The 71,850-nt window shown below is 44.1% G+C and overlaps 5 protein-coding genes and 1 long non-coding RNA gene across 6 annotated transcripts in view; 4 read left to right on the forward strand and 2 right to left on the reverse strand.

The window, feature by feature from the left end:
* LOC124542684 overlaps positions 1 to 11,335 on the reverse strand; it is an 11,586-nt gene extending 251 nt beyond the window's left edge. Inside the window, exon 1 of the mRNA XM_047120609.1 lies at positions 9,043 to 11,335. Within this exon, the coding sequence (XP_046976565.1) occupies positions 9,043 to 10,635 (1,593 nt within the window). The 5' untranslated portion in view covers positions 10,636 to 11,335. The remainder of the gene's footprint in view (positions 1 to 9,042) is intronic.
* A 14,369-nt stretch (positions 11,336 to 25,704) lies between these two features.
* On the forward strand, positions 25,705 to 26,511 carry LOC124542702. The gene is made up of 2 exons (XR_006967352.1): positions 25,705 to 26,205; positions 26,282 to 26,511. It is a non-coding gene; the product is annotated as an uncharacterized LOC124542702 (long non-coding RNA).
* A 1,730-nt stretch (positions 26,512 to 28,241) lies between these two features.
* LOC124542679 lies at positions 28,242 to 30,244 on the reverse strand. Its single transcript, XM_047120604.1, has one exon. It carries the CDS (start codon positions 29,969 to 29,971, stop codon positions 29,084 to 29,086), a length of 888 nt encoding a protein of 295 aa, XP_046976560.1. The 5' UTR covers positions 29,972 to 30,244; the 3' UTR covers positions 28,242 to 29,083.
* Positions 30,245 to 39,574: 9,330 nt separating this feature from the next.
* On the forward strand, positions 39,575 to 40,474 carry LOC124542649. The gene is made up of 3 exons (XM_047120578.1): positions 39,575 to 39,673; positions 39,791 to 40,129; positions 40,238 to 40,474. The coding sequence occupies exons 1-3, from the start codon at positions 39,575 to 39,577 to the stop codon at positions 40,472 to 40,474; spliced, it is 675 nt and encodes a 224-aa protein (XP_046976534.1).
* Positions 40,475 to 45,659: 5,185 nt separating this feature from the next.
* LOC124542650 lies at positions 45,660 to 46,004 on the forward strand. The gene has a single exon (XM_047120579.1). The coding sequence runs from the start codon at positions 45,660 to 45,662 to the stop codon at positions 46,002 to 46,004; it is 345 nt and encodes a 114-aa protein (XP_046976535.1).
* A 200-nt stretch (positions 46,005 to 46,204) lies between these two features.
* LOC124542651 lies at positions 46,205 to 46,732 on the forward strand. Its single transcript, XM_047120580.1, has one exon. It carries the CDS (start codon positions 46,205 to 46,207, stop codon positions 46,730 to 46,732), a length of 528 nt encoding a protein of 175 aa, XP_046976536.1.
* The last annotated feature ends 25,118 nt before the right edge of the window (positions 46,733 to 71,850 follow it).

Genomic DNA, 71,850 nt, shown 5'->3' on the forward strand with positions numbered 1-71,850 from the left:
TTATTTCGTCATCGCTACTAGTCTCACTACACTCAGGGGCACTTCGATAGGTACGAAGAGAATCGGCTGCCACAATACCAGAGAACTTTTTATAACCACGCATGCCTTTTACACTTCTAATTTCGTAACGGGCATTATCCAAGACTTTTTGTACAATGTAAGGCCAAGAATAAAGTACTTGCAATTTATTATTCACGTTCTTAACTTCACCCCCTGAAGGTGCTTGTTTCCAGAGTACTAAATCCCCCTTTTTGAAAATTTTCTCAGGTTTATGGCATTTGTCATAATTTCGCTTCATATTTTCAGCTTGACGCTCTAAACGTTTTGATGCATTTTTACGTTTTACTCCTACAGATGTTGACTCTTCATTACCAATTAAATTCGGCATAAGTCTACCTTTATGACTAAACATAATTTCGTACGGATGATAACGTAGACTTTCATTAATTGTATTATTCATCCCCCATACAATGTCTTGCAGACATTCTGTCCACATATTAGGATCGACATTGCGAGTACGTAAGGCATCTAAAAGTGTACGATTGTACCGCTCGACTTGGCCATTGGCCCTGGGACAAGCTATGCGTTCAATGTGTGGTGAAATTGATGTTTCATTGAAAACTCCTTAAAAACTCTACTAGTAAAGGCTAAATTTCTATCGGATATTACTTTCTTAGGAAAACCAAATAAACTAAACATGTCCTTGAGGACTGTAACAGTCTCTACAGAATTAATCGTTCTAGTGGGACGAGCTAATAGAAATTTTGAAAATGAGTCAACGATCATTAAAATGTATTGATAGCCTTTTTTTGTCTTACAAAAGGGGCCAAGATGATCGATATGAACGAGTTCCATCGGAACACTAGGCTTAGGGATAGGGTGTAATTCACCACTTGGCTTTCCGTAATTACCTTTAGCATAAGCGTACTCTAATAATAATAATAATAATAATAATAAGCCTTTTATTTCCTTAACTTCAGTACAACGTTTACAAGTATGCTATATAAATTTACAAAAAAAAGAAAAGAAAAAAAAAGTTAAGGCCCCTAATGGGTATAGGCCTCCTCCAACATCTTCCAGGTTGTCCTTTGCTTTGCCTTTTCTGTCCAGTCCGGTCCTGCAATTTGTTTAATTTCATCGACCCAGCGTTCTCTGGGACGCCCTCTGGGTCTCTTGCCACTTGGTCCTGTCCAATTAGTAACCCGTTGTGTCCATCTCCCATCAGTCAATCTTGCCACGTGTCCAGCCCACTTCCATTTTAATCGTTTCATATGATGGAGTGTATCTAAAAATTTGGTTTTTTTGCGTATACTTTCTGATTTTTGTTTGTCTTTTAGCTTAATGTTGAGTATATTCCTTTCCATGGCACGTTGGGTCTTCTGTATTTTATCCCTTGTATTTTTGTTATATATCCATGTTTGTGATCCATATGATAGGCAGGGGAGCAAACATCCATCCATTACTTTCTTTTTTAGTGTTAAGGATAATTTTGATTTCAATATTTCTCTTAAGTTCCAAAACTTACTCCAGGTTATGTTTACTCTTCGATCTATCTCGTTTTTGTTTCTGGATTTGTCAAATGAGATGCTTTTTCCTAAGTAAATGTAGCTGCCTACATAGTCCAAGCTTTGTACGTTGTCGACTATTATCGGGGTTTGAAGTGAGTTGGTCATTATTTTTGTTTTTGATGTATTTATTTGTAATCCTATACTGTTGCTTATTTCGCATAGCTGTGATATCATTTCTTGCAATTGTTTACCTGATGTAGAGAAGAGGACTATGTCGTCAGCGAATCTAAGGTTGCTTAGGGTTTTTCCATTTATGTAGATACCTTTTCGCTCCCATTGTAGATCTTTCATTATATGTTGAAGAACGGATATAAAAATCGTAGATGATAGCGGGTCTCCCTGTTTCACGCCTCTACATATTTTTATTTTTGGCCCTATTCTATCAAGCTTCACGCGACTTGTACTTTTGCTATAGATATCTTTTAGGATGTTTATATAAGTTTTAGATGTACCTTGGTTTTCTAATGCTGGCCACAAGCTGTCGTGGGATATGGAGTCGAAAGCTTTTGCGTAATCTATAAAAGCTAGGTATAAAGGTTGCTGACGTTCCTGGTGTTTCTCGATAATTTGTTCTAAGGTGTGGATATGATCGATTGTACAAAAACCTTTTCGAAATCCTGCCTGTTCTATAGGTTGGTGTGATTCTATCTCTGACTCTATTCTTTTGTTCAAGCAGGCCGCAAATAATTTGTATATAGTAGGGAGTAGACTGATAGGACGGTAGTTATTCATATCTGATGGATCTCCCTTTTTATATAGCAATATTATTCTCGACTCTGTCCATTTCGCTGGAACTTTTTGTTCTACGAGAATTTTATTGAAAAGGTTTGTAAGAGTCCTAGCCAGTATGTATTTTCCTAGTTTAAGTGCTTCGTTCGGTATATTGTCATGTCCGGGGCTTTTATCTTGTTTAAGTTTGTCTATTTGTTTTATTATTTCGGGTTCTTCAAAAGATTTTACAATTGATGACGTCGTTGTATTGTCTAGTTGATATAGGTATTCATCGTTACTTGAATCACAATTTTTATAGCTGTACAGTTCTTTGTAGTATCCTGTAGCAGTCTCGACGATATCTGTTCGTGTTTGTATGTGTTTGTCAGATTTTTTTGATGATAGGTTTGGAATCCATTTTTTACTAGAATTTAATTGATTAAAGGCTTTTTTTTGGCTTCCGGTTTTTAGTAAGTTTGTTTCTATTATCCGCATTCTGTAGTTTTCGTAGTCTTTTTTTAATTTCTTATCTGTGGTCTTAAATAGGTTACTAAGTTCTTGTTTTTCTTCTCTGCTTTTTGGGTGTTTACGCTGTAGTTTTATTCGTTTATCTATTAAGTCTTTTGTTTCTGGTGATATAATGTTCTTTTTTTCTTTTTTATAGGTTATGTTATTCATACTTTGTGTGATAGCTAACTCTATTTTATTGTAGGAGGAGTCGATATCGTCATTTGTAAATTCAGTTATATTTTGTATTTTGTTTGTTAATGTGTTTAAGAATGTATTTATATTTTCCTCCCCTTGCAATATGTTCCGATGGCTTCCAAACTTTGCTCGGCCTTTCTTTTGTTTTTTAAAGTTTAGTGTTCCCCGTATTAGTTTATGGTCGCTAGCGAAAAGGTTGTTATATAATGTTTCTATGTTTAAGAATTTTTGGGGAGTATTACTGAGAATATAATCTATTTGGTTTTTAATATTGCCGTTTGGGCTAGCCCATGTCCATAACTTTTCTGCTTTTTTCTTAAATAATGTGTTTATTATCGTAAGTTTATTTTCTAGAGCAAACTCTAGTAGACGTTCTCCTCTATCGTTTCTGTTGCCAAAGCAGTATGGTCCCATTATTAAATTTTCGCCTTGCTTTCTTTGTCCTATTTTTGCATTTAGGTCTCCCATGACAATAATTATTCCATTGGCCAGGGTGTGGGCCGATTGTAGTTGTTTGTAGAAAGATATTATATCTTCTTCTGACGCTTCTTGAGTGGGGGCATATACTTGTATTAAAGATATTTTGGTTTCTTCGAATTGAAGATTTAATATACATACTCGTTCTGATATTCCGACGTAGTTCTCGATGTTTAGCTTATATTTCTTTTTTATCAAGAACCCTACTCCGTATAAACCTTTCGTTTCTCCTGTATAGCAAAAAATATGGTCATCAAGTTCTTCTATGCAGTTTCCGAATTTTCTAACTTCCGATAATCCAATAATGTCATATTTTATATTCTTTAATGAATTTGTAAGTAATATCATTCTTTGTGAGGATAAGAGCGATCTTACATTATATGTACATATTAAAAGTTTTTGCTGTGTTGGAGGGTTGTGGTCGTTAGTCCCCGCGGTGACCAGCCGTGTTGGAGACTTTCGTGAGGAGGCCGCATTTTGTCAATTTAATTTTGATCGTGACTGTGAGAGCACGATCGAGGTGTTACTTCTGTTCGGAGGTGCAGAAGGCAAGTCTTTATTCCGGTTTGAGGTTTTCACTATGTATTGTTGGATATTTGCATTTTGTCTTTTTGAAGGGTTTTTAATATTGTTCTTTTTTGAACCTTCAATTTTGTCTTCCGGTGACTCAGATAGGTTCCTTTTGTTAGCGTGCTGGGTTTGTTTTGATTTTTGATGTTCGTGATTTTCTTGGTCTTTAGGAATAATAATAAGTTTATTATATTTTAGAAAAGCTTTATGGCCTTTATTCCTTTCTTCGTGTAGTTGGGCACTTAATTTTTTACGCTCTTCTAATATTTCACGTGGAAAATCTTCTTTAATATAATATGATGTACCATTAAGTTTTCTCTTGTTTTTCATTATGTTTATTTTTATGCCCAGTGTAGAAAGGGTTACAAGAACAGGTCTTATTTTTCCATCATTTTTTAACCCTAGACGTTTCACTTCTTCTATGTTTGTTTCATTATATCTTAATCCCATATTTTGTTCTAAAATATCTAGTATTTTCTTCTGTAAATTAAAATAATTATTTTCGCCTTCTTCAATTCCAAAAAATATTAAATTTTTCTTTCTAATTTTTCGCTCTAATTGCTGTATGCGTTGGCTCTGGATATCCACGGTGTTTTGTAATGTATTGTATTTAATTTCTAAGTTTGCGAATTTTTCATCAATGTTATTATTTATAATTTGTGGGATACTTTGTTTCATATCTCTTAGCTCATTTGTTTGTTCCTCGAATTTTGACTGTAGATTTCTTATTAAAGTTGCAAGTTCTTCCATTTTTTATTTTAGTTTAAGATGATGTTTGTCTTTTTGTGTAAAACACGCCCTCTAATAGTAGTTGTTTGAAGTACGTTAATGTAGCCGATATTTCGATTTATCTGGTGCGCTAATTGGTTGCACTTCTCCTCTTTAGGTGGCGCTAGTACTAGTACAAAACATTAATTATTTCTTTATTTTTGTGTATTGTACAGTGCCACCTTGTGGTGAGTTCTTGGAGCACGTTTTAGCAAGGTGGTATAGATTTATTATCTAGCGGTTTCTTTAGACGTCGCTAGATGTCGCTGATGAGTACGATGATTTGTGTTTTTATATTCTTTGTGTTTTTTAGGTTATATCAGACAAATAAATTTAATAAATGCTAAAACACAGATTTCACGAGTTTAAGGAGAGATTGTTTATTTTATGTTGATGTTAAAATCACTGTTTTTAACTGTCTTTGTTTCATGTAGTGCACAGAATGAGTCCAAAAAGTCTCAACACTATTTTTACGAATTTTAGTAAACTATTGATGCCACTCGTCTCACTTTTACGCTCAGTCTTTGTATTGTCTCATGAAACACCATTTAAACGCAACTTAACACTTAAATTGTGGTTATTTTTATTTATTCTACTGTAAATATCACAGAGCCGAAAACTAACGTAACGCAAGCTAGCGCCCTCTCGTTTATCCTAAGCGTACTCTAAACAATGATTTATATACTTTTTAATAAAACGGGTCATTTTGGGAAACCAATAATCAGATTTAATTAATTCTTCGCACCGTTTAAAACCTACATGACCTATTTGGTCGTGAAACTTTTGCATGAACTTCCACCTAGCGAATGTCGGAACGACTAACCTATCCCCATTTAAAGTTATTCTATATAATCGGTCATTTTTAATTTTGTAATTATTTTTGATATCACTACATGGATTTCCTTCAGATAACTGCTTTATAATATTTTGTAACTTGTCATCTTGTAATTGTATTGTTAAATACCAATCATCGCTGGATATCATATTAACATTGACAATATTCACAAAGCATTTTAATTGATCAATATTATCTTGCATTGCTGCCTCAGTTGATGGATTACGGCTCAAGGCATCGACATGCTTCATACGATCTCCAGGTCTATATTCAATTAAAATATCAAATTCCTGAATCGTGAGCCACCAACGTGCTATACGAGGCACTAAATCTTTTCAACCGACTTCCAAAAGGAGGAGGTTATCAATTCGTCTGTATTTTTTTTTTTTTTTTTTTTTTTTTTTTTTTTTTTTTTTTTTATGTTTGTTACCTCATAACTTTTCACTGGGTGGACCGATTTTGATAATTTTTTTTTTGTTTGAAAGGTAGTGCTTCCCGTGGGGTCCCATTTTTTTTATTTTTTTTTCCGATGATGGTATCCATGTGAAAACGACATAAGTCTTAAATTTGCATTACGTATATACGCGACAAATAGGTGAATAACTGAAAATCACGTTAACCAATTTTGATAATTCTTTTTTTATTATAAAATATATACTTCAAGGTTAATTTGGTGAAAGTTTGGTAAGGTTCTGAGCACATGATCCATGACAAAGTAACGGAACGGAAGGGAACGAAACAATTCTGAGGAGCACGTTAGCGATACTCGGTCGAATCTTTTATTTATGGGTTATTTGAATATTTGAGTCACCTTCCGTAATGTGGTTATGTTTATGTAATTATCATAGTCGAATATTATAATCAACTAGCTACCCACCCCGGCTTCGCACGGGTGCAATACTGATACTAAATATACTACAGAATTTGTTTATATACAACATCACATCGCAAACTTCTAAAATTATCAGTGTTTCTTTACTATATTCTTCATGTATTATATAAACAAACCTTCCCCTTGAATCACACTATCTTTTAAAAAAAACCGCATCAAAATCCGTTGCGTCGATTTAAAGATATAGGGACAGAGAAAGCGACTTTGTTTTATACTATGTAGTGATGGAACTCCTATACGGCTCGCAGTTAGGGTGCGATATGGGGCAGAATTTCTTACTATCTTTAATCAAATTTTGTGTATGTGATGTGATGTCATATGATGTACGAAATATAGTTGGTCTTTTTCAAAGTTTTTTTGCTGAGTTCGATTACAGCTCTTTCGAGGGATCCTTGTAGTTTACGCCGCGTGACGTATTAAATCCGCATTTTCGAAAGTCTATTTTTGCTTTATTCGCAAGTTTCCTTTGAAATTGTCCTCGAAGTAGTTTCTGACTCATATAAACGGAACGCTTAATTTCCATATTAAAAAAAAAATAGTTAGTCAACATCAGCTTCACTTAAAATCAAAAAATAAATAAAATTTTAACAAAAAGAAAAACCGACTTCAAACAAAACACTATTTTAAAACAAATGAATATGCACGAAAAAGTAATAAAAATAATTGCGTATTCAACATATTTTTTAGAGTCTTCCTAAGTTAAATGAAATGAAAAATATTAGACTACTTAAAAGTCGATTAACGATTATATCATGTAGTTATAATTATTGTTATATTTGGAGTCGGTGTCAGCCAATAAAACCCTATAGTATATCTATCAAAAAACAATACGAGAATACTTTAACAAATATGTTTTTTACAAATTACCTTTTACACAATAATATACTGGATCAATCAAGGGGCTCGTATCGCTTCTTTCTTTTGATTGTTGGGGCAAGGGCACCGTGGCTGACACCGGCTCCAAATATAACAATAGTTATAACTACATGATATAATCGTTAATCGACTTTTAAGTAGTCTAATATTTTTCATTTCATTTAACTTAGGAAGACTCTAAAAAATATGTTGAATACGCAATTATTTTTATTACTTTTTCGTGCATATTCATTTGTTTTAAAATAGTGTTTTGTTTGAAGTCGGTTTTTCTTTTTGTTAAAATTTTATTTATTTCAATAAAGTGTATCTCACAGCGGAACAATCTGTAACTACTTTAACTGAATGTCCTAGTACATAAACTCGAAAATGTTTCAATGAATCCACAACCGCTAGAGTCTCTAATTCGTAACTATGATACATTGATTCTTCGCGCGAAGTTACTCTGCTAAAATAGAATACAGGCTTTAATTCTTTTTCGTTTTGGTACTGAAATAAAATACCGGCTATACCGTTTTTACTCGCGTCTGTATGAATTTCACAAGGCAAGGAGGGATCATATAAGGCAAGAACCGGTCGTGAACATAATTTTTGTTTTAATTCATTGAAACATTCGTTTTGTCTTTCATCCCATACCCATTCCGATGACTTCTTTGTCAAATCGGTTAATGGTTTTGCAATTATCGCGAATTTATTTATATATTTTCTAAAATAACTACATAACCCTAAGAACTGACGCAACTGATGTAAATTGGTAGGTTTAGGAAAATTAAATACCGCGTTTATTTTTTGGTTACCCGGCCTTATACCATCCGCACTAATTTCATGACCGAGAAATGATACACTAGATTTAAGAAATGCGCACTTTTTTATATTTAGCTTTAAATCAGCTTTTTTAATTGAATAAGAACTCTTTCCAGTAATTTTAGACCGTCTGGCACATTAGAAGTGGATAACAACATGTCATCCATAAAAGTAATAATTTCAAGACTACCCACAAGTTTAACTAATTTTTGAATAACGCGCATAAATACTGACGGTGCGTTGGCTAATCCAAATGGTACTCTCAGATATTCATATAGTCCGTCTGGTGTAACGAAAGCCGTCTTATGGATAGAGTCCGAATGAACTTTTATATGATGATAGCCAGAAAACAAGTCTAAACTCGTAAAACAATTTTTACCCGATAATTTAGACAATTGGTCATCAATGTGCGGCATAGGAAACCGATCCTTTATTGTAATTGCATTTAGATCCCTATAATCAACACATAGTCTATAATCACCGTTTTTCTTACGCACAAGTATAATTGGAGATGCATACTCTGAATTTGACTCCCTAACTATACCACCACTAACTAAGTCGTCAACTAATTTAGATACTACTTGTCTCTCTGAATGAGCTAATCTATAGGGTTTTCGAACTATTGGTTTACTAGTATTAAGTTCAATCCTCATTTCATCTAAATTTGTACAACCTATCTCTTCATTTGTACTAGCAAAACAATTTCTGTACGATTTTAATAGTTCAATTAACTCAACTTTATAATTTTCGTCAACATCTCCCACATCAATATTTGCCAATTCCTGATTAAATTTAATACTCATCTCACCTCTCCTCAAAATTAAATGACTTGAACTCACCTCTAAATTTGTTGTACACTTCTCGGCTCTGGCAATCGTCATCCCTTTTTTCCAAATAATGGAGTCCGATCCAATATTGCAGACCCTCACATAGCCGTCACCGTCCTTGAGTACTGTGCTCGCTATGGCGTACACAACTTTGCCCATGCTATATCGTCTCGGCTTCGTGCAATAGTTTCCTAAATCGGCTCCATTCACTTTTACCCTCACCAGGTTGTCGCCAATGGGTACAACTGTATCTTCTATTAATTCAACTCTGAAACAGCTCGCTTCATCACACATATCGATATTCATTAAGTCGTTAGGTATATTTGGAACTTTAGATAAGGTGACCCCGTACTTAGAAACGCTTAACATAACATCTTCCCTATTTATAATAGTTTGTCCAATTATTAAAACAAAATTTCCCAAATCAACATCGGTGACTACGGCAGAAGTTTTAATTATCTCGTTGTCTACTAAAAGATCAAACTCAACTTCTCCAATAGCACGAACAGAGCAATTATTAAAACCCTTTAAAACAGTGTTTGTTGGCTTTACCTTCAGTTTAAGTGCGTCTGATGCCTTCTTGTTGATAACATTTAGCTCGCTCCCTGTATCGATGTAAGCTTTCATGTGTACATCATTTACACGAACATTTTTCTTATATACGTCGTTTAAATTTGATAATAGCTGTACCTTTTTATAAGTTACCTGTTCACCATCGGCAGTGCACGTGCTCGCCACATGACCTAGTTTACCACATCTAAAACATCTACGTTTATCAGGCAACTTACAGGTAGTCGCAACGTGTCCTATCTCATTGCAGCGATAGCAGACCGGTGTTTTTCTCGTATTGGTATTTTCCAACTGGCTGGTAGACCCTTCAGCGTTTAAAGCTTTCGAAAGCCCAACAGCTTTGACAGGAAAGTTTTGCGTTCTCTGTGAATTGTTTTGATAAGAATCAAAGGCACATAGAAAACCTTCATACAGCTCGTCTGGAGTATGACACTGAAATGCTTGTGCATTTGCTCGAAGTTCTTGAGGCAGCCCACGCACAATGCAGGATACAGCGGCTTGATCGCTCAATTGGCACCTGTAGCACATGGCTAACTTTTCCTGAAAATACTTAGTCATAGATTCAGTTGGGAGTTTCTTTCTAGACATAAGCTCATCTAACAAAGATGCGTAATCATGATGACGTGGAAAAGCCCTTATAATCATAGATTTCCATTCTTCCCACGAATAATCATACGAATCCAATCTATTAAACCATTGTCTAGCCTGTCCTTGTAGCTTTGATATCAATATAAATGATTTAGTTTCGTCATTCCAATGATAAATTACGCCTAATTGCTCAATTTTCTTAATCCAACTTTTTATATTTAAATCACGATTATCAGGATCGTAATCAGGAACTATTTTTTCTGTATTTTGTAATTTTGTAGATCTAATATTTAACTCACTATTGAAACATTGATTTACTGCTTTATCTACCCTCTTTTTTATCAATTCTTTAACAGGCATAGATTTCTTACTGGATTCACTTACTTGTGAGTCGCGGTGCCTTTTTATTCGTAAAGAATATCCTGGGGTCTCGCGGGTTCTCTTCATTTTGCGGTAATCCCTCTTCTGATATATAACGCCGGTAGATAAAAATAAACACTGCCTTTGATATTAAACTTATTTAATCACTCTTTCACAACTGTATATGATAATGTATGTAACAAGAAGTAATCCGAATCACACACTGCCGCCTCTTTTATACAACTCTCCTCTCCTCTCCACAACGCACCTCCCGTCCTCGCCTCTCCTCGACAACAACTCCCCTCTCTAGTCAACACACCATCTCTTTTTCGTTACATTACTCAAGCCAGTCATGTCACTACTAAGGTCATTAGGCTTCCTGTCAACTATTTACTTAGATGACGTCTGTTGTATAGCACCTACATATCAAGAATTCGTGGATAATATAATCCACACCAGAAGTTTATTTTAATCCCTTGGTTTCATTATCAATGAGGAGAAAAGTTGTTTTACACCCTCTAATAGATGTACCTATCTAGGTTTCATAATTGACACAACAAACTTTTACATATGCCTAACCGACGCAAAAAGAAATAACATATTAACAGAGCTTATTAGACTAAGTCGTTTAGAGCGATGCTCTATACGATATTTTGCTCGCGATGTCGGTCTACTTGCATCCGCTTGTCCTGGCGTACAGTATGGCTGGCTCTATACAAAACAGATCATCATCATCAACAGCCTATTTTTGTCCACTGTTGGACATAGGCCTCTCCCAGTGCACGCCACTGTGGTCTTTCTCCGGCTACTCGCATCCAGCTCCTGCCTGCCGCCTTGCGTATATCGTCACTCCACCGTGCCTGAGGACGTCCTACACTACGTTTGCCGAGACGCGGTCTCCACTCTAGAACACGTTTTCCCCAACGGTTGTCGGTTCTACGACAAATATGAACAGCCCACTGCCACTTCAGCTTACTAATCCGGTGGGCTATGTCGATGACTTTGGTTCTTTGACGGATAACCTCATTTCTGATGCGATCCCTCAAAGAAACGCCGAGCATAGCCCTTTCCATAGCACGCTGAGCGACTTTAAGTTGGTGGACCAGCCTTGTCGTGAGTGTCCACGTTTCGGCTCCGTATGTCATGACGGGTAGGACGCACTGATTGAAGACTTTCGTCTTAAGGCACTGTGGGATCGACGATGTTAGGATTCGACGTAACTTCCCAAACGCTGCCCAACCCAGCTGAATTCTTCTATTCACCTCGTCCTCAAGGTTGTTTCTACCTAATCGCAGAGTCTGCCCGAGGTAGACATATTTTTGAAAAACTTCGAGAACGGTACCGTGTATCGTAGTCGGTTCCGGTAGAACATGTTCATTCCAACAAAACAGATGGAAAGATGTAAATATCTTGCATTATTAAAGTCTAGTGATTATAATATTTACATGAATATACCAACGTACTTACAAAATGATATACATTGGTGGATAAAATCGATTAGAAATGCTATCAATCCCATAAGGGAAGATATTTACAAATTAGAGATTTTTACTGATGCCAGCAAAACTGGGTGGGGGGCAGTATGTGCCGGAAAGACTGCGAACGGTCAATGGAGCCCTCAAGAAGCAACCAAACATATAAATTTTCTTGAGTTATTAGCTGCCTATTTCGGTTTGAAGATATTTGCATCTAATTTGCGACGGCTCAGCACTAGAGGTGACTCTGTGACTGAGATGAAACATTATGTGTGCATTGTTCTCATGTAGATATCTCACTCACTCAGCATTCCGCTAAGACTGTTTATTGTTGAAATAAAACTAGCTATAACGGATTTGAATCGCGTATATTAATTATTTTTAACATCCCGACGTTTCGAGCACTTTACAGCGTTCGTGGTCAAGGGTAGACTAAGGTGACATTTGTCTATAAGAAGAACAAAGGAAATATTATTTACAACTACCGCCAACGATTTCTCAATTGGTATCTTGAGTAACGTTCCGGTTGCACGCAGAAGGCGCTGACTGTATCTTTAGGTCTTGCAGTCTGTTGGATTTGGGATTTTAAATTTTTAATAAGTGGATGGTGTTAGAAAGTCTCCAACCATCTTCTCTATTGATGTTCGGATGTTTTTGAATTTCAATAGCCACGCGTATCATTCTAGGAATGAATCTGTGTTCTTTAGCGAGGATCTGTGGTTTATCAAATCGAATAAAATGGTTAGGTTTATCCAAAGCATGTTCACAGACTGCAGACTTTGAAGAACGCCTATTTTTGACATCTCCTATGTGTTCCTTGACCCTGGTACCGATACTCCTCTTTGTTTGGCCTATGTAAGATAAACCACAATCACATTCGAGTTTATACACTCCCGCAGTTTGTAAAGGAATATTACTCTTGATAGGTCTCAAGAACTGGCTTACTTTCTTATGAGGCTTGTAAACGGTTTTAATCGAAGCTCGCTTCAAGATGTTGCCAATCCTGTCTGTAACTCCCTTCACATATGGAAGAAATGCAGGTTGTCGCTCAACTGTGGGTGGTTTGATACGGCTTCTGCGATGCTGGCGAGGCACGGGCAGCTTGTTCTGGTGGAGTGCAAGCTTGACCTGACGTAGCTCGTCCTCTAGGTGTTCAGCATCGCAGAGATGGTGGGCTCTCTGAAACAAAGATTTGCCAACGGTAGCTAACTGACTAGGGTGGTGGTGCGAGTCACCATTGAGGTATTTGTTGGTGTGTGTGGGTTTCCTATAAACTGTGTGACTTAATATTGTATTGTCAGGATTCTTGATAATAAGGATGTCAAGGAAAGCTAAAGAATTATTTGCCTCTAATTCCATAGTAAATTGAATGTTTTTATTTATAGAATTAAGATGTACTAAAAATGCAGATGTCAGATCACTAGGTAATATTGTGAAAGTGTCATCTACGTACCGTTTATAAAACCTTGGTGTTATTGGTCCGGAGCGAAGAGCCCTCTCCTCCAGGTCTTCCATGAATAAATCGGCGACCACGGGGGATACTGGAGAACCCATGGCTACCCCGTCAACTTGTACATAGAATTCATCATTCCACAATAAATAACCAGATGTGAGGCAGTGATGTAACAGCTCTGCATATTCACTAGGCATGTTGTGTGTCTGTAGCTTCCTCTTGACAATTTCGATGCAGTCTTGTATGGGTAAGCACGTAAACAATGACTGGACATCAAAACATCACACATAGTAGAGGGCGCTGACAGCGGTGACAGTTTTTTGCTACGATATAATATTTAATAATTAGAGAAAAATAATAAAACAAGTAATTGCGATATAAAAACTTTATTAAACTCATATACAGTGTATCTTAAAGTAGTGACAGTGTTATTAGAAACTATTTATATAGGGAAGTGTTATAAATTAACATCTAATAGCACGAAGTGACGGTCAGCTGTTTGCGTACCCACCTTATGCAAAGTGTAGCAGCTCACGTATATTTTCTGCACTATTCCTACGTTCACTAACAATTTTTCCTTAATAATAACTTTATAATTGGCGTCTAAAAACAAAACACGGTAACTGGATTAACACAGTAAAATGGCAAACAAATGTAATAGCTGTGGAAAGTTCCTTGCGTTGGCTGATACGGTAAAATGTGTTCGCTGTTCCTTTTTATTTCATCGGACTTGTGCTGTCAATAAAAGCCCCGATTCTAAGGCACCGAAATGGATATGCAAGAGCTGTAAGCCGAAGCCATGCTCACCTGCCTCGGTCACTGCCTCGATATCCATGAGTGGGACAAATGAGCCAGACACTGATTCCCCGTTATTGCTGACACTCAAGGAGGACGCAGAAGTTGCCAATACACTGTTGGAGCAAATCAAATTGCTACGCAATGAGCTGGTGGCGGTGACACATGAGGTGTCTTCCTTTCGACAGGAACTCATGTATCTAAAAAATACAATGTCGGAAGTAGGCAAGCGAGTCGACAGCATAGAGATACGACTGTCTCGGCTTGAGGAGACATCCACGTCGAATCCGAAAACCGGCCTCCTGGAGGAAATTGCGCATCTGAAGTCCGAGCTAAATGACCGTGATCAATCGTGCTTGACAAATGACGTCGAGATAACAGGCATAACGGAACGAGCAGGAGAGAATTTGCCGCATATTTTGGGGCTCGTAGCTTGCAAAATAGGCGTGCAAATTGATGAAAAGGATGTTGTTTACGTCGAACGCTCCGGCCCGCGACCGGCTCACGTGGAGAACAGTGAACGACTAAGGCCGCGCCCCATAGTCGTACGGCTGGCGCGTCGCGCGCTCCGCGAACAACTACTGCGCGCCGCACGCGTGCGCCGCGGGGCGGATTCATCGGGCTTCGAAATAGATAAGGAACCGAAGCGATTCTACATCAACGAGCGGCTGACGCGAGCAAACCGGTTCCTTTTCTTTAAAGCAAGGGAGGAGGGCCATAAGAACGGCTGGCGTTATGTATGGACCCGCGGGGGACGTATATATGCACGGCGTAGCAAGGAAACAGCAGCACACAGGATACGCTCGGAGGATGACTTAATGACGGTTTTTGGTCAAACGTCTATTTGAGTTTTAAATTTAACTATTTGTTTATGGACTCACAAATATTGTTTTTTGTTTTTTTAATTAGTTACTTTAACTACTTAAAAGCAATATTAAGTATAGACACTTTTTCTGTGCATTGGTTTAGGTACAGCTTGTATTATATTTTTCTTGGAATTAAATTCGAAAACTTTTTAAAACGCGTAACATCTAATATAAAATCAATAACAATTAAATTTAATCTATCTGCAATAATTCAAAGTAATGTTGTTATAGTCTGCTTTCAAATTTATGTTGAAACTTGTTCCTGCATATTGCATTCAATTTGCCATCAAGTAATTACACATATACATATATAATATATTTTGGTTCTAAATGATTAATCCACGACACTTAAAAGTTGGTTTTATAAGTCCTGGGTCTCTTGGGACTAATCATGAGGAACTCATTGTTACCGTAGAAAGACACAAAGTAGACATATTAGGCCTTAACGAGACGTGGTTAAAAGCAGGCGAAGACGGGCGTGCGCCTAACATTGCAGGTTATAATCTTCGACATATACCAAGGCCACCAGGGGTACGAGCGCGCGGTGGCGGAGTAGGATTTTATATAAGGCAGGGTTTAACCGTACGCACTCTTACTCATCCTCCCTCGTCCGTTGAGCAGATGTGGATAGGAATTAAAATCAAAGGCAAGCAAATCGTAATAGGTACAGCCTATAGACCTCCATGGTTAAGTGTGCATACATTCTTCGATGCCCTGTATGAGACTCTGAGTACGTTTACATGGCGCGATCATCTAATAATAATGGGCGATTTTAACATTAATTTTCTTAACAATAATCACGTTAATTACAATATGATCACTGATTTTTTATCTTTTTTTAACTTAACTCAACATGTTACTGAACCGACGCATTTTACAAACCATAGGGAGACCCTAATTGACTTAATTTGCTCAGATACAAGTATATGCCGGGTATGGGTTGATCATATTAGTACATTAAGTAGCCACTCTTTCATTTCTTGCGAGCTTAGTATCGACAAAGATGTATTTCACTCTAAAAGCATTTGTATTAGAAACATTAAAGCTATTGACTGGAATGAGTTGGATAGGAATCTAGCGTTAATTAATTGGGAGTGCATTGCTGAACTTGAAAATGTTAATGATATGGTGGAGGAATTTAACAAGATAGTGCTTCGTGTTTATAATACTTTAGCACCTCTTAAATGTATTAGCATCAAAAATCGGCAATACCCGTGGATCACCGCTACCATCAAGTTTATGATGAAACTTAGGGACAGTGCGCACACACGTGCAACTAAAAATAAAAGCGATGTTCATCTCAGTTACTATAAACAATTAAAGAATTTAGTGAATCAGGCAATAAAAAATGAAAAAAAGGCATACTTTGATATGTATGTGAATAAAAATATCAAAAATTCTCGGCTCTTATGGACGCATATAAAATATAATGTAAATATCAATAGGAAATGTGACATGCAGCTACCAGAACAATTACGTGATCCTAATAAAATAAATACCTTTTTTCTAACGGTTCCTGGCAAAAACTTTGTTCTCCAATCGGATATTGATTTCTTTCTAACGCATAAATTTGGACATTCAATATTTAATATAAATGTTGTTACAGAGACTGACATATTCAGACATATCAAGTCATTGCATACTAACGCCATCGGATCTGATGGCATCTCACTTGATATGTTATTACCTACGCTTCCTTATTCAATTCAATTAATTACAAAAATCATAAATAAATCAATAACGACTAGTATTTATCCTAATCAATGGCATAAGTCCATAATTAAGCCCATACCAAAGAACAGTAACCCTACAGAACTAAAGGATTTACGCCCTATTAGCATCCTGCCCTGATTGTCTAAAGTTCTTGAGAAAGTAGTTTGCAATCAATTAAGGGACTATCTCGAACTGAACAATATTTTGCCTTCAGAACAATCTGGGTTTAGAAAGAAAAGGAGTACTACAACCGCATTAGCTTATGTAGTGGACGATATCCTATCTGCTCAGGACAGGGGGAAGGCGACTATCCTTGTGCTTCTCGATTACTCGCGAGCTTTTGATACCATAAACACCACTCTATTACTTTCAAAATTAGCATACTATGGTTTTAGCTCAGAAGCTGTAGAGTGGTTCATAAGTTATATGTCCGATCGCACTCAATATGTAGAAATAGGACGTGAGGATGGTAATGCTGATAAATCTGTCTGTAGCCAGGTAAACAGGGGCGTACCGCAGGGATCCATCTTGGGCCCTATTCTTTTTATAATCTACATATCAGACATAGTAAACAAAATAGAGAATTGTAAATTTCAGATGTACGCGGACGATATACAATTGTATATATCATTTAAACCAAGTGAGATTAGTTTAGCTTTGCACAAGCTTGGGCAGGACTTAGACCGTATCTCCAAATGGTCGGAGTCAAACACTTTGACTATAAATGCGGCCAAGACAAAATACATGATTTTTGGCACAGATCGTCAAATACAATTAGTTAACATTTATAACCCTAAAGTAGAGATAAGAGGTGAACATATTGAAAGGGTAACCGAGGCACGTAACCTAGGTGTACTAATGGACGAAAACTTGTTTTTATAGATTAAAGATCCTTTATCGTATAAGAGACTCAATTTCAACGAATGTCCGTATCAAACTATGCGAGGCCTTAATTTTGTCTAAGTTTAACTACGCTGACGCAGTCATAGGGCCCCGCTTACTTGCACGCACTAAAAAGGTAATACAGCGAGTGCAGAATGCATGCGCACGGTACTGTTTCAATATTCCACCTCGTACTCATGTTACGCCTTTTCTAAATAGTGCCAATATTTTAAAAATGAATTATCGTAGACAACTACACTTTGCATCGTTACTTTTTGGTGTTATTAAATATCAGATTCCTCCTTACCTATACCACAAACTACAATGGTTAAAAAGGAACAGTAATGAACATGTCACGCGAGCGTCACTTTTTATGCTAAAAATGCCCCAGCACAGAACTGCAGCGTTCCGAGGCAGCTTCAGGTATAACGCCACCAAGTGCTGGAATGATCTTCCACCTCCTTTGCGGGACCTGAAAACAATTTCAACATTTAAAAGTAAATATAAACAATACTTGCTAGATAAACAAAAAACTGAATGAGGATACTAGATACTCATTTATTATTTTTATTTTTTATTTATTTATTTTTTAAATAATTGTTCTATTATGAGTATGTATATATGTATATATGTTATGTTATAGTATGTACTCGTGTGTAGGTATTCAGTATTTAAAAGTTGATATAAATTATGAAAATAAATTTTAACAGAATGTAATTATTATAATACACTAAGTATGTTTAGTTTACTTTAGGAATACGATTAATAGTAAGAGTAGGTACCTGTCTGTTTGCGGCCCGATAGCACTTGGAATGAGTCATGCCAGCGCTCGGTGACCGGTTGTTGTAGTTATTGTAGTTTTAAACACAATCTCCGACTCCAATTTTTTTTTTTTTTTTTTGTATTGGATATTTAATATTCTTCCACAGGTTAAAATCTTCTTGGCGTTAACTTTCTGTCTAACATAAGTATTCTCCGTATAGTATTGTTTTTGATCACTTACACTTGAGAGCCTAGAATATAAATAAATAAAAAGTAAAGGACTTGGACCAGAGAAATATAATACAACTGAAAAGCCTAAGTTATGATCTTATCATATGTAATCCAAAAAATATTGACTTACCATTGCGATGTCTGTTTTTCTTTTTTTTTCCTATTACTTGTCATTGTTGCTATTTTATTTTTAATTACAAGTTGTGCCTATAATAAACGATAATTATAATTATTTAGTGCGGACGAGCAGTACGCACGACAGCTCAGCGCTAGAGGTGACGCTCAGACTGAGAGTGAGATGGAACATTAAGTCTACATTGTTATTGTTATATATAATTTTTTTCCCTTACATTAAAATTGCCGTTTAGTTGCACCTATCTCATGTAGATATCTCACTCGCACAGCGTTCCGCTAGGACTGTTTATTGTTATCATTTTATTATTATCATTATTTATTTTTATTTTTTTTTAATTACTTTCGTTATATTATTGTAAGATTTTTTTTTTTGCTTGTTTTTAGTGTTTAGATTTGCTTTGTATTACTTTTATTACTATTTTTTTTTGTGTCACAGCTGTCAGCGCATACCTTCTGGAGACCGCTGAAAATCAGTTTAGAAGCATCATTGATGCTTCTTCTTTTACTGAGCGAATCTCCATTTGGTATTGTTGTACTGCAGCACAATTTCTTTTTTCTTCCCTTTTTCTATTATAATAAATTTTTTTTTTTTGTGTAATTTTAATTTATTGTGTTTTTTATACTGTTTTTATATGTTAATAAGATTGTTATTGTGTTGTAGTGCAACTTGACCAATAAATCTTTATTATTATTATTATTATAATTATTCTCCAGGAGGGTGTCACTCCCTCTCCGATCCGCTTCACGGATCGGACCGTCCCAGTTCGAAATCTGGAGGGGACAAAGCTGCACAAAAGTTTTTTTTCCAACGACCAAACGGCGAGCACAACGGACACTGAGACTGGCGTATTTTTAAGTTCTGTAAATAGTAATAATAGTGTAAATAGTAAGAAGATTGGAAGTATGGAGTTGGATGTGGGCCCAAACATAGACCCTTGCCTGCTGAAGGAACCTATGGTCCGGCTGGAACGGCTCTCTGAGTCGGGCTCATCGGTCTGCAGCGTATTCCAGCAACGGCGACGGAAGGGTGAGAAGAGGTCTCACATGGGAGACAGCTGCTCTGGCTCGGACACTGACGGGAGCCAGCGGCAGAGCGCGGAGTATTCGGTTAGCAGGTGGCTGAAACCTGCTAGCAAAAGGGGAAGGGGAAACTCGGGGGAAAATCGTTTCCAGGCGGAAGATGCGCTGGCCGCTTACAGTGAGGCGGCCAGAAAGGCTTTGGACGAAAGGGTTGCCCGATCGAGGAACCGGCAACCCGTAAGTGCTGAGGACGTGCCGAAGGCGTCCGCCGCTCTCGACGCAGCCGTTCAGGAGGTGATCGGGGTGGTCATGCAGGTTGCCGACAAATCTGGCAACCTAAAGGGCACTTTTGTGCGAGCCCAGAAGTCAGCTGCCGACACCATCAAAGGTGCGGTAGCAGATCTTAGGGCCATGACTATGACGGAGGAGGTTGCGCGCTTAGAGGTGGCTAACGCGCAACTCTCAGGCCAGCTGGCTGAGCTGAGGCGGGAGGTGGCTCAGATGCGCCTGCAGCCACCAACGGATGAAGGCCACATCCAAAAAATGTTGGAGGAGGCGCTACAGTCCAACCGGGAACAGTTCGCAACTATGCTGAACTCCCGGATGGAAGGAATCGAGCGCCACCTTCTTCCTGAGCCCCGGCTGCGGCCACCGCTGGCCGCCGACCGGAAGGCAGCGCAGTCGACAGCTGCGGCTGCAAACCCGGAGGACGCCCAAGACCGCTGGCGTGGTGGTAGAGCCAGCCAAACTCAGCAAAAAGAAGAAGCGGCCAACACTAGCTGCCCAAGAAGCGGCTAATAGAAGGTCGGCTCCAATGACAACATCTGTGGAGCCGAATAACTCACCGACGACCTGGAGCGCTGTCGTCGGTAGAAAGAAGAAGACGGCGAAGAAGCCGGCCAACAAGCCAGTGCAGCAAGCGACCACCAGACCTGCTGCACAGAATAACTCACAAAAGAAGAGGAAACTACGCCCCCCTCGCACGTCTGTGATCACCATCACGCTCAAACCCGGTGCCGAGGAGAAGGGCGTGACCTACGAGAACGTCCTGGCGCACGCAAAGAGTCGCATCAAATTGAGTGATGTCGGCTTGACTGCGGTGCGCTTCAGGACGGCGGCGGATGCCCTGGCGGAGAAGCTGCGCGAGCTGTTCAGCCCGGACGAGGTCCAGATACACCGTCCGACCAAGTGCGCGGAGCTCAGTATCCTGGACCTGGACGACTCCGTCACAAGGACGTGCTCTAGCCATAGCGCTTGGCGAGATGGGCGAGAGCGTCAGGCACCTCTTCTCCGAGTGTCTTTCGCAGGGTAGGTTCCCCGACAGGTGGAAACAGGGTAGGCTCGTCCTCATCCGCAAGGACGGACGACCGCCCGATCAGCCGTCGGCCTACCGCCCTATAGTGCTGCTCGACGAGGCGAGCAAGCTTTTTGAACGCATTATTGCAGCCCGCCTTGTCGCAAGCATGGAGCCGGGACTGAGCGATCGCCAGTTCGGCTTCCGCCCAGGTCGCTCGACCCTCGACGCTATCGCGAGCTTGAGGGATCTCGCAGAGCAGGAAGTCTCCATGGGTTGGGTACTGATAGCTGTGTCTTTGGATATTTCCAACGCTTTCAACGCCTTGCCCTGGGAGACGGTAATGGAGGCCTTGCGGTACCATAGAGTGCCCCCATACCTTCGGCAGATCATCGCCGACTACTTCGCGGGAAAAGCAGTCGCTTACCCGACAAAGGAGGGATGGGGAAGGATGAGGATGACGTGCGGTGTTCCACAGGGCTCTGTTTTGGGTCCGTTGCAATGGAACATCGGGTACGACTGGATGACGCGGGGCCACTCAACGGGGGGTCAGCGTGACGTGTTACGCCGACGACACCCTCGTGTCGGCCCGCGGTAAAACCCATCGCGAGGCGACCTATCTCGCCACGGCCGGAGTGGCGCATGCAGTCCACTGCATCCGCGCTCTGGGCCTCGAGGTGGCCTTACACAAATCCTCATCACGCGGTACGGTGGAAACCCGAGGAGGTTTTAGATAGAAGAAAAAAAAATAAATTAAAATGTCCAAAAAGGCGGTCTTATCGCTAAGTAGCGATTTCTGCCAGACAACTTTTGATTTGGGGAAATTGTGCAGCGAAAAGGTAGGTGGTGCCTTATATATACAATAATACATATATACATAAATATATATACTAATAAAATAAATGAACAATTACACATATAAATATAAATGAATATAATAATAATATAAGTCGTCTCAAATTTAATTATGTAAACACAAAATTTTAAATAAGTCACAGTAAATAAAAAAAAAAGGAAACAAAATAAAATTAACAAATAAAACATAAAAACTATACAAGACCATATAGTGACTAAGTTTCCATAGCCAGATAGTGCTCTTTAACCGACCTCTTAAAAGACAATAGCGTTTGCGCTTGCTTAATGTTAATGGGTAAAGCATTCCACAGTTGGATAGCCTGTACGGTAAAGGACATTTTGAAAAAAAATGTGTTATGCACAGGTATCCTCAATGTCAGATTTTCAGCCGATCTTAACCCTTTATTATGTAGTCCTAGGAGCTCAAATTTTTCCTTTAAATAAGTCGGGGCATTAACATTAAACAAGACGCAATAAAGAAGCGAGAGAACATGCAGATTCCGGCGAAAGCGAATAGATAACCACTTGAGTTTAGATCGAAAGTCGGAAACATGGTCATATTTGCGCAAGCCAAATATGAAACGTATAGCAATATTTTGGAGTCGCTCAAGTTTGTTTAGTTGGTCCTCGGTTAAATTAAGATAGCTTGCGTCAGCGTAATCGAGAATAGATAGGAGTAAAGATTGTGCTAACATAATTTTGGTTGGAATAGGAAGGAAATAACGCAGACGCTGTAGAGATTTAACGAAGCCAATAGTTTTCCAACTTAGTTCCTTAATATGGCAGTTCCACCATAGAGTATTATCTAAATGTATACCTAGTTTTTTAACATTTGGACTATAAGGTATTACGGCATTATTACATTTAATTTTAGGTAAATCAGACCAAACCACTCTCGAAGCCAAACTCTGGCTGCCAATAATAATGGCCTGAGACTTAGAGGGTTTCACCTTGAGACCATGAGACTTACTCCAATGGCAGATCTCTTCCAAGTCATTATTTATGGCAGAAATAGCAAGAGGTAGGTTCTCAAGGGTGGAATGGCGATAAATCTGTATATCGTCTGCATACATGTGAAAGAGAGAAGTGATTTTAGATGTTATAGAATTAATAAATAGTGAAAAGAGTAACGGAGACAAGACGCCGCCTTGAGGTACGCCAGATTTTACAACACTCCAAGACGAGACAGTCTCATCAATACGGACACGTTGCCGGTGCCCTCGTAGGTAACTGCAAAACCAATCAATTACTGACGGAGATATGTTAACAGAACGTAGCCGACCTAACAGTATATCATAGTCGACAGTGTTAAAAGCATTGCTAAAGTCCAGTAAAGTTATAACTGTTAGGTGCTTATTGTCCATTCCCCATCGAATGTGGGTAACTTTTACCAGCGCAGTAACCGTACTATGACCAGGACGAAACCGGATTGTAAGGGATTTATGATATGGAATTGATTAAGGAATAGACTAAGCTGGTGATGGACTAGCTTCTCTAGAACTTTTGAAAGGAAAGGTAGATTGGGCGAAAGTCGGAACAAGTGCTGGGGTTAGCCTTTTTTGGTAATGGAATAATTTGAGCATTTTCCATACATCAGGGAATTCGCAGGTATTAACGGAATGTTTTAGGATGTGAGTTAAAACAGGGATAATGATGTCAATGATAGGTAATATCATACTACGGCTAATACTATCGGTGCCGACAGCATTGGACGTGATAGACAATATGTTCTTTTTAACATCACATTCAGTAAATTGATTTAATGTAAACGGTGGATAATTTGGAGTTGACATTAAAGAAAGAGTATCAAGCGTAGATTTTTTATCAGCGCTATCCATTACGTTAGCAGCAGAAAAGTGATTATTAAGATTTTCAATATACATATTAGAAGAAAGTGAAATTTGAGAATTTTTACCAACTCCAAGTGACTTTAAAAATTTCCAAGTTCTGGTTGTGTCGCCGTTTTCGACAGATTTGTGAATGTGACGTCGTTGTGCATCTCTACACAATGTATTGCAGCGATTACGAAATTTATTGTACTTTGTGCGATTGGCCTCTGATTGATCTGACTTCAATCGCGCTTTATAAAATCCTTTTTTGGCAATCATAGCTTTTAAATTATCACAAAGCCATGGTGGAAGGAAGATGTTTAATTTTAACAGGTCTAACAGGGGCATGCCTGTCGTACAGCTGTATTAAAAACGAGTTGAAAATGTTTACTTTTTCATCTATCGTGGATGCATCAATTACTAGTGACCAATCGATTTTACCAGCATCTGTACAGAGACTGTCAATATCCATTCCACCAAAATTACGCTGCAGAAGTACTCTCGGCTTCGCTTTTGGAGGACGTATTTTATAAGAAAGATAGATGAGATCATGGTATGAAAATGCATCAGCTGAGCACTGACCATACTTAAACACATGATCTAAGGAAGAAACCAAAATTAAATCAAGTAGGGGCGGAGTAGAATTTGGAAAATTATGGGTGGCGGATAGGGGCATAATATGCATATTGCAAGCTTCTGCTACCGACTGAAATCTTTTAGCACGAGCATCGTTTTTCAGTAAGCAGGTGTTAAAGTCACCCATAATTATGGTATGATCTTAAACAGGCATAAAATTTTCTAAAGTAGTTTCAAATGAGTCAAAATAATCGTTAATGAGAGATGGGCTATAAAAGATACCAAGAAAGATTTTTGTATAGGGCAAGATAACTTCAATAAGTATGTGCTCTGCCGCATCCGCAGAGGGGGGTTGGCTTGACGTGCTAATTATAGAAAAGGAATGTGGGACCTAAGATAAATAGCTACGCCACCACCACCTTTGTTGATGCGGTCATTGCGAATGAGATGAAAGCCTGGAAGGGAGAAAGAAGTAGAAGGAAGCGATGGTTTAAGCCAGGATTCAGATACTAGAATGGCATGAATGTTTTTGGAATCGAAAGACGCAAGCATGTCGGGATAATGGGCCGGAATACTTTGTGCATTTATGTGAATGTCATTAAAATGCTTCTGTAGGTCTAAGAAGTAGGTGTCAAGAGTGACATTAAGAGGTTCAGGGGACGTACTGTGATAACTATCTTCGCTAATAGACGAGTTATTGGACGACAAAGATATAAATAAATTACTGTCTATACTATCATTGTGGGACGACATTCAGAATAAAAATATGTATAATAAAAATAAAAAATAAAATAATATATATATATATATATAATAAAAATAATAAAATATATGTATATATATATATATATATATATATCTATAATAAAAATAAAATTGCACATACCCAAACCGCCAGCAGACTTCAGAAATCGACGTAAGATAATTTAATAAACTAATTGCACAAATTGCTATATAACTAAACCAAACAAAACAAAAATATATGAAAACAATTTATCAAGACAATATATACCTCATAAGATAAAAAACAAAAATATCTAACATTTATTAAACAATAACATTCTTATGTGACCCACTAGAAAAAAAAAATTAAAGTAAAAATAATTGTCTATGGTTATTCATTGGGCAGAATGACGTTTGACATAAAACAATTTAACATGTCATTCTGACATGACAACATTAACATAAACTGTAAAAGTGGGTAACATATAAATAATAAGTAATCGTAAAATAAAGTTAAACACAATAAAATAAAAATTTAAAAAAAAATCTAAGATTAACAGACTAAAATTATAAGAAAAAGTGAAATTATAAATAAACTATGGAATCAAAATAACAAAGAGTATAACAGTCTTAAGAAAGTTACTTAACTCATTTTTTCACGTTCCTCCTTGTTCTTAATTGAGACAACTTGTTATCGTTGGAAGCTTGAACAATAGCACTGGCTGTGGAGGGCACTTCCGTGTCATTGTTGGAACTGGGAACCGCGTTCAAGTCAGCAAGTGAAAAAATTCGATGCTTCGATCCGTCAGACCCCACAACAACAACAACACCGTCTCTCGTCCAACACTTGTTAATGCCAAAGCGTTGCCGAGCAGTCATGAAAGCCTCATGCCGACGCTTAGTCAAGAACTCCGACAAGCCTTTCAAACATTTCTTTGAAAACCAAACCTTATCTCGGAGTGAAGTTTCCTTAAACTTAACCAGGATGGCTCTAGGACGTTCAGGGCTAGATCGGCCTAAGCGACGAGAAGTACGGATACTATCAGAGGTCAGTTCAGGAAGCTGCAGCCGATCTGACAATACCTTAACAAGATTTTCGGTAATATTTTCATTTTTTGCTTCAGGAACTCCATGCACAAGTAGGATCTTCTTTCTTGACCGCATCTCCATGTCATCGGATTGCCTGGATAACAGCTCCACCTGAAGTTGAAGATTCTCCAATGCCGCTAGCACAAAGGATCGGAATGCGTTGAATTGTGCATTGATGTTTGAAGTTGGACTAGTAGCGGGAATAGATGATTTCAACTCTTTTTGAAATTCAGACATCTTCATATTAAAGTGTTCGGTCAAGTCATCCAGTGTCTTTTTTATTGAGTCCATTGTAGTTAAAGTTGTCAAAAATTGTAGGTGAAAATATTAGGTTTAGTGAATATTATTAGAAGTGAGTATGTAGATGAGCAGATGATTGTTTTTGTGCAATAATATATAGTAGCTGGGAGGAATAGGGCTGTCACAAGTACATATTTTTACATATAAATATTTATTTTAATTTTTAATTACAGCTGAGTAAAAAACGTGACTTGTCATTTACACTCCTACCCTAAAAAAAAAGGAGCCTCGGCTGCGACCTCCGCTGGCCGCAGACCGCAGGGCAGCGCAGGATACGGTCCCTGCTGTGAAGCTGCGACGTCCGCAGCGGGCGATGGCGCTCAGGGCGGCTCGGGCGTACCGGACGGTGTCATACACCGCGGCCGGCTTGCTGTCCTGAAGCCCGCCATGGGACCTCGAGGCCGAGATCAACTCGAGCGTCTACTGGCGGGTCAAGGCTGCAAGAGCGAGCGGGAACGGACCTCTACTGCGCGAGGTACAGCAGTGGAGGGAGGAGGCAAGACGCCGCCTCATGGAGAAGTGGGAGGATCGGCTGCGAGTTCCGGATGCCAGTGGGGAACTCGTGGCGGCGATCCGGCCCGTGCTGAGAGAGTGGGTCGAGCGTAAGCACGGCCCACTGACGTACTACCTGACGCAGCTCATAACCGGTCACGGCTGCTTCGCCAAATACCTGTGCGAAGTGCCGGAAGGTGCGCCGTAACACCCTGGCGTGCCTTTCGCGAAGTGTCGCCCCTATTGCGACAGCCGCTGGCAGGCCGCCACCAGGGCGTCAGCATTCTTGGCGCCGGGTTGAGCTTGCTCGCCGGCCACGGCTAAGACTGACGCGGAGGGCATGCCACGGGTCGCTCCCGGTCTTTCTCTCAATAAAAATTTATCTCCAGGGGGGTTTCAGTCCCTCTCCGATCTGCCTCACGGATCGGACCGTAGTCGGCAGTGGACCTTTACATCCGCTGCCGCCGCCTAGCCTCCAGTGGCGGACTCGGGGGGAGTCCGTCACGGTTCAGACGGAGGCGGGAGGTGGGCTTTCTGAGCGCCACGCCTGACGCCACGCCGCAACCGCAGACACAACAGCAGCAGTCGTCGCAGGAGACGGAGTTGGCTCGCCTGATCCGTAAGGAGATAGCGAGATTCAACGCCCGCTTCTCGGTGCTCGAGGGGAGGATTTTACGTCCCCCCCCTAGCTGCAGACCAGCGCAGCGCACCGGCGCCGACATATGCGGCTAAAGCCGCAGCGCCCCGTGCCACCCAACCGGCACAAGCGGCTGCTGTTTTTTTTTGACGTTGACGTTTAGCGGTGACAATAGTCTCTTTGTATATTTTCAATTAATAATATACAAATTTTACCTAAAAAATAAAATTTTTATTATGTTTCCTGGGACGTCTGAAGTCCATTATGAGAGACTTGTTTGTTATCTCCTGGTGGCTTGTGGATGAAATTTTATTAAAAAATAAACACCGCAACAATGTGATAATGGTTGCTTATATTAAAAATATAATGTATGATTACAAAGAAAAATTAAATTTACACTCAATTGAACAAAATTAAAGAATTAAGTTAATAATAATCAGTGAATTAGTAAGTGATTAATTAGAAGAGAAAAATCGGGATAAGGATTTTTCTGAATCTACAATCATGGCGGATTGAATTGGTTTACAATAGAATTTTCTAAATGTACTTTCGTGTTGCCAATTAGCTTTATTTAGAATATCATTAATATTATACTTTTCCAGCCAGTTCAAGGATGAAACCGCCGATCTGAAGCTACCTGGTGAAGCTTGGATGCCAGCTTCAGATAAAACTTTCTTTACCCAGCCACCAATTATAGTCGGTGTGGCTGGCTTCACGACGCCTCTAGTAGTAATAAAAAGATTTGATATAGACCCTCTCGAGCTTCCTGATATTTCTTTTAGAGTTCTTACCCAAAATACCGGATCAATATTTCTTTCAGGTGCAGCTGAGAGTATCCAGTCTGATTGACAGTGTGATCTGGAATCTGTTTTCGACCCAAACGAAGGTGTTAGAGTGATTGAGTCTGAATTGTCCACGAAATGATTTGCATCACAATGTAAAAGGGTCAGATCGTGCACACTACGCCCCGATGCTAACAACAAAAGCGTGGCGGTGTGTTTCGAAACCTCGTAAAGGCTAGTAGGATCTGGGTTAACGAGTTTTAGATGCCTGATGACTATTCTTGCATCCCAAATAGGGATCTTGGGCGCAGGAGGTTTTGCTATGGAGATAGCTTTTAGCACGTGCTTGACTATGTGGCTGGAAGAAATCTTCGCGGTGGAGATAGTCTCACAGATTGTTGATATTGCGCTCTTATGCACTAATATGGTACGATAAGCTAAATTATCTTTTATGTGTAGGTGGGCTAAGTAGCGTGCGACCTCGGCTGGCGTGGGCATACGCAGATCGATGCCACTGCTTTTACACCAGCGCGACCACTTCGTCCATATCGGGATGTAAGTTTTAAGTGTGGAGCCGCGCCAGCAGGATGACAAAAGCTGTCTCTCTTCCACAGACCAGTTGTGGGTCAACGAATCCCACCCAAAATGAGCCAAGCTTCCAGGTTCAGTCTGTCCACTTGAGCCGGTGGACGCCCCGTGGATGTGTCTATGAGATTTGTTTCCAAGTCCTGAATCTTCCTCGGTCGAGTCAGTGATCTGTTTTTGAGGTCTGGGCGCCAAAATGGTTTCTTCCACTTGGGCGTTATTATTATAAATCTGCCTGATGCTGAGTTGAGATGATGGAGCACTCGAGGCAGGAGGCTGGGTGGGCAGGCCAGATCGTAATGCCAGTGCCTGCTGAAAGCCTCGTGAAAGCAAGCGTTCGAGTCTGCCAAGTCTAATGAGACATATGTTGGAACAACATGTGCGAGATTTGACGCAAATAGGTCGATTACGGGTGTTCCCCAAACGCCGAAAATCTTTTCTGTAGCCTCGGGCAATAGATGCCACTCGGGAGCGACGCGCTTGCGCGAGAGGTGGTCGGCTTCCGTATTGTAAACTCCCGGGAGGTGGTGTGGGAGGAGTATAATGTTGAGGCTGTCCACTAACATCAGCAGAACTTTGGTCAGCTCTAAGAGAGGCCCTGACCTGGTTCCGCCTTCGTTTCTTATGAAGGCTATCACAGTCCGGTTGTCGCTCTGCAGGATCACAGTCGAGTCTTTCAAATCCTTTGTTTCGGCTGATATTGCAGCGATAACTGCATACATTTCTTTCATGTTGCAATGCCAACTTTGCTGTTGCTGAGTCCAAGCACCCTGTAATCTCTTGCTGTTGACTAGAGCTCCCCATTGTATATCGGATGCGTCCGTAACGATGTAATTCGTTGTCATCATCTCGTGATGGATTGGAGTCACTTGATGTATGTTGTCCAACCACCATTCCAAATCTTGATAGACTTCCTTCGAGAACTTCATTGGGGCTCGAGGGTTCAGACGAAGCTTGTTGCTATGGCGTTGCAGAGTTCGGCAATGCAACCTTCCCCGGTGGGTGATGAAGGTTGCAAAGTTGAGATACCCTAAGAGGCGTTGAGCCTGCTTGAGGGTCCCATTGCCAGTTGCAAGCCGAGCTTGAATTTACTGACCCACTTTTGAGACCTTTTCTTGGGGAAGGGACTTGGTGTTGATTTGTGTGTCCCAATTTATACCCAGAAATTCTATTGACCTCGTCGGAGTGAGGATGGATTTTTCCAAGTTTACCTTACTCACAGGTGGGCTGAAGCAGTTGAGAGCAAGGGGGAGGCATTAGCAGCCAGCTTGGACATAGCGAATGCCTTCGATCGTGTATGGCACAAAGCGCTTCTTTCGAAGCTTCCTTCCTATGGGCTTCCCGGGAAATTATGCAATTGGATTACCAGCTTTTTGGCAGATCGGAGCATCAAGGTCGTTGTCGACGGTGCATGCTCTGACTTAAAATTCGTCAATGCTGGTGTTCCACAAGGCTGCGTTCTATCACCCACTCTGTTTCTTCTGCATATCAATGATTTGTTGCAAATCGGGAACATTCATTGCTATGCAGACGACAGTACCGTTGACACCTTATACACCGGCCGCGCTAATATTTCTCGGGAAAACGTCGAAGAGAACCGGAACAAACTTGTGTGTGAAATCGAGTCTTCATTAAACGAAGTCTCGAATTGGGGCCGGCTAAATCTAATCCATTTCAACCCCAAAAAGACGCAAGTTTGCGCGTTAACCGCTAAAAAAACACCATTTGTCGTATCTCCACGATTTGAGAACATTCCGATAGCCGCTACAGGTAGTATCGGAATACTTGGCGTTGATATTTCGAGCCTCGTTCAGTTCCGCGGTCAATTGGAAGGCAAAGCCAAATTGGCTTCAAAAAAGCTGGGCGTGCTCAGCAAGGCGAGACAGTATTTCACGTCGGCCCATCGCCTTAAACTTTACAAGGCGCAAATTCGGCCTCACATGGAGTACTGCTCTCACCTCTGGGCGGGTGCTCCCCAGTACCAGCTCCTTCCATTTGACCGCATCCAACGTAGAGCGGCTCGAGTTATCGACGATCAAGCTCTTTCCGATCTCCTTGATCCTTTGGCTTTGCGTAGAGATGTCGGATCACTCTGCATCTTCTACCGAATTTTTCACGGGGAATGTTCCGAGGAATTGTTCGGATTAATCCCGGCTGCTGAATTTCACCTTCGGACATCTCGCCAAAATTCTAAGTTTCACCCGCACCACCTTGATGTCCGAAAATCCACAACAGCGCGATTTCTCAGACATTTTCTGCCTCGCACAACCACTTTGTGGAACCAGCTTTCGCCGGCGGTTTTTCCGAACCGATACGACATGGGAACCTTTAAGAAAAGAGCCTACTCCTTTTTGAAAGGCCGGCAACGCACCTGCAAGTCCCCTGGTGTTGCAGGTGTCCATGGGCGGTGGTAGTCACTTACCATCAGGTGAGCCTCCTGCTCGTTTGCCTCCTATGCCATAAAAAAAAAAAAAAAAAAAAAAAAAAAAAAGTTGACAAACCATCCGAGACTGGTTAGGAATTTGATAGCAATTTTTACTTGGGCTTCCAGCTGTTCTCTGGACTGATGAGCTAGGAGGTAGTCGTCCAGGTAGACAATTAGACGGAGTCCTTGCTTTCGAAGCATTTCTGCAGTCCAGTTCGTCAGGGATGCGAACATTTTTGGTGCCGCCGCTAAGCCGAACGGGAGGCAGGTCATCTGCCACAATTTGCCTTCGTAGCTGATGCGTAGGTAGCGCCTGTGCTGTACTTTGATAGGCAAGTGGTAATAGGCTTGGCTGAGATCTAGCTTGGCTATCCAGTCTCCTGATTGAAGGAAGTTGGGGGTCTGATGATGGTCTGGTGTCAGGTATCGATTTAGGGCTTTCAGATTGAAAATTACTCGATTTTTTCCATTGCTCTTTGTTATGATGAACAACGGGGAAATGAAACTTGGGGTAGCGGGTGCAGGCTCTAGAACAGGAGTTTGAATCATCTTCTGTAACTCGATTGACATTAACGGCGATTTTGGAGTCTGGTATTCCTTCAAAACTTCTTTTGTTGGAAGAATTAATGGTGGCGCTTGGTTGAAAGGAATGCGGGCACCAGATACCATTTTTAATATAGCCTGTGGAGGATTCAAGGCGGCCCACTTCTTTTGAAAGAGCCTTAGACACCCCCCCGTAAAACCACTCGAGTCATTTACTTTTAAAGTTTTGTTTACTTTGCTTGTGGCTTTTATGTCCTCCCTTTTGGCTTGAGCTAGAATTGATTTGGTTGCGATGAGCACTGAAGTCTTTTCTTTCTTTTTTAAAGGTTGTATTGGTTCCCGGCTTTGCAGGGCGAATACGAAAATTCAAATTGTCTTTAGACGTTGACGGGCTAGGGGACACAGGCCGAGAAAACGTAGAAGTTTTTGATGCGGCATATTGTTTGTGTAGTTTGTCCACCCCCCCTATTTTTTGCACATACGCAGATAAAGCCTGAGGGTTGAACATATATTCGGCCGAGGGAGGTATTTTCTCTATGTCTTCTCGAACGTACGTACCTTTAATAGCCTTGACAATAGCACGACGACGAAGATCCAACACCTCTGCACGTTTTCCGCAAATTATTTGAAAAATATCGTGTGTTACGCTTTTATAGGGCGAATCGGTTCCGAAAAGTTCTTTCAGTTTCTCATAAATGGATGACGGAGAGAGCTGAGATTGGTTTACCGCCGACTAATCAATGAGAGATTGTAAAGCTTGATTTACGGACTCATTTTGAGCCATAACAGCATTGGACAACGCTACAAAACTCCGCTCTATTTGAAACCATCGCAATAGAGCCTTAGGATCATCAAACTTTCGCAATTCCTCGTTCACTTTTAGTTCCATGAAGCCCGGGAACGCGACGTACTTCTTTTGAGTTTCGGTATAGCGCACAGAGTTCCAGTCTTCAGAATCCAAACGTTGTACCGACATCATTTTAGCAACGCGTTCGTTATTGGCTCTTGCAATTGTGGGTTCTTTGATAGTAAGATCCAACTTCGCTATATCACCTACCACTAACTTATTAATATTTGCGGGTAGGTCACCGTCGCGACTGTCAGGAATAGGTTTAACGAGAAAAGGTGTCGATCTTTCCTCTAATGCAGGTTGTGAGGGTATTACTGCCCTAGGTGTTTGCGCAGCACCCGGTTGCATAATATTTTGGATGTAACTCACCAGATGTTGCGAGAGGGCCTCAAACCTTTGATGCAATTCGTCGTCTTTCACCGTAGAGCCCAAAACGCAGCTGCGGGAGCCGCGCGAGCAGCGCGAGCGGCGCGTGCGGCGTGAGCGGCGCACGCGCTTCGGTGTAGGCTGTGACTCCTTACTCACAACACTTTCGTCACTATCACTGTCACTAGGGCTCGATAAACGTCTAGAACGAACAGTCAAACGCGTTGTGCCTAGAGCACCTTCCGACATTGTATCGTTAACGATACCGGCGCGAGAATCCGAAATCGAGCTAAGACGACGCTTTCGCGAATTTGTAGTCACGTTTTCTTGGTCTTTAGTTTCCATAATAATCACGACCACGAAATAGGTAAAACGAAAACAGAACTTTTTACTTCACTTCTCAAAAGTTCAAAATAATTTTATAGACAAATTTCGATAAGCAGCTTTAGCACGCGGTTCGAAGAACAACGCAACAATGACGAAAAAATATGGCGGCTTGGGGACGAAACATCGCTAAGAAAGTTGAGGGCGCCACTGAGCAGTCATTTTTGGAGGGAAAACGGAGACATCTGGCGGCTAGCGGCGGAACAAGTACAATGTACTCTCTCATAATGGACTTTAGACGTCAAATGGAACACATAATATAAAAAAAGTCGGATATTGTTTGTAAAAAGTTTATTTAAACACTTACGTAAGTTAACAAAGTGAGTGAATTATTATAAGACTGGTATATAAGTGTGTAGCTTGTGACTCTTATCAGATACAAAAATCAGCTGTTTCAAATAGTGAATGCGCAGGTACCCCCACAAAAAGAATTAAAACAACCAAATACAAAAAACAACTCATACATCTTGTGATTCGTGCATTATTCGTATATAATCACATCAGTCGTACACTTCAAGTGCATCCTATTAAATTAATACAGTAATATAGTAGTATTAATTAAATTAATACTACTTCATTAATTAACAATAGTTACTCATCTCAGTGTGCCATCTATCGGATATTCTTAGTACTACGTTATTTTTAAATCTTGGCTAACAAATGCAATCAATGCGGTAAGTTCCTCTCAACAACAGATGGCGCTAAATGCAATAAATGCAGTTCGGTATTCCATCGTTCGTGTGTCAATATAAGCCCCGACTCTCGCCTCCCTGCGCGCTGGATGTGTCGTCACTGTCGTAGGCTCGATATTAAAAACAAGCCTTCTGCCGAATCGCCTACTGAAGAGCTATTTATAGACGCCAATACGGTAGATAAAAGCTCTGCAGAATCATTGGCCGAGGAAATCAGGCTGCTAAGAATAGAGCTCATCACAGTTACGCGGGAGATGACTTCCTTTAGGCTGGAGTTAGGAAGGCTTAATGAAAATATGGCCGAATATAATAAAAGGGCGGACACGGTTGAAGACCGAATAACGTCCTTGGAGGATAAATATCTCAAAATTAATGAAGAGGGTAAAAATTCACAAATTAGAGAAACAATTGCGTCATTGAAAGCAGAGATTAACGATAGAGAACAGGGTACATTGCTGAATGACGTACAAATATCAGGAGTACCTGAACAGAAGGGTGAAAATGTGGTGCACCTGACTCAAGCCATCTCCAGGAAACTGGGCATGACACTCGACCCTCGCGACATAGTCAGTGCCGAGCGTGTCGGACTTCGCCACCAGTTGTCGCCAAACGAAGATCGGCAACCGCGACTTGTCGTGGTGCGATTGGCGCGGCGGTCTTTGCGCGACGATTTAATAAAGTCGGCGCGGGTGCGACGCGGAATTCATACGTCTGGCATCATTGACGGCAACCTCTCTCGAATTTATATAAACGAACATCTGACACGAGCAAACCGCCTTCTCTTTTATAAGGCCAGAGGAGGGAAAACGTCATGGTTGGCGTTACATATGGAGTCGCGATGGGAGAATATTCATGCGGCACGAGACGGATGCAGCAGTTCAACGGGTACGTTCAGAAAACGATATCTGCAAAATTTTTGGCAAAAATTAAGTTTGTATATTCCATTGTTATGTGTTTTTTTTATGGAAGTCTTATTTTATATGTATTGTAAACGACTTTTTAATTTTGTTATGATTATTTATATTTTTTATGTCACTGTAATTAATGATGTTTTCAAGACTTTATTTCAATTTTATCATTTCACAATAATTCTAAGTTATGAGAGATTTAGTTTGTTCAATGATAGCAACAGTGATGTGGCCTTGTTCTGTATAATAAGAAATATTATAGATATAGTTCCATACCCTGAAGCACCACATCGGCAACAGAGTCAGCAGCAGCGTTCGGATCATCCGGCGAGAAACAAATCTGCCCCCTTGGGTAAGATGCAAAAAAAGACCGCATCCCATCCCAATCTGCTGACTTGTAGTGCAATACTCGGCGGCACCCAACAAAGCGAGGCCGTGAGTACCGCACAACCGGCACTGTACTCTGGACGAGACAGTGGTCAGACGAGCCCAGAGGGGGATCGACGATAACCTGATAGCCATCCGGATGTGAAGTCAGCAGAAGGTCCAACAGGGAAGGTGTATGATCCTCCACATCTGGTATTCGCGTTGGCGAGTTGACCAGTTGTGTCAGATCATATGCTAGAGCGAAGTCCAGAACAGATCTACCCGCATGATCGGTGGTGCGTGAGCCGAGCCATTCTGCGTGGTGAGCATTAAAGTCACCCAAAATAATGATCTCTGCGGATGGAATCTGCTGAAGCACGGAATCTGTAACCATTTGGACGTGCTCAACCAGTCGGTCGGTTTCGGCATTACCGCTATGGGACCTATAAAGGCACGCATAGATTCGCGGATGGTCATCGCAGTCTACACGCAGCCAGATAATCGATAGGTCCTGTCCTTCAAGGCTGCCGAGGCGTCGAGAACAGATATAATCTCTGACGTAAACGCATACCCCAGCTCGTGGTATAAAGGAATGTTCCAATTTGTACCCAGGGTACGAGAGAAAAGTCGTATCGGCAGGAGAAGATAATTTCTAACCGAGACCCAGAGGTCTCGGTTAGAAAGAGCAAGGCCGGCTTCGCCGTTTCCAGATGGTAGTGAACGGCGTTGAGGTTGGAGTTGAGTCCCCTTATGTTGCAGAAGTCCACAGCGAGGGTGGTAGGGGTTGCCTTATGATGCCTGCTCCGCTTGCCCCGAACAGTGGCGAGCGCAAATTTGCCCCCCCCAGAATTCGGAGGGCAGCCTGGGCATCCCTGCTCAGGTGGTGTATGTCCTGAGCATGGATGCCCAGAGAGGGATTCTCCACCGCTGTCGCTGATGGTACCCTCCTGGGGTAATTTAACCAAATTCTGCACAACCATCAAGTTTTGGGGGGGAGGGGGATTGGGCCTCCGGAACCCTCACTTACCGGACGAAACGTAGCACGGTAGCATAACTACCACTTTACGCCGATTTTAAGTGAGAGAGTGGTACTTCCCCGGGCGTGCCGGCCCATTCGGCTGTAACCCGAAGGTATACAGCGTGGCACTACCACTATAGCTAACTAACTAATAACTAATTTGTTAAGTTTATTTATTTCTCCTCGAAGTGATTGTAATCTTGAGAAATAAAGTGATTTTAAACCGTATATATCTTATCTATAATATTTCTTATTATACAGAACAAGGCCACATCACTGTTGCTATCATTGAACAAACTAAATCTCTCAAATATTTTAAATAATATAAATTGAAATAAAGTCTTGAAAACATCATTAATTACAGTGACATAAAAAATATAAATAATCATGACAAAATTAAAAAGTCGTTTACAATACATATAAAATAGGTTAGGTTAGGTTAGGTTAGGTTGGGGGACCCCTGGGGTGCATGTCAGTCGCCTCCTCGTGGCGCACCCTGGGCAACGGTGTCGACGATCTTTTGTCGTCGGCAACGGCTAAGACTGACGCGGAGGGCACGCCACGGGTCGCCCTGGTCCTTCTCTGTCTTCAGAGTGGACTGTGTGTGCGGCCCGGCGGCAATGAAGGAGTGTACATATGTTTTGTTAATATATTTAAGTAGTCGTAAGTTATACATATAATATTTAGTGTTTTAATTTTAAGGTGTAAATATTGTATATTTTATTTTACTACCCGAATCCTAAGTGGCGACGCAGCGCGATGGGATGCATGGCCGGAGGGTATTCCGGTCATGACTGCGTCTCGCCGGCAGCCCCGGCAAAAATTTTTCATTATGAGTGCAACTAAGGAAATATATTCTCCAGGAGGGTGTCACTCCCTCTCCGATCCGCTTCACGGATCGGACCGTCCCAACGAATCTGGAGGGGACACAGTCGCACTACGGATTTTTTCTAACGACCAAACAGCGAGCATAACGGACACTGAAACGGAGAGAGAAGGCGTAGGTTTAAGTAGTTTAGTAGGAAAAAATGTAAATATTACTAATTTAGGAGATATGGAGGTGGATGCGGGCGCCCTGACGGTGAGCACGGGAAATATAGACCCTTGCCTGCTGAAAGAACCTGTGGTCCGGTTGGAACGGCTCTCCGAGTCGGATTCATCGGTCTGCAGCATATTTCAGCAGCGGCGACGAAAGGGCGAGAAGAGGTCTCACATGGGAGACAGCTGCTCTGGCTCGGACACCGACGGGAGTCAGCGGCAGGGCAGCAATGACACTGGACATTCGGTTAGTAGGTGGCTAAAACCTGCTAACAAAAGGGGACGGGGGAACGGAAATCGTTTCCAGGCGGAGGATTCGCTGGCCGCTTACAGCGAGGCGGCCAGAAAGGCTTTAGACGAAAGGGTTGCCCGATCGAGGAACCGGCAACCCGTAAGTGCTGAGGACGTGCCGAAGACGTCCGCCGCTCTCGATGCAGCCGTTCAGGAGGCGATCGGGGTGGTCGTGCAGGTTGCCGACAAATCGGGCAACCTCAAGGGCACTTTGTGCGAGCCCTGAAGGCAGCTGCCGACACCATCAAAGGTGCGGTAGCAGACCTTAGGGCCATGTCGATGACGGAGGAGGTTGCGCGCTTAGAGGTGGCTAACGCGCAACTCTCAGGCCAGCTGGCTGAGCTGAGGCGGGAGGTGGCTCAGATGCGCCAGCAACCACCAACGGATGAAGGCCACATCCAAAAGATGTTGGAGGAGGCGCTACGGTCCAACCGGGAACAGTTCGCAACTATGCTGAACGCCCGGATGGAAGGAATCGAGCGCCGCCTTCTTCCGGAGCCCCGGCTGCGGCCACCGCTGGCCGCCGACCGGAAGGCAGCGCAGGCGACAGCTGCGGCTGCAAACCCGGCGAGGACGCCCGAGACCGCTGGCGTGGTGGTAGAGCCAGCCAAACTCGGCAAAAAGAAGAAGCGGCCACCAACACTAGCTGCCCAAGAAGCGGCTAATAGAAGGTCGGCTCCAACGACAACACCTGTGGAGCCGAACAACACACCGACGACCTGGAGCGCTGTCGTCGGTAAGAAGAAGAAGCCGAAGAAGCCGGCCAACAAACCAGTGCAGCAAGCGACCACCAGACCTGCTGCACAAAAGAAGAGGAAACTACGCCCCCTCGCACGTCTGTGATCACCATCACGCTCAAACCCGGTGCCGAGGAGAAGGGCGTGAAGTACGAGAACGTCCTGGCGCACGCAAAGAGTCGCATCAAATTGAGTGATGTCGGCTTGACTGCGGTGCGCTTCAGGACGGCGGCGACGGGAGCGCGCATGCTGGAGATACCGCCAGGCACCAACGAAGCCGAGAAAGCGGCGGATGCCCTGGCGGAGAAGCTGCGCGAGCTATTCAGCCCGGACGAGGTCCAGATACACCGTCCGACCAAGTGCGCGGAGCTCAGGGTCCTGGACCTGGACGACTCCGCCACGGTGGAGGAGGTCGTGGCGTCGGTCGCCGAAGCCGGGGGCTGCACGACCGGAGCCATCAAGCCTGACATTCTCGCCCGGCACTCGAGCGGCACGGGCTCACTGTGGGTGAGTTGCCCAGTGGCGGCCGCCAAGAAGATCGTGGCGGTCGGTAGGGTTAGGGTCGGGTGGGTGTCGGCGCGAGTGCTTTTGCTCGAGTCGCGGCCACTCCGATGCTACAGATGTCTGGAGGGGGGCCACATGGGTGCCAAGTGTGACAGGGGTGTCGACCGTAGCCGTTTGTGCTATCGCTGCGGTCAGCCCGATTACAGGGCCCGAGAGTGCACCGCCGCTGACGCAAACTGCATCATCTGCTCAGCGGCCGGTAAGCCTGCGGCACACGCCGTCGGCGCTAGAGAATGCCAGGGCAGCAAAGGTCCAGCCCGAGGCAAGAAGAGAGGAGTAGCGGTGAGGAAGGGCCCGGCAGCAACTTCCCAACGGCGAACGGAGGCGGAGCCTATGGAGACCGCTCAGTGATGGCCCTTAGATGTCTCCAGGCCAACATCAACCACTCTGCTAGAGCTCAGGACCTTCTAGTCCAGAGCATGGCAGAGTGGCAAATCGACGTCGCGGTGGTATCGGAGCCCTACGTCGTTCATTTACGGGACGACTGGGTCTCCGACCACGATGGAGTGGTGACCATCATCGCTCCCGCTGTCGCGGACTCCCCGACCATAGAGTGTGTGGTCAAGGGGAAGGGCTGCGTGCTCGCCGTCGTTGGTGGTGTGGCGATCATCGGCGTTTACGCCTCGCCTAACCGAACCCTCGCCGAGTTCGAGCGACTTCTGGTGGAGATCGGTGCTCTGGTGGGACAGGCTTCGCCAACCCCTGTGTTAGTCGCGGGGGACTTCAATGCCAAATCAACGGCTTGGGGTTCCCCTGCGACGGATGTCAGGGGCGAGGCGTTGGAGGAGTGGGCCGTGTCGCTGGGACTCACCCCCATGAACAGCGGATCGGAGAGCACGTGCGTGCGGCAACAGGGCGAGTCGATCGTCGACATCACGTTTGCGTCCAACGCCCTAGCCCGCCGTGTTCGAGGCTGGAGGGTGGAGACGGAGGTGGAGACTCTATCGGACCACCGATACATCCGGTTTGATGTCTCCGCGGTTCCCGTTTCCGCCCATGCCACTGTCGGTCAGTCGAGTGGCCCTCGCTGGAAACTAAGTCGTCTCTACAGCCAGCTGGCAAAAGAGGCGGCGATCGTCGAAAGCTGGGGGACCGCTCCTGACTCTGTGGTGCAAGTCGACCGAGAGGCTGATCGACTCGGCTGTGCGCTGTCCCGCGTCTGCGACGCTGCGATGCCGCGGGCCAAACCGCTCCCGCCGCGTCGTCGAGTGTACTGGTGGCGGCCGGAACTCCTCAGGGAGCGGCGATAACCATCGGCGGAACTTCCATCACCATCGGGTCGACGATGAAGTACCTGGGACTCGTCCTCGATGGCAGGTGGAAGTTCGAGGAGCACTTCCGGCGATTGGCCCCGAGACTGGTGGCTGCAGCCGGAGCGCTCGGGCGCATTTTGCCCAACATTGGAGGGCCAGGCAATCCAGCGAGACGCCTTTACATCGGAGTGGTGCGCTCGATGGCGCTGTACGGTGCGCCGATATGGGCGGACGCGCTGAGCGCCCGCAACGTCGCTTCGCTGCGACGTCCGCAGCGGGTGATGGCGCTCAGAGCGGCTCGGGCGTATCGTACGGTGTCCAACACCGCAGCCTGTCTGCTGTCTGCAAGCCCGCCATGGGACCTCGAGGCCGAGATCAACTCGAGTGTTTACTGGCGGGCCAAGGATACAAGAGCGGAGGGGAACTCACCCCAAGTCTTACAGTGGAGGAAGGAGGCACGACAACGCCTTCTTGAAATGTGGAGGGAAAGGCTGCGAGTTCCGGATGCCGGTGGGGATCTCGTGGCGGCCATTCGGCCTGTTTTGAGAGAGTGGGTCGAGCGCAAACACGGCCCACTCTCCTACCACCTGACGCAGCTCCTGACCGGCCACGGGTGTTTTGGTAAATACCTGTGTGACGTGGTCGGCAGAGAGCCTACACCGACGTGCCACCACTGTGGCAACGAAGCCGTGGACACGGCCGAGCACACGCGCGCAGAGTGCCCAGCCTGGGCGGAGCCTCGCGCAGCCCTGTCCACGGCCATTGGACCGGACATCTCGCTTCCGGCCTTAGTGCGCAAGATGGTCGCGAGCGAAGAGGCGTGGGCGGCATTACGAACCTTCAGCGAGGTCGTAATGTCCGCCAAGGAAAAGGCGGAACGACAGCGGGAGGACGACACCAACTCCCTCCCGTTGCGTCGACGGAGACCTGGTCGACGACGCCGTGACCATCTAGGCCGGTTGCATTGACCTGATTCGACACAGCGGTGGCGGACCTTTACATCCGCTGCCGCTTTACCCGGACGTGACATAGCGTAGTCGGCAGTGGACCTTTACACCCGCTGCCGCCTAGCCTCCAGTGGCGGACTCGGGGGAGTCCGTCACGGTTCTGACGGAGGCGGAGACGGAAGCGTGCCACAACATCTTGGCACGCTCTCGAGACGAGTCGCCCTTCTACAGCGACGGCCGCTGGCAGGGCCGCGGTGGTGAGCCACGTGCGTTCCCGCAGTCCTGCCGCCTTGCGGTGAAGGCGGAAATCCTAGGAGGTTTTAGTGGGTAGGACGGGGCCTTCTGCCCCGGGAGTCCCACATATCCGTCCCGGTCCCCCCCTTTCGACCGGGCGGAATGCGTAAATGCATTTCCTCCTAGTAAAACAAAAAAAAAAAAAGGTTGGGGGACCCCCCATGCGCATACGTCCTCGTCATGTCCCCTGGGCCCCGCTCTGTCCACGGTAACGCAGTGGCAGAGACGGGTGGCTAAAGTGCGCTGTCTGGTAGTATACGACTTGCCGGAGTACTATCTTTGCGGTTGCCCAGCTCTCTCCCTGGACCCCAGGTTGAGGTCGAGCGGGCACCACCCCGTCTGTCTTGTCTGTTTTTTGACAATGTCTAAACCTCTGCGGGACGCCTCCGGGCGTTTCCTCCCAAAAGGCCCTTCTCAGGGCCAACCCAAAGGCCCTTCTCAGGGCCAACCAAAAGGCCCTTCTCAGGGCCAACCAAAATGCCCTTCTCAGGGCCAACACAAAACGGCCCTTCTCGGGGCCAACCCCGAAAACGCTTTGGCGTTGGAGGATAGCCGTCCACCATCTGCGGCGAGCCTGGTCAGCAGGGATGCGGACATGTCGGGATCCGACACTGACGCCTTTGCGGTGGAGCTGGCTGATCGACAGGCAAAAAAGCGGGCTTACTTGAGGTAGAGCTCGGCGTGTTCCTCGGATTCAGCCAAGAGTAACCCGAAAAAGAGGACCAAGGCTTTAAAGCAGCAGACCCACCTCATGGGTGATGCTAGGGTAGGGCCCTAGCATCACCCATGAGGTGGGTCTGCTGGACGCCCCAAGTTACTTAAACGTGGCGAACAGGGCACGAATCCAACAGGAGTTGGAAGAGGAGGTCGCCGCTAAGGAGGCCCAGGCACGCGTGCGCCGAGCCAAGGCGGACTATGGTTCGTCAAATGTCTCGTACACGGATCACTCCTTAGCAGAACTGGAGAAGATGGCCGAAGAGGACCAAGAGGAGATTGCCAGGGTAGCCTCAAAGTCCTCGAATCTAAAGGGGACTTTCCAAAAGGCCCTGAAATGCCGAGCTGCCAGTCTTCGTGGCATAATCGGGGAGTTGGTGCACCGCACAACGACCGATGAGGTAAGGCAGCTCCAAAAGAGGGTGGACTGCCTAACGAAGGAGGTCAGCGATCTCCACACGAAACTCGCTGAAACTGTGGGACAGCCTGTCCAGGCCCCGCCTTCTGCAATGGCGGTAGAGCTCTCCTCCTCCAGCCTTGAGGAAACCATCCGCAGGATTATGATGGAGGAGAGGGCATTCACGCGGGCCTGCATCGCAGGTATTGAGGACAGGCTCCTGCCTGAAAAGCGTGTCAGGCCGCCGCTGGCAGCGGACAGGACTGTTTCAGCCTCTGCCGCTCCCCCGGACGTGATGGCTCCTCCTCCTCCCCCGACCCCTAAACCCGCTAAAGGCAAAGGAAAGGGGAAAAAGACTGTGGGTCGTAGCCAGTCGACCGACGCGGCTTTACCCTCGTCCCAGACGGAAGATGCTTTCCTTCCCGCTAGCACTCCGTCCAACGAGTGGACTGAGGTGGTCAGGAGGAAGAAGAAGAAGAGAGGCGCCAAAAAGTCAGTGCTGCCCGCTGCCTCCGCCAATGTTCCTTCCGGCTCGTCTAAAGGAACGAGCAAGGGGGAGAAAACAGCCCCTAAGCCGAATAGGAGGATACTTGTTCCTCCCAAAACTGCGGCCGTCGTAGTGACGCTCACTACGGACGCTAAGGAGAAGGGCGAAACGTATGAGTCTGTCCTGAAACGGGCTCGTACGAATGCTAACCCGGCCGCACTGGGCATTCGTTTAGTAAAGTGCCGCCGAACCCAAACTGGAGCTCGACTCTTCGAGTTTCCGGGGGCCCAGGGCGGCGCCAATGCCGACCTCTTCGCTAACAAATTGCAGGAGGTCATAGCGGACGTGGCCAAGGTTGCTAGGCCAACAAAAACTGTGACGCTGGAATTGACCGACTTAGACGACTCGGTCGGCCGCGGTGGTCTGGGGGCTATTCGGCTGAAATGCCCGATTGTCGCAGCAAAGGCCGTACTGGCCAAGAGGCGGCTCCCGGTAGGGTTTTGTGTGGCCGTGGTCCGAGCACTTGAGGACCGACCTTTCCGTTGCTTCAGGTGCTTCGGAATAGGACACACAGGAGCTCTGTGCCCATCCCGAGTGGACAGGTCAGAGCTCTGCTGCCGCTGCGGGGAAGCGGGGCACAAGGCGTCAGAGTGCAGTGCTGCCACGCCGCGCTGCGCGGTGTGCACTGCCAGTGGCCGACCAGCCGGCCACGTAATGGGGGGGAAACAATGCAATCCTCCCCCAAGGAAGGGACAAGCGCAGGTGCCAACTCGACCTGCCGCTGCCGCCGTCACTGCGACTCCAGTTCCAGCGCCGGCTACCGAGGGAGAGAGTGCGATGATCACATGATGGCCAGGCTCCATCGCATTCTCCAGGCGAATACCAACTACTGCAAAGCGGCCCAGGACTTGCTGGTCCAAACCTTTGCCGAGTGGTTGGTTGACGTGGCGATTGTCGCCGAGCCTTACTCAGTCCCACGCTCGGTGGCGTTGGTTGCGCGGTCTTCCACAGACTCCCCTCCCATCTCGCTAATAGAGAAGGGGCCGGGATATGCGGCCGCCGCGTGGGGGGACATAGCTCTCATTGGGGTGTATTTCTCCCCCAACCGTCCCCTGGTGGACTTTGAGAGTTTTCTCGGAGTCCTCGCTATGGTGGCCTGCAGAGCGGAGCAACGCCGGGTCCTGGTGGTGGGCGACTTCAACGCCAAGTCAGTGGTCTGGGGTAACCGATCCACTGACGCGAGGGGCCGCGAGGTGGAGTCGTGGTCGGTGGTGTCGGGCCTGTCCCTTCTGAATAGAGGGATAGTGCACACCTGCGTTCGGCGGGAGGGGGGCTCGATCGTGGACCTCGCCTTTGCCGCTCCTTCTCTGGCGACCCATGTTGTGGACTGGCGGGTGGAGCTGGTGGAGACTCTCTCGGACCACCGATATGTGCGGTTCGACGTCTCCATCCAGGGCTCCCGTGGGGCCCGTACTGGGGGCCAATCACCTTTCCCGCGATGGGCGCTCACCCGCTTGGACCAGGAGGCCGCAGGAGAGGCGGCCTTCGTTCAGGATTGGCTCACGCCGCCTGTCGACATCCGTGGTGTCGATGCCGCGGCGGCCCAGCTGAGGGACTCCTTGACCGAGGTGTGCAATTCCAGCATGCCTCGGTCTCCCCCTCGACGAGCCGTGTACTGGTGGTCCGAGGAGTTGGCGACTCTCCGGGCCGCCTGCGTGGCGGCCAGGAGAAAGTACACCAGGAGCCGGCGGCGGCGTCCTCGCGATCTCGCCAACGAAGACCGCCTCTACGCATCATACGTAGAGGCGAAGTCCGTCTTTAAGGCGAAACTCGCCGCCGCCCCAGACCGCGCGAGGTCGGAGATGTTGGAGGATCTCGACAACGATCCTTTCGGGAGGCCGTACAAGGCGGCGCGGAACAAGCTGCGGCCGTATGGTCCCCCAGTTGCCGAGACTCTCGAGCCGACTCTGCTGGACGGGGTGATAGTCCTTGTTCCCCCCCCGGGACGGTTTCACCCCTCCGGCAATGAGCCCCCCGCGCGATACGGCTCCGACGGTGGAGGAGGTCCCCCCAGTTACGGAGGAAGAGCTGGAGGAAGCGGTCCTCTGCCTCCGCAGAAAGAAGACGGCCCCAGGACCGGACGGCGTCCCCGCAAAGGTGGTGGCCATCGCGGCCTCGCAGATGGGAGCCAGGTTCCGGGACCTTTTCGGAGCGTGTCTGGCGTCCGAGAGGTTCCCGAAACCGTGGAAGGAGGGCCAATTGTGCCTCCTACGGAAGGAAGGGCGGCCGGTGGACTCCCCCTCGGCATACCGACCCATCGTCTTGCTTGATGAGGTCGGTAAGATGTTCGAGAGGATACTCGCCGCCCGCCTCAAGAGGCATCTCCGGGGGATTGGCCCAGACCTGTCGGACGCTCAGTTCGGCTTTCGGGCTGAGCGTTCGACGGTCGACGCCCTGTCCCGTCTGAGAGGGCAGGTGAGAGAGGCGATGGAGGCGGGGGACGGGCTTTTGGCTGTGTCTTTTGACATAGCCAACGCTTTCAACTCTGTCCCCCACCCCACCATCCTGGAGGCCCTCCGTTTCCACGGAGTGCCCCCATATTTGCGGGGCCTCGTGGCCGACTACCTCAAGGACCGTTCGGTCCTCGTCGTCGACAAGACGGGCCGCCTACGGCGGTATGGCGTCTAGTCCGGTGTGCCACAGGGTTCCGTCCTAGGACCGCTCCTGTGGAACATCGGGTTCGACTGGCTCCTGAGAGGACGCCTCCCCCGAGGCACGTCGGTCATTTGCTATGCAGATGACACTCTTCTGACTGCTCGGGGGAGAAACTTCGAGGAGTCGGCCAGCCTGGCCTCGGCGGGAGGAGGCCATGGCGGGAGGTCAGAGTCATGGATCTGGACGACTCGGTGTCGTCGGAGGAGGTGGTGGCAGCTGTGGCCAGTGAAGGAGGATGCTCCGAAGGGGCGATCAGGCCGGGCGTGGTAGTTCGGTCTGCCAATGGCTGCAGATCGCTCTGGCTCAGCTGCCCTGTCGTAGCGGCCAAGAAGTTGATGGCGACTGGTAGGGTCAAGGTGGGGTGGATTTCGGCGCGAGTGCTTTTGCTCGAGCCGAGGCCACTCCGCTGCTACAAGTGCCTAGAAGGAGGACATATGGGGGCCGTTTGTGACAGGGGTGTGGACCGCAGCCGTTTGTGCTTCCGCTGCGGTCAGCCCGACCACAAGGCCCGCGAATGCACCGCCGCTGAAGCGAACTGCATCCTGTGCTCAGCGGCCGGTAAAACTGCGACGCACGTCTTGGGCAGTAAGGCGTGCCAGGGCGGCAAAGGTCGCCCTGTCAAAAGAACGGGAGGTGCGGTGACGAAAGGGCCGTTCACCGTGTCCCAAAGGACTGAGGTGCCCATGGAGACCGCACAGTAATGGCCCTGCGTTGTCTCCAGGCCAATTTAAACCACTCCGCCAGAGCCCAGGACCTTCTAGTCCAGAGCATGGCGGAGTGGCAAATCGGAGTGGCAATCGTGGCGGAGCCCTACGTCGTTCATTTACGGGATGACTGGGTCTCCGACCACGAGGGAGTGATCTCCATCGTCGCTCCCGCTATTCCCGGCGCCCCTGCGATCGATAGGGTTGCCAAAGGCAGAGGGTGCGTGGCCGCCGTTGTCAACGGAACGGCGTTCGTAGCAGTCTACGCCTCTCCTAACCGGAGTCTCGCCGAATTCGAGCAACTTCTCGTTGAGGTCGGGGCTCTGGTCGGGCAGTACTCACCGAGTCCGGTGATCGTTGCGGGGGACTTCAATGCCAAATCCACGGCTTGGGGCTCCCCTGCGACCGATGCCAGAGGAGAGGTGTTAGAGGAGTGGGCCGTGTCATCGGGACTCACGGCGATCAACAGAGGATCGGAGAGCACGTGCGTGCGGCAGCAGGGCGAGTCGATCGTGGACTTAACGTTCGCGTCCATCGCCCTAGCCCGCCGTGTTCGAGATTGGAGGGTGGAGACGGGGGTGGAGACTCTATCGGATCACCGATATATCCGATTTGATGTCTCCGCGGTTCCCGTCGTCCGGCCCGCTGTTGAGCGGTCAGAAGGTCCGCGGTGGAGTCTTGGTCGTCTCGATCGCCAGTTGGCAAAAGAGGCGGCCATCGTGGAGGCCTGGTGCGCCGGTTCCGACCCGGTTGTCCAGGTCGACCGAGAGGCCGACCGACTCGGTGCCGCCCTGTTTCGCATCTGCGATGCGGCGATGCCGAGGGTGAAGCCTCAGACTCCACGTCGCCGAGTCTACTGGTGGCGCCCGGAGCTACGGACGTTGCGGAGGGCGTGTGTTGCGGCCCGCCGCCAATACGCCAGGTCCAGACGGAGGCGGATACGCGATCACGACCTGGAGGAGGCTCTTTACACCTCCTACAGGGAGGCTTGCGTGTCGCTCCGAAAGAAGAAAGAAAGAAAGAAAGAAAGAATTTTTATTTGTAAGCATCGTGTTGATACATCAGTGACATAAACAATACAACAAAAAAAAGAAAAAACAAAAACTTAAAATAACAATACAATTAAATAATATCTAAGAAAGATTTTAAAAAGAGGCATAAATAAATAAAAACAAAATGCTGCCTACATAGCAGTACGATGCCACAAAAAGGGAAATCACTCAGCATTTGCTGTCGTCCTAGGAATATCACACACACAAAAAAAAAAAAGATTAACGATTTAAATTATATAGTTTTTTTTTTTTCTATACTTAAATTAAAATACGATTCGTACTATGTGTGAAATTCGCAAAGACGGCAGCACTGATTTTCAGTGATCACCTTATTTCCGTACGTCAAGTGAACGACATTGACAATAGTCCACTATTATGTCGTGTTAAAATCAAATAAAAAATAAAAGTAAAAACATAACAGAAATCAAAACAAGTCTAGGATAGTATGATGCGCTCAGCCCTCAGGTACCTCGCGGCGGCAGTGGAGGTTGGACGTGTAGCACAATGGATTAAAATTTAAAACTAAATTATATTACGCTGAGATCACAAAGATATTCGATCACCTACGAATTATTTAAGGAGAAAGAAAAAAAATAATTAATAATAATAAGTAAGTAATATATACTAATTTCTGTTTTTCTTTTCTTTTTTTAAATGTGTTTTAATATAATCTAAATCACAATAATATTACTTTTGATTCTTTGCATTTATTGGAGGTATAAATTAATATAGCGAACATATTATTACAGAAGGTCGCAAGCAGGTCGAGACGTGCCGTTTAACAAATATCATAACAATCAAATAGAGGTTGAAATCTATACACTAAATAGTCTAACCAAGTCTGATCAATACTCCATCTTGCCAATGGGCCATGCACTGTAAGGTGAGTAGATTTGATTACATATTAAAAAAAAAAAAAAAAGTTATAAGATTATATTGAATTATCATTTTATAGTTATGACATATACATATATAAAATCTCATCTATACAACTACATACACACACATACCTACATATTATATACACACACACACACACACGAACATGTATATAAATTCATACATATGTATACAATTAAATATAAATCATTATATTATATTTAAATTAACAAAGATAAATAAAATCAATTGCTATGTTTGCTTTTGTTTATCAAGAAGAAATTTTCTGTATTTGTTTCTAAAATTATGAATTATATTTAGGTTCCTCAATGGCGGTGGAAGGTTGTTCCAGCACTTGGTGGCGGCGTATCGAAAACTGCCACGGAAGGCGGCCGTTCTATGGAGAGGCATAAGAAGTAAATATGATTTCGATCTGGTTGCGTATGTGTTCGTATCGTGCGCCCAACGAAGCTTGTTATACAGGTATGGTGGAAGTTTGAACTTGATTACCCCGAATAAGAGCGTCATAAAATGCAGTTGCCTACGGTATTCCATTCTCATAATTCCTGCGTTATTTAAATATTGTGTGACATGCGTACGTGGAGGTATATCGAAGCAATATCTTGCACAAGCATTTTGCACCTTTTGAATTAAATTTTTTGTACGTTGCAATAGTCTTGGGCCCACCACTAGATCGGCGTAATTTAATTTGGATAATACTAATGATTCACATAGGCGGATTCTTACATTTACCTTTAAAAACTTTCTTATTTGGTATAAAACTTTTAGACGACAGTGCTTCTGTAACTCTTTCAATTGGTTCATCTTGAATTTTAACCATAGGTATTTCCCTTGATATCAGTTGTATTTGATTCGCCGTGCCCAGTATTACAAATTTAGACTTTTGTGGATTTAGCGCTAAACAATTTGCTTCTGACCAACCTGCTATGTTTCTTAAATCTTCATTTAGCTTAAGTACAGCATTATGAGTTTCATTAGGTGGAAAAGATATATATATTTGTATGTCGTCAGCGTACATATGGTAACGGCAGTTTTTTATGACCTTTGTTACGTCAGCGCAATATATAATAAATAGTAGAGGACCAAGTATCGATCCTTGGGGTACACCTCTAAGAACTTGCCTACATTGCGATGATTTTATGGTGCCATCTTCATGTTTAAGTTCTACGGTTTGCGTTCTACTACCCAGATAACTGGTGAACCATTGTATAGCTTCTGCGCTAAGTCCGTAGTAGTGTAGTTTAGCTAGTAAAAGAGAGACGTTAATCGTATCAAATGCCCTAGAGTAATCCAACAAAACTAGTATAGTGCCATTACCTTTATCTTGCGCGTTTAATATTTCGTCAACCACATCAATCAGTGCAGTTGCAGTACCGCGACGTTTACGGAATCCTGACTGTCTCATGGGTAATATATTATTGGTCTCAAGAAAATCAGATAGCTGATTATATACTATTTTTTCCAATACTTTGGATAAACATGGCAGGATACTTATTGGCCGTAGATCCTTATTTTCTGAGGGATTATTATTTTTAGGGATAGGCTTAATTATCGCTTTCTGCCATATTATAGGAAATATGCTCTGGGTAATAGACATATTAATTATCGTAGTAATAATTTCTTGAATATGAGGCATAATGAGCAACAACATTTTTAGAGATATTCCATCGGCCCCAACAGCATTTGATTTAATACTACTTATTACTTTATTGACAACTGTACAATCGACAGTTTTGATGTAGAATGTAGCATCACCATAAAGTTGACTGTTAAAGTATGCTATATCAGTTTGAGAAGCCTGAGGCCTGCCTGGTAGTTGGAGAAAGTGATCATTAATACCATCTGGATCATCAAAATGAGCGGGCAAAAGTTTGTCTTTCTTATTATTAATGTTGACATGGCGTTTAATATGTGACCATAAGTATCGCGAATTTTTGTAATTATTATTAATAAATAAAGTAAAATAAACAGTTTTTTCTGTATTTATGGCCGATTCTACTGATTTTTTAAGTTGCTTATAATAGTTAACATGAGCTTCTATCTTCGTACTACGGCATCTAATTTGTGCTTCATTTCTCCGTCTCATCATTAATTTGATGTTATAAGTAACCCATGGATATTGTAATTCTTTGATATATCGCAACTTTATAGGGCTTAATGTGTCAAATACCCACAGGATACTGTCATTAAAAGCTGCAACTGTTTTATTAATGTCTTGATCTGAAATTATGAGTTCCCAGTTAATAAGCGCGGTTAAATAATATTTTAATTGGTCTAAATCTATGTCGTCTAATCGTCTACTATATATTTTTTCCGTTACGGGCTTATCTTTTTCAATATTAAGCTCACACGACAAAAATGCATGATCACTTAAATTGCTTACATAGTCAACCCACACTCGTTCGACGTTGGTATCTGAGCAGATGAGATCGAGGAGGGTTTCGCTGTGACTTGTGAAATGTGTGGGAACGGTAACATATTGCGTCATATTTGTGTATGTGAGAAAGTCTGTAAACATAGTTGTATTTACATTACCTGTATCTAGGAAATTGATATTAAAATCGCCCACCAATAGTATGTGATCATGATATGGCAAAGCGCCATATGTGTCAGTAATGGCATCAATAAAAATTTGCGTACTTAACCAAGGCGGTCTATATGCTGTACCAATGACTAAAACTTTACCCCTAATATTAACACTTAACCACATTTGCTCAATAGTTATGGTCTCTGGGTGTTTAAGGGTCCGAACAGAAATACCCTGTTTTATATAAAAACCGACTCCACCGCCACGGGAACGTATTTCCGCAGGTCGAGGAATGTGACGCAATGAGTATCCTGGAATTCTTGGGGCTCGGGCGTCCTCCCCCTCACGTAGCCAAGTCTCATTTAGTGCCATGATATCGACGTTGTGGCGATCCATTGCATATAAAAACTCATCATGACCAGTACCAAGTGAGCCAGGATTCAGAAAGCCAATTCGTAATTTTTTTGACTTATTCATTTTACGCATGTATATAATATATTAAAAAAACCAAATATGTATATTATACTGGCTAACTGTGAACGATACATGAGTTCCAAAATATACGCTATACTCGTATGAAGTTTACTTTTACATATTACATTCGGCATCTCTCAATAATTGTTACATATATTACTTTTAAAAGCAAATAATATAATTAAATATAATAATAATACATCGTTACAATTACTATTTAGAAGTATGATACTGCCACAAAGTGAAAACTTAATTATATAAAATATAATACATTTTAAATAAATATGAGAAATTAATTTAACCTGCTTGCGAATTAATTTTGTTTTTACATGTATGATATATTCTTTAAATTTATCTAATAAACTAATCTTATATGAGCTCAAAATCAAACGGTATTGTCTCCAAAAAACTTAATTGTGTCGCTCAACGTGCGTATACGACGAGTTTCGGAGTCTCCGCTGCGACGAGCGTAAATGCGTCCTCCTCGTGTCCAGATATATCGCCATCCATCGCGTCGACCTAATTCGCGTGTTTTATAAAATATATGGCGATTCATCGGAGTGAGACGCTCGTTAACATAAAACCGCTTAGGCACCCACTCGACGATTCCCGATGAGTCACAGCCGCGGCGCACGCGCGCGGCTCGTAGCATTTCGTCGCGGACGGCGCGCCGAGCGAGACGCACGACAATTGGCCGCGGCCGAGTTTGGCTGCTGTGATCGGCTATTATACGGCGCGGGCCCCAACGCTCAGCGCTGACGATGTCGCGTTCCTCCAGTGGCACCCCAATTTTTTTTGAAATTAAAACTACTATATTGGTTGGATTTTCGCCATTTTTCTCCTCTAAACCCGAGATTTCAATATCATTTAGCAGGTTCTCTTGGTCACGGTCATTCAATTCGGATCGCAGTTGGGCAATTGTTTCGGTCGCATTTTTATCGACAATTTCCGAGTGTCGCTCCTGATTAATTTTTTCTAAATTATCTAAGCGTTTCTCGACGCTGTCCACCCGTTTATTAAATTCGGATATAGTCGTACTAAGCCGCGACAGCTCCCTGGTTACCGAAGAAAATTCCAATCGCAACAGCCTTATCTCATGAGCGAGGGACTTTTCAGAGTTATTTTCATCAGCATCTGTGAAATTGTCCTCTGCATTTTCTGTATCTGAGCTGGGAGAGGGATGGCTACTGGCGCTCGCAGGGGTAGTACGCTTCGTTCCTACTTTGCAATTGTTGCACAGTATTTTCTTGGGAATAGTGTCTCCCGGCTTTATATTAACGCACATTCTATGATAAAGCATAGCGCATTTGCTACACTTCGCGCCATCTATTATTGCGAGGTATTTACCGCAATGATTGCACTTATTCGTCATAACGCTGCGTTAATATCAACAAGGCAATTATGAATATGGATGCTAGATGGCACTTATAATAATTAATAGTATTTTGTAAAATTATTTTAATTTAATTTAGTTTTATATCGCTATACTTAATTGTAATTGATTCTTAAGTGTCCAGGTTTATTACTATTTTATATGAACTTTTCTGGCTATTAAACACTTTAACCTAGTATTATATTTAATTTAATTGTTAGTGGGTACAAGTTAACTTTCCACTGTACGCTAAATTATATTTTTGTATTTGCAGCACTTATCACTTTATTTTAGATATCACTAACACTGTAAATATGTAGTCACAATTTATATAACGTTTTAATAAAACTTTTAAAGATATTTACGTCGTTTTACTATTTTTACTGAACTTAATTGTACATAAACACTGTCAATGACGTTCCGATGACGGACGAAAGGCCATCGCGCAGGCGAAGGAAGCGGCATGGGTGGAGTGGCTGGCGTCTCTCGACGCGGATCCGTGGGGGAGACCGTACAGGGTCGTGAGGCAGAAGCTCCGACCCTGGACACCCCCGCTCACCACCACCATCCAGCCGCGGCTTCTGGGACGAATCGCGGAGGAACTTTTTCCGGAGCGCGGAGCGTTCGTCCCACCGGCGATGGAGCCCGAGATTGTGAGGGAGGTGCCGGACCAGGCGTCCCCGGTTACCGAGGCGGAGTTGTGCGCGGCTGTCCTGAAGCTTCGCTCGAAGAGGACAGCCCCCGGGCCTGACGGGATACCGGGACGCGCCCTGGCGATCGCGTCGGAGGAGTTGGGCGATGGCATGTGCCAACTGTTCTCGGCCTGCCTGGCTCAGGGTAGGTTCCCGAATCGGTGGAAAACGGGTAAGCTCGTTCTCATCCGCAAGGAGGGACGAGCCCCCGATCAGCCGTCGGCCTACCGGCCCATCGTGCTGCTCGACGAAGCGGGTAAGCTCTTTGAGCGTATACTTGCAGCCCGTCTAGTCGGTAGCATGGAGCCAGGCTTGAGCGAGTGGCAGTTCGGCTTTCGCCGGGGCCGCTCGACGCTGGACGCAGTCGCCAGACTGAGGGAGGTCGCAGAGGAGGAGGTCTCTCGGGGTGGGGTGCTGTTGGCAGTGTCGTTGGATATTTCCAACGCCTTCAACACTCTGCCCTGGGAAGTGGTACTGGAAGCCCTGAGATACCACAACGTTCCGGACTATCTGCGACGAACCATCGCCGACTATTTCTCGGGTAGGGCGGTGGTGTTCCCGACGATGGAGGGAGTGAGCAGGAGGGTTGTGACTTGCGGTGTTCCACAGGGCTCGGTTTTGGGGCCGCTACTGTGGAACATCGGCTACGATTGGGTGCTGCGCGGGGCCACGTTGCGGGGGGTCAGCGTGACCTGCTACGCTGACGACACCCTCGTGTCGGCCCGCGGCAGTACCCATCGGGAGGCGGCGTATCTTACCACGGCGGGAGTGGCACATGCGGTCCACCGCATTCGTGCTCTGGGCCTTGAGGTGGCCTTGCACAAATCCGAGGCCCTAGTCTTCCATGGACCTCGGAACGTGCCACCTCAGGGCATGTCAATAACTGTCGGCGGAACTTCCATCACCATCGGGTCGACGATGAAGTACCTAGGACTCGTCCTCGATGGCAGGTGGAAGTTTGAGGAGCACTTCCGGCGCTTGGCCCCAAGACTGGTGGCTGCAGCCGGAGCGTTGGGGCGGATTTTGCCCAACGTCGGTGGACCGGGCGGTTCCTGCAGACGGCTGTACTCCGGCGTGGTGCGTTCGATGGCACTATACGGTGCGCCAATATGTGCGGACGCTCTGAGCAATCGCGTCAACGTCGCCTCGCTGCGACGTCCGCAGCGGGCGATGGCGCTCAGGGCGGCTCGGGCGTACCGGACGGTGTCATACACCGCGGCCGGCTTGCTGTCCGGAAGCCCGCCATGGGACCTCGAGGCCGAGACTAACTCGAGCGTCTACTGGCGGGTCAAGGCTGCAAGAGCGAGCGGGAACGGACCGCTACTGCGCGAGGCACAGCAGTGGAGGGAGGAGGCAAGACGCCGCCTCATGGCGAAGTGGGAGGATCGGCTGCGAGTTCCGAATGCCAGTGGGGAACTCGTAGCGGCGATCCGGCCCGTGTTGAGAGAGGTCGAGCGTAACGGCCCACTGACGTACCACCTGACGCAGCTCATAACCGGTCACGGCTGCTTCGCCAAATACCTGTGCGAAGTGGTCGGGAGAGAGCCGTCGGTGGTATGTCATCATTGCGATGACGGAGCCGTGGACACGGCCGAGCACACGCGCGCAGAGTGCCCAGCCTGGGCGGAGCCTCGCGCAGCCTTGTCCACGGTTATTGGGTTGGACTTGTCGCTTCCGGCCCTGATTAGAAAGATGGTCGCGAGTGAAGAGGCCTGGGCGGCATTACGGGTCTTCAGCGAAGCCGTAATGTCCGCGAAGGAGGAGGCGGAGCGACAGCGGGAGGCCGATCCCAAATCCCTCCCGCCGCGCCGACGGAGACCCGATCGGCGGCGCCGCGACCATCTTGGCCGGTTGCTTTGACCTGACTTGACGCAGCGGCGGCGGACCTTTATATCCGTCGCCGCATTACCCGGATGTGACACAGCGCTATCGGCAGCGGACCTTTACATTCGCTGTCGCATAGCCCTGACCTGATTTGACGAAGCGTAGTCGGCAGCGGACCTTTACATCCGCTGCCGTCTTAAATGGAATTGACGAAGCATAGTCGGCAGTGGACCTTTACATCCGCTGCCGCCGCCTAGCCTCCAGTGGCGGACTCGGGGGGAGTTCGTCACGGTTCAGATGGAGGCGGAGTGTCGGAAGGTGCGCCGTAACACCCTGGCGTGCCTTTCGCGAAGTGTCGCCCCTATTGCGACAGCCGCTGGCAGGGTCGCGGTGGTGAGCCAAACGCGTTCCCGTGGCCCTGCCGCCTTGCGGAGAGGCGGAAATCCTAGGAGGTTTTAGTGGGTAGGACGGGGCCTTCTGCCCCGGGAGTCCCACATATCCGTCCCGGTCCCCCTTCGGCCGGGCGGAATGCGTAAATGCATTTCCTCCTAGTAAAACAAAAAAAAAAAAAAAAGGTTAGGTTAGGTTGGGGTGCATGTCAGTCGCCTCCTCGTGGCGCACCCTGGGCAACGGGGCCGGCTTGAGCTTGCTCGCCGGCCGCGGCTAAGACTGACGCGGAGGAAGGCTGCGGGGTCGCTCCTAGTACTTCTCCGATCGGTGGCGGAGTGGACTGTGTGAGCGGCCTCGCTGGCAATTAGCGGAGGAGATGTATATATGTATAATATGTATTTATGTAAATATTGTAAATAGTTGTATAAATGTGTATATATATATGTATGTATAGAGCGGAGGGCTCGTTATGAGCGTTGAAGGAGGGGTGGTCCACCATTTCACACGTGGTGGACAACCGTCAGGTGTGGAGATACACCGGTGGTCGGCGGCGGAGCCTGTCATCTTATCCGCCGCCACCAGGGCGTCAGCATTGTTGGCGCCCAGCCTCCAGTGGCGGACTCGGGAGAGTCCGTCACGTTTACTGGACGGAGGCAACGGAGGAAGGCGCGCCCTAGGGCGCGCATTTAAAGTTAGGTTTTTGTTTTTTTTAATACTTTGCTCCCTCTTATTCTACTACAGCTACGTTAATACAAACGGGGAAAATCCCTCATAGACGCCTGGGAATGGCAAGCCCAGGCAGTGCCGGACTCCTACCGGCTAAAAACCCCGTTTGTCACCAAATCAAGTTGTACGCTCATTTTTCCACCCGTTCCACTGATATTAATTCAGGGACTTTATTTACATTTACTTTATATACATTCTTTTAAAAACTTATGACTACGTCTAATACATTAAAACATTTTATATTATATACAATTACAAGAAAACTAAATACTATACAATTTATTATTTGTTTACATTTCTTTTATTTACAATTTCGCATATTTTTGTGCAATTTTTTTTAAAATCGTCACCGAATTTCTTATTCTCGATTAATTCCGAAAGCTACTTTTTTCCAATTTCACCCCCGTCTTTTGTTCCAAATTGTGTCTATCGGTGCAGTGTATTGGGCACTCCAGCATGCAATGCAGCGACGATTCCACTGATTGTGGATCGCAAATACATGATGGATTCTCCTTACACTTGAACCGGTTCAGGTATTCGGAGAATCCACCATGTCCCGTGAGCATCTGCGTCAGGTAGCCCTGGGGTCGGATTTTCCGAATGGTTTTATGCGCCTTTGCCGCGTCCGGAAAGAACGCTCTAGTTACGGAAGCCGTTCCTCCCGACTGGTATCGCCGGTTCCATTCATCAAGAGTCTTCTCACAAATGTTCCTCTTGACGAATTAAACCGGAACCTGGTCGTAGTCCGGCTTTCTCCGGCTCGAGAGCGCTGCCTCCTTCGCCAGGCAGTCCGCGCGCTCGTTCCCAAGAAGGCCTGCATGGGCCTTAACCCAGAACAAAGACACAGTTTTGCACTGCCTTAGAGCCTCATACAGGTTCCTTCTTGTTTCCACCGCTAATGGGTGGAGGTTCCACTGGCCTGTCACAGTCTCCAGTGCTGCTCTAGAGTCACTGTAAAGGCCAAAGGAACCCCCACTGTTCCTGAGGATTTCGCTCGTGGCTCTGCAGATGGCCAGGAGTTCCGCCTGGTAGACTGTGCAATACGCGGGTAGGCTGAGTTTGACGGCCTTGATCTCGACTTCATTATTCCATAAGGATAATGCCGCCCCGACCCGGCCGTCAATCTTGCTCCCGTCGGTGAAGATTCGCACCTGTTGCACATTGTTTTGGTCTACCTGGTTCTGGTCTGGAAGACTTCGGATCTCCAGATCCATCTGCAGTGCCGGATGAGGAGACTCCGCAAACTCCACCTCCCTTTCGGTCTCTCGATCGCCTAGCACTAAACGGGATGACCCTCTCCGTGCAGCTGCTTCCTGTATTCTGAGGTCAAGAGGTAGTATCCCGGCCAGTACCAGTGCCGCGTTCAGGGAGACAGTGCGGTAAGATTTGCAGAGCTTCTGAGCGAAACCTCTCTGAACCGCGTTTAGATATTTTTGAACCCCAAGTTTTCCCCCTGCAGGTGCCCACGCTGCTGCTGCGTATATTATAATTGGCTCTATTGCTGCCGTGTAAATTTGTCTTATTATTTCGGGGTGTAAACCCCAGCTAACTCTTGCGGCTTTTGAAAGCCTTTTGTATATATCGGTGCCTTTTGCACATATATTTGCTACGTGAAAGTGAGCTTTCGATCTATTGTGAGCCCCAGGATTTTGATCTCATCTGACGTTTGAATGCACACCCCGGCCATGCTCAAACGTGGGGTGTCGTATTTTAACTTATTTGTTAAAATCATCGCACATGTTTTGTTCGGCGCGAATTTCATTTTGTTTGCGACACCCCATTCATGAGCAAAGCCGAGTGCATCATTGGCTTGCCTCTCGATTTCGAGAGCAGTGTCTTCCGCGAAAACTAAGACGATGTCGTCCGCAAAAGCTTGACAGAAGTATTTCTTTGTCTCCATAGCGTGTAATAGTGGGTCCAACAGAAGATTCCACAGGATAGGGCCACCTATTGACCCTTGCACACATCCTTTGTTTGTGGCTCTAGCCGTCTCTTCCCCAGCATATCTGAGCCTGACTTTTCTATCGTCGAGATAGCTATCCAGTAGCCTCCTGATATTAACCGGTACTTTTTCCTCAGCCAGACGAATTCTGATTGCTGGCCACCATGCGCTGTCGAAGGCTCCCTCTATATCCAGCGACACCAGGGTGACCAGCTTTTTGAGCTTGATCTTCCCTTTGATATGGTGTATCAGGGTATAGAGAGCGTCTTCGGTGCTCTTCTGGGGCATGAATCCGAACTGGCGAGTACTGAAACGCGGTATGAGCTGCCATTTAATCCTTGCTACCATCATCTTTTCCAGGACCTTCCCCAAAACGGGCAGCAGGCCTATAGGTCTATAGGATTTGGGGTTCGTGTAATCTTCCTTGCCCGGTTTTCTCAATGCCACTACTGTGGCTTCCTTCCAGGTGTCCGGGAAGTGTCCTAATTTTAGGCACTTATTGTATAGGGCAAGGAAGGCGTCCGGGTCCTGGTATATTGCTCGACTACAAATGTCCGCGGTGAAACCATCCGCCCCTGGAGCCTTCTTCGGATTAAATCCTCCTATCGCGGTCTTTAGTTCAAGCATAATAAACGGCGGGTCGTGATACTCAGCATCCTGCCTGTCGTTTATTTGCTCTGCCGCCTCTCTGGTGCGGCGATGGTGGACATTGTCAGCGCTAGCGAGATCCTTGGGGTAGAACGTCTCAGCTAGCAAGTCAGCTGACTCTTTGGGGGTTAGGTGTGCTCCGTCTTTGGTTAGGGTCAAGTCTTCTTGTCTCCTGGTGGTTTTCCTTATTATTCTGTAAACTCCGTCCCATACTCCTTCCCTATCCTGTTTTTCGCAGAATTTCTTCCAGCTTTGTATTTGGGCTTTCTTGGCTTCGCACTCATATTCTTCTTTCTTTTTCAGGTACTCTTCTACTACATGCTCTCTTCGCGATTTCGCGGCATTCTTGATCCTGCGTCTGTATCTCACCACCGTCTTCTTCAATTCGGCTAATTCATCGCTCCACCACGGGATGGTCAGTACTATTTTGTTGTTCTTTAAGGGTATACTTATGTTACAGGCTGTCGTTATTGCCTGCATATACATTTTTATTAGATTTTTAAGGTTCTCTTTGTTGTCTATGTTTTTTATACTTATTAAACTAATTCGATTTTCTATTTTTGTTTGCACTAATGTTTCAACAAAGAGGTTCCAGTTAGCTTTTTTTGTGTTATAAATTCTTGTGGTTCTTTCTATTTTTATACCCTTACTTTTCTCTAGCTTGATGTTAAAGAAAATAGTATTGTGGTCAGAGCTGGTGGTGGTTTGGTCTACCCTCCAATCTTCAATTAGTTCCAGCAGGTCAAGTGAGCATGCGGTTATGTCCACTATACTGGTGAACCTTCTGTTCCCCCGTATAGTGTCAAAAGTGGGTGTGTTCCCTACATTGAGTACCTGTAATTCGGACTCTTCCAGGGTCCCGGACATTTCTTCTCCCCTGTGGTCCTCTATGGTGCTGCCCCACCAGGTGCTCTTTGCGTTGCAGTCTCCTCCTATCAGTAGTTTATTGGGGCCCAGCTCCTCTCTGATGTTCTTTATTTGGTCCAAGTATGGCCCTATGGGCTGATCCGGTTCGAAGTAGAAGGACACCGCTACGATTTCCCAGGCGCTGGTTCGGATCCTTACTACAACAATATTGTTGTTAGTAAGTTTCGGGCACTGGATGACATCCAGATCGTCGTCGAAGACGACTATGGCTGCCTTCACAGTCCCATCTCCTACGACTGCGCTCTGGAAGACTCTTACACCACGGTATTCCTTCATTCTTCTCACGCCGCCCACATATGGCTCCTGGACCAACGCAAATGCGATTTTGTGATCACTGGCCTCAATCAGGAGTTCGTTAGTTGCCAGTTCCTTACGCTGGAGGTTAGCTTGGGCGACTGCGTATTTTCTGGTGAGGTTGCCTACCCTGGAACGGCTGGGGACCATCTTAGCAATAGACTATCTTCGCCCTTGCTAGTGCCTCCCACCTTCTCCATATTGGGCACTGGTCGCTGAAAGCGTTGTGTTCAGTGTCCTCCAATTTTGCACTGGTACAGTTCGTGCAGCGTGGTGATGCTCCGGCTATCCATTCCGAGCATTTTTCCCTCAAATGAGATCCACCACAGTGACAACACTTGGGCTCAGTTTCCTTACAGAACCGCCTGCCATGTCCATATCCTAGGCACATGGAGCATTGCACCAGTGGGGATTGGTCTGCTACTCTTATTTTTTGCATGTCTATATGTACTGTACCAGTCTGTATCATGTTGTGATGAAGGATTGGAGAGACCCTGACCACAACGTGTCGAGTGTGTGGATTTCTCGCCTTTTTATGGTATTTTATTACCATTCTGTCCTCTTGTTTATTAATGTCTTTAAAGACTATTTTGTTTTGATTCCTCAGTGCCGTGAGGATATCTTCTTCGCTGTGTATGGCGAGAACATCCCTGAGTATCACCATAGGGTCCTGGTTTTTCACCTCCTCTATGTCTATGTGCTCTTCCACACACCTCAGCCGTTCCTTTAATTTGCTTCTATCTTCTATGGTCTTGCACCCCACTATTACCTTTCTGTCTTTTACTTTTCTCACCTTTTCTACTGTAATCTAGCCATCTTTCGCGTTTACCGCTTTCCGCACTCTTTCAAGGACTTGGTCCCCGGTGTCTGTTTCATTTTTGGGTGCGATCAAGATGGAATGTAATGCCGGTTTCCTATTTTTCGGATTCGTTGTTGCAGGTGCCGATGCTACATCTGCATATGTCATCGTCTGTGTAGACGCGGCATTTTGCAGAGTCGTAACGGCCGCTGCTACCTTTCCTATTTCAACGAATGTATCCTCAATTTTTTGTTTTTGCCACTGCAACATTTTGACTATGTCGTTGTTTGCATTCTTCTCTTCGGTCATGGTCCCTTTATCGCTTTTTTCCTTTATGAATGTTCCATCTTTCTTTGGCTGTCCTTTAGTCTTATCACTTGCCTCTTCCTTCATCAGTTTGAACATCTCATCCAACGCCATTGTGATCCCGGCCTTGAGATCTGTCTTCAGATTGCGAGACTCACTAAGGTGGGTCTTCGCTTTCCGGAGCCAGATCCGGGCCTGGGTCACCCTGTCGGTGGATTTCACCTGCTCTCTGTCCTTCGCTGGTGGCGAAATGTTAATGACTTCGGTTGAGGCTCTTTTCTTCGCGTGTGGTCCTTTTGTTTCCCATTCTCCTATGCTTTTTCTGACTTGGGAGGTCTCATTTGTACTGGACGTTCCTGTCGTCTCCGTATGTTTCGAGGATGTCGAGACCATCCTGGGGCTCTGTTCCATATTTGACCCTTTAACCGGGGTATGGAACATTTTTAGGGGGAGCTGCGTCTAGTGATAAAACTTAAACTAGGTTCACCTGTCAATAGACTAGGTAAACGTGTATAAAATGTATACGCGTCTTATTTAGTTAAATAAATAATTGTTAATAATGTTTTAAAATTGTTTATAGTCAAGTGTAGATAAAATGTATAAGATTGAACTATGTTAAATTTTAAAATGTCTTAAGAGTAATTAATATAATGACTAGAGTAATTTAGATGTTTTAAAATTGAAATTGAAATTTTAAAATGTATAATTAATAGAGTTAAAATATTTAATATAATAAGTCACGATTTCAGAACACATTAACGTACCGGTGTAAAGAGCCGGTATGCAAGTTTTTATAACTATTGTTATAACAATATATATTATCTTATCTACCTTAGTATTCACTAATGTCGAAGTATTCACTTATTTCAGGTCTTGAGTTTGAAAATCGTAATCGTATCGTAGGTTCCGGTCCTACGCGCAAGTATCGTTGCAATACAATACGTCGTTTTTTTTTTTTTTTATTATATTATATTAAATAATCAGTATACAATACAGTAGTGTGAGATATAATTGAAATATTGTTTCTTGGTCCTGTGCTGTAAAGTGGCTCAAGACGTGACTAACAATTTATTAATTACCTTTAAGTATTGTTACTACTTGTAATTATGGTTTTGGTATTAAACACAACAATTGTTCAATTATATTATAATTTAGATTTTAGTCAACAGTAATTACTTAAGCTTAGCAATTACACAGTTTTTACTAAATCCAATGGTATCGAATAGCAACACCAGAGGTCGTGTTTATTAATTTCAAAGACACTTACAGTTATATTTTCGTCTTATAATTAGTCTCTGTGATACAATTTAAACAGAATACAATAGCTATAATAGAAGTTCCAAATTAAAGTTTAGATATTTATTAGCTTGTTAAATATAATTCTAGTGCAATAACACGACACTAGATGTCGTTTTAATTGTTTATATTTATATTTCTAAATTGTCTTGGTTGTAATATATATTCGGATACGTGATTAAATATTATATAAAATAATATAAATAAGCCCTTGAACAGAGAGCATGCCAAGATTTTTGACCATAAATGTTTTTCTGCTCTCAGTCGATACAATAAAATACTTATTATCGGGAGTGTATATTGCTCCTTAGTTATATTGAAAGAAATAAAATAAATTAAATGAATTAAAACATAAGCAGTGGCGTAGCTATCGTAGGGCCAGGAGGTGCAGTGCACCAGGGCCCCAGAGTTCAGGGGGCCCTTTAAACTAAACCTTTAGTTTCTGTAGCTAGAAAATCACGACCCTGCGCACAAGATTTCTTATTTGGTATCTATAATTTTAAAGGGTAATTATTAGTTAAAGAGGGATGGGAAAGGAGGGAGCGGGGGCCCGATTCTTTGTCTATGCACCGGGGCCCTTCCACACCTAGCTACGCCACTGAACATAAGGGATTGGAAAGGGTGTATATAGCTCCTTTCTTGTCTATAATTAGGTTTCGTTTCTATATAAGTTTAGGGCATGTAAAATGCCCTGGTCTGTAATAAAATTCTTTAAAATATCTTCCTCGCCCGTCTCTTGCCGAACTTGCCGTTTCTTGTCTCGGTTTAATCTATTTTAGATGTAAAATCTAAGATAATGAACGAATATATTCAAAGAATACAGTCAACAACAACCGAGACAACAGAGTCCTAAAAATATGACTACCTGAACCGGTGGCGACACCCTACCAACACGCAACGCCTTCCAACACTATATTTTTGTATATATGTATAAAAGTGATGAATATATAATTTAGATATGAATATATAAGTATTTTGATAAACTATTAACGAGGACAATAGCGACGCGATAAGGAATGTTCCACGAGCCACCGAGATCGTAGATAAGAATTACAATTTGAATTAAAATATGTATTAATATTTTTGTAATTCTTAAAGAAGCCAAGTCGAAATAAGGTCAAATTATTGTACTAATTAGGGTATGTAAAGGTACCCAGGTCTGTTTAGAACATATTACCAAATTTTGATTTTATGTTAGAATTTTAAGTATATTTATTACAATTTATATTTAAAGTTGTAATAGAATGTTTTGCTTGACGACAACAATGCGATAAGCGTCATAAATTCCTCAGAAAAGATAATGCCGCTCAACACAATGGGACACTAATGCGAGCAAAAAACAGACCGCTTCAAGTCAATATAAACATTTACGATATCAATTTTCATAAATCTGTATATATTTGTTTGTAAATTCGTTTTTAGGTAAGTATAAAATGTTTTTTGTTAAGTTATAAATATTAACAAAGTCGCTCAACACGATTGTTCATTAAATTAAAATAATCTAAAAATATTTATTATTGTTATTCACAGATTTAATATTTATTTTTAATTTATAAATTTCTTTTTTATATTATGTTTTTAATTTGTAATAGTTCCAGTAAATCTAAAATAAAATTTTCACAACATTAAATTTAAATAATAATTTCGATAAGCGTAGTCGCAGCAAAAACCCTAGCGAGCGGACGAGTAATTAACGACGCCGGTAAACAAGATAAGAACAAAGCTAGCAAAAAATTGCCCGCTTCGAGTCAGAGATTGAAGATAAGAATTGTGACTGAATGTGTTTTGTTTAAGATCTTTATTATATTATTATATTAACACTTTTAAAATATGAAATCCTGTTGACCTAATTATTCGATTTCGTGTTTCCCGGCTTCAACGGAGTCGTCTTTTTGTCAAGATGTTTATGACGCGGTTTATGTCCTCCGGGAAAACCGGGAAAAGGGTTTTTCCCTAAAACCACTAAACCGGTCGTTATTCAAAATTTTGGAAATCAAAATTTTATTCAGTCCACTGTAATTTATTGTATTAAACTCCTGGAATTACTACGAGGGCCTGAATTAGGGGCCTCGCTACGTAGAATTGAATTTTAACTAAAAGTTGTTTTAAAAATAAACTATTCGACAGAAATTTTTGAAAATTTGAATATATGTAGTTCTAATGAGTACTAAGCTAGTTTAATAAATTAAACTAGGGGTCGTCGATAATATTGATTTTTAAATTAATTTTGAAATTTACGATTTTTAATGTTCTTTGTTTTTTGCCTGTATCTCGATGAGATTTTGTCCGATTTAAATTTGGAAGGCACGAATGAGTTGGTGCTTTATTACTCTACACTTTGATGTAAAAATTTTTATTCCGGGTGCACGGGTTTTTGTGTTCCGACCACGCCCTAAAATAGTTTTTACGCCTTTTCACGGCCAATTTAGGGGATAAAAATCCAAAATTGGTCTCAAATGAAGCGGACGGCTGAGGCCTTTCTAATAATATATTAAAAAGGGTACCTCGTCGCTTTAGTTTTGGCAGCGTATTTAAAAAACAGTTGTAAATTTACCTTTATTTCCGGATTTCTGCCCTTTTAAGGGTGAAGACGAAATCCCAGGGGAACGGCTCTTTCACAACTGTTTGCACTGCACTAAAACAAAGCTTCTGAGACCAAAATTTCATCAAAAACGGGGCACTTTATACCACTTTTTTCGAATTTTAAACATTAAATTTGCGTTTCTCGGCTGCGGAGCGAGCTATTTGACGCGTTCTTTCGACTGCGGACGGGGGGAGACTGGTTAGGTTAGGTTAGGTTTTTTTTTTTTTTTTTAAATGCTCCTTTTGCATATTGCGAAGGAACCTCCAGAGACTCCTCCGACATGATGGTCGGAGACCTTTTATTCCATTTGCTTTTTCTTTCTGTTCCATGATATATATTCTTTTTCATTTTTTTATCTAAATTCGTGTTTCTTACTTCATCTAGTGGTACTGTTTAGTTTGTTTGTCTTTTTAGTAATATATGTGCAGTATTCTAAAAATTTATGTCTCGTTGTTTTATCTTCTATTAGTTTACTTATTGTATTTTCATTTATAATGCTATTTATTTGTCTTTCAGTATCGTATCTTACGATATTATATTTTGGGCATTCAGTTATTAAATGTATTATAGTCTCTGGAGATTCGTCATCACAGGAGCAGGTTGGGTTTTCCTTGCATTTAAAGCCCGGGAGCAAAGCAAGGTGGAGATATTGCCCATAACCTCCGTGCCCTGTCATTATTTGTGCTAGATGGTTCGTTGCTTTTAATGATCTAATAATTTTGTAGGCTTTCTCTAAATTTGGAAAGACTATTTTTGTTACTGTTGCCTTGTCTGAATTTTTGTATCTATCGTTCCATTTGTTGATCGTCTCTTTTCTTAGGTTCCACTTTATGTACGATAAGGGGCATTTGTCGTAATTGGCACTTGTTTTCACTTTTAGTGCCGCCTCTTTCGCTAGTTCGTCCGCTCTCTCGTTTCCCCACACTCCGGCATGGGCCTTTACCCAGGAGAATCTTATTATTTTACCGCTAGCCGCTAGGTCCTTTACGTTATTCTTTATTTCCACTGCGGTCTTGTTTGTGGTTGTTCGGTCCGCTAGCGTTTCTAGGGCTGATCTCGGGTCGCTGATGATCCTCACAGTTTTTTTTCCCTGTTTGGCCGCGAGGTTCGTTGCTTGGTAGAGCGCGTACAGTTCCGCCTGATACACTGAGCAGTAAGGAGCCAGTGCGAATTTCCTTGCTACTACCTCCTTACCTCCGCACCAAGACGTCAGCGCTGCTCCTACCCGTCCCTCAATTTTGCTGCCATCCGTGAAGATCATCAGTTCCTCGCCATCAGCATCTCCTGTTTCATTTCCGCCGAAGTGCGTGAATACGATTTTTATCTCATCTGCCGGATGTGGTGCATCGAGGTAGCTCGCTCTTCTTTCTACCTCTCTTCCTTTTAGCACTTCTTGTGGCTTTCCTCGCTTGGCTTCATATAGAGCAGCTGCCTCTTTGACGCGCATGTTTATTGGATTAGGCCAGAGAGGGTTAACGCAGCGTTCAGCGAAACTGTTCTATAAGATTTACAGACTTTTTGGGCGAACCCCCTCTGGACGCTATTTAACTGTTTTTGCGTTGAGATTTTTTCCGCCGCCGGTGCCCATACACTGGCAGAGTACAGTATTATCGGCTCTATAACAGCCACGTACATCGTTCTTATTATCTCGGCACTCAGTCCCCATTGTATTTTCGCTGTCCTGGCTAGCGATTTGTATAATTTTATTGATTTTTTGCAAATATATTGGATATGGGGATTGAAGGTTAATTTGTTATCAATTATTAGGCCTAAAATTTTTATATTATCTGTTATATTAATGTTTTCCCCTCCCATGTGCATGCGTGGTATGTCATATTTTAGTTTTTTAGTCACCACCATCGCCATAGTTTTCTGTGGGGCGAATTTTAATTTGTTTTCGATGCCCCACGCATACACATATTCGAGTACCCGATTCCCTTTTAGTTCTATCTTGTCCGCTGTGCTGTCCGAGATAACAAGAACGATGTCGTCCGCAAAAGCTTGGCAGTGGACGTCGAATTGCTCTAGCCCCTTCAGCAGAGGATCCAGGAGTAAGTTCCATAGTGTGGGCCCACTAATTGACCCCTGGATGCAACCCTTGCTAGTTGACATTGTGGTTTCCTCGCCGGCGTATTTCACCTTTACTGTTCTGTCCCTTAAGTAGCTGTTGATTACCCCTTTTATATTGAGTGGGCATCGGTTTTCATTAAGACGGCATTTTATTGCCGGCCACCAGGCGCTGTCAAAAGCACCCTCTATGTCTAGTGACACCATTAAACATATCTTCTTTTTACGGATATTTTCTTTTATATGGTGTACCAGATCATAGAGCGCGTCCTCCGTACTACGTTGCGGCACGAATCCGTATTGCCTTGGGCTGCAGCCCGGTAACAAGTGCCATCTGAGTCTCCGGACTATCATTTTTTCCAGTATCTTTCCCAGTACTGGCAATAGTCCAATGGGTCTATATGATTTCGGTGTTGTGTAGTTGTCCTTCCCTGGCTTCCGTAGGACAACTACAGTGGCCTCTTTCCACGATACTGGAAAATAATGTAGGCTGAGGCACTTGTTGAACAGTCCCAAGAACACGTCCCGCGCCGCCTGTATTGCCTCCTTGCATATATCTGCCGTGAAACCGTCCTCTCCGGGAGCTTTTTTAGGGCTGAATGTTCCTGCTACGTAATCCATTTCATCGCTTGTAAATGGTTGGTCCTGGTCGCACGTCAATTCTGTTAAATTATCCTCTGCTCTTTTTCTAATATCTACGTGGTAATTCGTATCACTCGCAGTGTCGTCTTTTGGGAAGAACGTTCTTGCCAACAGTTCAACTGAGTCTTTGGGACTCAGTGCTTTGTCTCCTTCCATTAGCAACTGGTCTTCTTTCCTGGACTCAGTTTTTCTTATGACTCTATAAACCCCCCCCCCAAAAGTTTCCCTGTCTTGAGTGCTACAGAATTCCCTCCAGCTTTCACTCTGGGCCTTTTCCGCTTCGTTCTCATATGCCGTTTTTGCTTGCAGGTACTCGTTTACTACGTGCATTCGTCGGGTCGACGCTGCGCAGGGTATCCTTCTCTTCATCGTCATCATCTTCTGTCTCAGTGTGGCTAATTCCTCTGACCACCAAGGTAAGTATTTGTTTATTTTTTGTTTAATTTTTGGAATTGTAATTTGACAAGATTCGTTAATAATTAATGTTATTTGTTCTACAAGTTTCTCTATTCCTTCTATGTGTGTAATTTGATTTATTTTTTCTTTGTTTATGTTATTTTTTACTAATTTTTGTGTTAATTTATTTCTAAATTCTTGCCATTTTGCTTTTTTTGTGTTGTATTTTCTAGTTGTATTCATTATTAATTTTCTTTTATGTGTTTTTTTATTAAATTTAAAAGTAATTGCATTATGGTCCGAGCTAGTGAAACCGACATCCACTTTCCAGTCTTCAACATATTTCATTATGTTTAGACTGCAAGCAGTGATGTCCACTATACTTTTGAATATGACGCCATTCCTAACGACGAAGAATGTGGGTACTGCTCCCTCATTCAAGATGTGCAGACCCATCTCCTCCAGCGCTCCTGCTAGTGCTTCCCCTCTGTAATCCTCACTTTCGCTGCCCCACCATATACTCCATGCGTTGCTGTCGCCTCCTATTATTACAGAGTCTGTGCCTATTTGTCTTTTTATTTCCTTTAGTTGGTCCAGGTATGGTTCTATAGGTTCCGTGCCCTCGAAGTATATCGAAACCACTCCTACTTTGCCAGAGTCAGTTTGGAGAACTGCGACTGCGATGTTCTCGTTGGTCAGTTTCGGATTGCAGATAATGTCAATTTCTTCATCCAAAATGATGATTGCTGACTTCACCGGTTTCGTTCTACCTCGAGTGCACTGTAATACCCTATATCCAGACTTCTGTGCTACTTCACCACCCGATCCTACGTAGGGCTCCTGCACCAATGCCACTCCTATTCCTCTCTTCTTAGCTACCTCCACTAGTTCCAGCGTTGCTAACTTTTTGCGTTGTAGGTTTGCTTGAACGAAGTTTGTTCCTTTATTCTGTCTCTTTTCGTTGTCCTTAGCAATATGCTACACTGATACGTGCGATCCTATCCCATTTTTGGCGGACGGGGCAGTTTTCATCAAAGCTGTTGTGTTCATTGTTTGCAATGTTGGCGCGCTTACAATTTATACACACCGGTGCATTACCCGCCATCCTAGATGGGCAGTCTTTTCGGAGGTGCGGTCCTGAGCAGTGGCTACATAAGTCCGTCTCTGTTTTACAGCTCCTGCGTCCATGGCCAAACTCTAGACACCTGGAGCATTGGATCAGCGGCGACCTGTCTTCGACCGGCACCCTCTGGAGGTCTATATGTATTTTTCCAGCTTGTGTTAGGGCTCTCCATAGGGGTGGTGAGACTTGTAACACCACATGGTTTTCATGTATGTTACGAGCTTTTATCCTATATTTTACCACTGCTCTGTAGTCCGCTTCGGGGATGTTTTCGACCAGGTTTTTACTTTGCCTCTTTATTGACAGTAGTATGTCCTCGTCGCTGTTGTAAGTCAGTAGGTTTTTAAGTATTATAAGTGGGTCTTTATTCATTCTCTTTCCACTTTCAGTTTTGATCCTACTAACTTTGCCCTTACTCTTTCCAATTCCTGTTTATCCTTGCATCCTAGCACCACCTTCTGGTCCCTCACTTTCCTGAGTTTGTCCACCTTGATGCCTGATGTTTTTGCATCCAGAGCTCCGCGTATGCACGTTACCACATCGTCCGACGTGTCAATGACGTCGTCCGATGAGATAATTACGGAGTGGACTGGTGGTGCTATGTGGGCCACTGAGTGTTTGGCTACTTTACTGGCGTACGTTGTTTCCTGGTCTGGGGCTTCTTTAATGTCTTTTACAATATTTTTCACTTCCAGTATATGTGTTTTTAAATTTTCTAGTTCCTTTCTTGTCTCTTCTGTTTTTATTTCCTGTTTTTTGAATTGTGCTAGGACTTCCTCTGTGTTACACAAGGTGTCGTTTCTATGGTGGGTTCGGCTTTCCTGGTCGGCGCCGGACTCCCATAGCTTTTGTAAGAGGTCCTTGACTTCGGTCATCCTCAGCACAATTTCATACAGTCCTCCCAGGTTATTTATGACAGTTTCTTTTATCTGTGTTTTAATATTCCCCGATTGTTCTAGCTGTGATTTTGCCTCCTGAAAGAGCTGGTTTGCTCTCGCCGGAAGAGGAGCTATTTCTTTTTCCAGAAAGTCTTTGGTCAGATGTTCAGGTAGGTATAAATTGTTTCGCTTTGCTGGTACTTGTGGGGTAAATTTTGTGACAGTATTTCTTGTATTTTCGCTTGTTGAGACGATTTTTATTTCCGCCACATTTTTACTTCTATTTGTTTTTATTGACATTTTGTTGCTGATAAGCTTAGTCAGTAAATTACTTTAAAAACCCAACCTTTATTTTAACTTTATAATTTATCGAAGTATTTTTATTAATTCCTGGTACTGTATATTGGTACCTAGAATTGTCACTGTTTAAAATATTTATTGTAAAATTATAATAATAAAATAAGATAATAATAATTTAAGGTCGATTATAATATTTCCAATGGTAACGTCAATATATAAAATTGTATAATAAATATGGAGATTTGTCAAAAGAATAAAATAAAATAGAATATATAAGCCCTTGAACAGAGAGCAAGCCAAGATTTTTCTAACAAAAACCTTTTTCTGCTCTCAGCCGATATAGATAAAATAATATATTAATTTTCAGGAGTGTATATAGCTCCTTAGTTCAATTAAAACAAATTAATAAATAAATATATGATGAGATTCGAAATAAAAGAGTTGGAAAGGGTGTATAGGCTCCTTTCCTGTCAAGTTTTGTCAGTTTCAATCCTTGTTTGGGCTCGAAGAAAGCCCAGGTCTGTAATTTTTTTTTTTTTTTTTTATTAAAAAGTCTCCCTCTCGTCTCTTGCCGATTTAGATTTGTGATCCAGGCTAATAAAGCGAGTTAATTGAAAAGATTAAATATTAAATAACGACACACAACAATCAACAAACATACAACGCCGCTCAACACTATTTATATATATATATATATATATATGAAGTAATTTTAAAATGTAATAAATATTTTAATAATTTGTTTATAATGACAAGGATTGTTAATATCAATATTACAATAGAACAATAAACGACGCCGATCTACACAATAGAGGCGATAAGCTGTCCACTCGAGACACAAGATTTGCGATAATATTTTCAATAAAAATTATTAAAGAATTATAATATTTAAATAAACATATTTAATATTTTGAAAACAGATCAAATTAAGGTCAGCTTTTTATTCTAATTTAGGT

This window comes from Vanessa cardui, chromosome W, assembly GCF_905220365.1.
Source record: "Vanessa cardui chromosome W, ilVanCard2.1, whole genome shotgun sequence".
Lineage (NCBI taxonomy): Eukaryota > Metazoa > Arthropoda > Insecta > Lepidoptera > Nymphalidae > Vanessa > Vanessa cardui.

Excerpts from the sequence above, each read along its gene's own strand:
- LOC124542679 (XM_047120604.1), bottom strand. The coding sequence starts at position 29,971 with ATGAAGTTCTCGAAGGAAGTCTATCAAGATTTGGAATGGTGGTTGGAC.
- LOC124542649 (XM_047120578.1), top strand. The coding sequence starts at position 39,575 with ATGGCCCTTAGATGTCTCCAGGCCAACATCAACCACTCTGCTAGAGCT. Across the intron at positions 39,674-39,790 it reads GGCAAATCGACGTCGCGGTG|GGGAAGGGCTGCGTGCTCGC; the intron begins GTATCGGAGCCC and ends TGTGTGGTCAAG. Across the intron at positions 40,130-40,237 it reads CCAACGCCCTAGCCCGCCGT|TCGAGTGGCCCTCGCTGGAA; the intron begins GTTCGAGGCTGG and ends ACTGTCGGTCAG.
- LOC124542650 (XM_047120579.1), top strand. The coding sequence starts at position 45,660 with ATGTTCGAGAGGATACTCGCCGCCCGCCTCAAGAGGCATCTCCGGGGG.
- LOC124542651 (XM_047120580.1), top strand. The coding sequence starts at position 46,205 with ATGGATCTGGACGACTCGGTGTCGTCGGAGGAGGTGGTGGCAGCTGTG.